Source organism: Salvelinus namaycush, chromosome 5 (assembly GCF_016432855.1).
Source record: "Salvelinus namaycush isolate Seneca chromosome 5, SaNama_1.0, whole genome shotgun sequence".
NCBI classification, from domain to species: Eukaryota; Metazoa; Chordata; class Actinopteri; order Salmoniformes; family Salmonidae; genus Salvelinus; species Salvelinus namaycush.
The window spans coordinates 34,368,191-34,440,279 of record NC_052311.1 but is presented as its reverse complement, the minus strand read 5'-3'; the positions used below and the strand labels follow the sequence as shown (position 1 = coordinate 34,440,279).

The window sequence follows — 72,089 nt, the reverse complement described above, 5'->3', positions numbered from 1 at the left end:
ATATTAGCAACTATGACTGAGGAGCAGGCCGTTTACTCTGGGCACCTCTGTGCACCTTTCATCCAAGCTACTCAATACTGCCCCTGCAGCCATAAGAAGTTAATTATTGGGTAAAAAGGGGGCATTCCATCATGTTGACACGAAATCTGTGCTCACGTGGGCTTGGTTATTGACTTAGCAAAAGTTTATGAAAAACAATTCTCATTTAGAAGGCTAAAATCACATTTTATCTTCAATAAAGGTTCTTAAACTAATCATTTATTTTATTCAACATTTTGATGCAAACATGATAACTAGAATGTGTACACCCTCAGAGATACAGTTATAAAGTTATACCATCCTTAATGATATCACAAAATAATACACTTTTGACATGATTACTGTTTGGATCCCCACCAACCATTTCCCACATTCTTTATGTTAGAAATATTGTTTCATTATCCGCTTTTGGATGTTGGAATTTTGGCAGCAAATTATCTCTCTGTTGTAACAAAGGGATTTTTAACTTCTCCATGCTGCAAAGGCAAGAGAGAAAGTTTACGACCAGTCGTTAAGTCATAAAACCGGCCCAACTCCTACAACGTAACCTACATTTTGGTAGGTTACAGACTTATTCTAAAATAGATTAAATCGTTTTTTCCCCTCATCAATCTACACACAATACCCCATAACAAAAAAGCAAAAACTGGATTTTAGAAATGTTTGCTAATTTATTACAAATAAAAAACGGACATATCATATATACGTAAGTATTCAAACCCTTTACTCAGCACCTTCGGCAGTGATTACCGTCTCGAGTCTTCTTGGGAATGACATTACAAGCTTGGCACACGTGTATTTGGGGAGTTTCTCCCATTCTTCTCTGCAGATCCTCTCAAGCTATGTCAGGTTGGATGGGGAGTGTTGCTGCACAGCTATTTTCAGGTCTCTCCAGAGATGTCCGGGCTCTGGCTGGGCCACTCAAGGACATTCAGAGACTTGTCCCGAAGCCACTCTTGCATTGTCTTGGCTGTGTGCTTAGGGCCGTTGTCCTGTTGAAAGGGGAACCTTCTTCCCAGTCTGAGGTCCTGAGCGCTCTGGAGCAGGTTTTCATCAAGGATTTCTCTGTACTTTGCTCTGTTCATCTTTCCCTCGATCCTGACTAGTCTCCCAGTCCATGACGCTGAAAAGCATCCCCCAGAGCATGATGCTTTCCACAACCATGCTTCACCGTAGGGATGGTGCCAGGTTTCATCCAGACATGACGCTTGGCATTCAGGCCAAAGAGTTCAATCTTGGTTTCATCAGACCAGAGAATCTTGTTTCTCATGGTCTGAGAGTGCTTTAGGTGCCTTTTGGCAAACTGTGCCTTTTAATGAGGACTGGCTTCCGTCTGGCCACCCTACCATAAAGGCCTGATTGGTTGAGTGAAGGTTCTCCCATCTCCACAGAGGAACTTTGTGGAGATGGGAGAACCTTCGGGGCCAAAGAGTTCGAACTTGGTTTCATCAGACAAGAGAATATTGTTTCTTATGGTCTGAGAGTCTTTAGGTGCCTTTTACTGAAGAGTGGCTTCTGTCTGGCCACTCTACCATAAAGGCCTGATTGGTGGAGTGCTGCAGAGATGGTCGTCCTTCTGGAAGGTTCTCCCATATCCACAGAGGAACTCTAGAGCTCTGTCATAGTGACCATCTGGTTCTTGGTCACCTCCCTGACCAAGGCCCTTTTCCCCTGATTGCTAAGTTAGGCCGAGCAGAGTAGAGTCTTGGTGGTTCCAAACTTCTTCCATTCTGCAAATGCTGCAGAAATGTTTTGGTACCCTTCCCCAGATCTGTGCCTCGACACAATCCTGTCTAAAATCAAATCAAATCAAATTGTATTTGTCACATGTGCCCGAACACAACAGGTATAGTAGACCTTACAGTGAAATGCAAGCCCTTAACTTACAAGCCCTTAACCAACAATGCAGTTTTAAGAAAATACCTAAAAAAAAGTAAGAGATAAGAATAACTATTTATTAAAATAACAATAGCGGGGCTATATAAAGGGGGTACCGGTACAGAGTAAATTTGTGGGTGCACCGGTGTCGAGGCTCTACATCTCGGAGCTCTATGGACAATTCCTTCGATCTCATGGCTTAGTTTTTGCTCTGACATCCACTGTCAACTGTGGGACCTTATATAGACAGGTGTATGCCTTTCCAAATCATGTCCAATCAATTGAATTTACCACAGGTGGACTCCAATCAAGTTGTAGAAACATCTCAATGATTATCAATAGAAACAAGATGCACCTGAACTCTACTTCGAGTCTCATAGCAAAGGGTCCGAATACTTATGTAAATAAGGTATTTCTGTTTTTTATTTTTAATACATTTTGGGGGTGGGGTAGGAATTGGCTTCCATAATTACCTATCCAGTTTCTCTGAAGACTACAGCTACAGCTGCTTCATCAGCACGTCCCGTTTACACTTAAGTGATAATGCCCGAGAAGCCGGTGTTTGGAGGATATATTGGCTTTGACTCGGGCCTAACAACACCCGTGCCAATATATCCTCCAAACCAGGGGCATAGCCAGAAATGTTTTATTTTTTGGGGATAGGCCTAGAAAAATTTGTTAAGGCATTTTTTCTACTTGTTTATCACATTTATTTTGTGATGTGCACCGTATATTATTTCGTAATACAATCGTTTTATACTAGTGCATAGTACTTGGAGCAACCTCGTTACATATACAAATAATTACTTATCCCAGCATATTAAATAAGACAGTAACTTTAGACCAGTTGCCAACAACATAAAACTCATTTTCAGGCACACTTTAATCTCGATGGGCAAACAAGCCTATATTTGATGTTACCATTTATACCATGGCAAGCAGTAGTACTATAAAAAGGTACCTTACCTTTAGTAGACGTATCATAAGGCGTGACCTACATCACAAGGCGCAGACGGCAAGGCTTTGAGTTGAATGTGGTGATGATTTCATCATAATCCAATGTATCTGTCTGTTCACGCTCAAAAGACAGCAAACTGAAGTGGTTCAGCTGGGCACTTGTCATTGATGTGCGAAGACAATTTTTTATCCTAGTTGTTGTTGAGAAAAGTCTCTCCACACTGCATGATGTTATTGGAAGTGTGACAATGATCCTTAACAGAGAGTTTATATTAGGGGAAATATAATCAGGGCAGCTGTCAAGTGCACTCATTATGGAGGAAAAGTCACTCTTTCCCATGTTCATTGTGCGACTCAACTGCTGAATAAAAACAGTGAATTCAGCATCCTCAATTTATATTGCATAATGATCGCATGTGATCTTCAGCTGCTCTTTAAGGCCGCAGGTTTGGGATTCTTTGAAAAAGGAGGCTGCCGCTTGCAGAGGTGTGGACTCGAGTCACATGACTTGGACTCGAGTCACAAATATGTTGACTTGCAACTCGACTTTGACTTTAACACCAATGACTCGTGACTTGACTTGGACTTGAGCCTTATGACTCGACCTGACTTGATACCCTCCCCAAGCCCAAATATGAAAAATGATGCTATTAAAAAAGTGTGCAGTGCATCAACTCTTCATTTAACGGATTAAAGTTTGAATCGGACAGCAGCCAATCAAATTGTGTCAGCGGAGAAAAAGTTGCGTGTGGCAGTGCAGAGGAACGTCAGCGGGTGAATTCAGATTGAGCCATTGGAAACATGATACCCAAATTATTATTTTCGGATATACAGACTACGCTGTAGTCAACAAAAAACGGATTGCAACTTGCAAAACATGCAGGAAGAAAATTACAGATGGAGGCGCAACAACTTCCAACTTTGTTCGACATTTGAAGCTGCACAAAGAACGGTAAGTCGTGGCTAATATAGCCGACAGCTATATATAACTTTGTTAGTATAACATGTAGGCTAACATAACGTTAAATCAATGAGCCTCCACACAGTCAGCCAATGCGGGAACTTGATCATTGCACCCAAGATTGAGACCAGGCAAGATTGTGCTACTGCCACGCTCAATTATTTTTTTATATGGTTACAGATTTGAACAATACCAGATGAACAAAAGTGTCACAAGTGAATCACAACAGTCTCCAATCTCACAGTTCATGGAGACCCGTGTAGGGCAGTACAGCATGAATCATCCACAGCAGAAAGCTATCAACAATACAATACTGTCCGACCTGGTTATCGATTGCAACTTGCCTCTGTCTATTGTGGAAAACAAGAGTTTTCATCACTTTCTGTCAGTGGTTGACAGTATGTACAGCCCAGTGTGTCGTAGAACATTGACATCAAAAGTAGAGAACCTCGCTACAGAGAGACGTTCAAAACTGAAAACTCAGTTGAGCAACACAGACCATGTTTCAGTCACAGTGAACATTTGGTCTGACCCGAAAGATGAGGGGTTTCCTTGGTGTCACTGTGCACTGTATGGAGAAAGATGGAGAGAGGATTCAGCTCAAGTCCTATCTCTTGGCCTGTGACCGCTTCAAAGGCCCACACATGGTGGGAGATGGCTTGAAAGAAACAAAAGTGATGACTCCTCTTTCAAGGTTATCAAAAATCAGCTCACTGCTACATACAAGCACAACATTCAAAGAGTTGTTTGAGGCTGAATTTGGGGAAAGAGGCACCCCAGCTGCTGTCAACACAAGATGGAACTCAACACTGAGACAAGTGAAGGCAGTTATCCAATGTGATCATTGAAAGCTCAGTCATGTTCTAGAAAAGGCTGGGCACAAGGAGTTGTTGTTCACAGTACGGGAGTGGATTAAGTTGAAGGAGTTGGTGGACATCCTGAGGCCATTTGGAGAAGCAACAGATATGACACAGGGGGAGAAGATAGTCACAATCAGTTCTGTTGTTCCCTCGGTCCTGTCCTTGAATCACCACCTGGAGCAGCGGAAGCCTCAAGTCCATTTCTTGAGCGGCCTGGTCAGAAGTCTCCAGGCATCCCTGAACAAAAGATTTCTTGGAATCTTCATCAATGTGAAGATGGCCAGGACACAAGATGGAATCACTGCCCCCTTTTCAGATCCAGTCTACCTCAAAGCAGCTGCCTTGGAACTGGATTTTTCTCTGATGTGGGTGGAGCACCTTGTGCTGGTCAAGGAGGAGGTGGCACAAAGAGTGAAAGGTAAATATTATTGAGTTTAATGTAACTTTTTCTCATAATTTAATCCAATTGACTGCAACAATAATATTTTTTCAGTTTAACCCACTGCATCACCAATGCTCTAATACCGGCCTTTTTGTTTCTGCTATGCTTTTACATGTTTTGCCAGAACTGATTCTGCAAGATGCTACAGGGACTGAGCAAGCTGTGCCTCTTGTTGATGAGGAAGAGCGAGAGGACCATAGTCTTGGACAAGAAGAAGGGCTGTGTGTCTTTCTCATGGCTACCCATGTACTTCCATGGAAATATAAAGTTTATTTGGAAAGTAATAACTATATATAATTTTAAAAGCATTTATGATTTGCGTAAATTTAATATACTATTATACTATTGTTAAATATGAAATGGTATTACATTTGGTGAAGAGCAAATTATGACTTGTTTAGGACTCTAAACTCAAAGTTTAGGACTTGAGACTTGACTTGATACTTGACGGTCTTGACTTGAGACTTGACTCGGACTTGCCTGTTTTGACTTGGGACTTGAGTGCTAAGACTTGAGACTTACTTGTGACTTGTAAAGCAATGACTTGGTCCCATCTCTGGCCGCTTGCATGATCCCATGTGTGTCTTCTTGAAATATTGAGTTTAACTCAGTAATCTGTCTGTCTAGAATATTGTTCCAATGTTGCCTCAGGTACCTGTCACTCTTTGATGCTGGATGTTTTCCCTAATGAAGTTGTGACTACACTGTCTGCCAATTTTACAGGCAGTTTTCACTGCCGTGATGGCCTCGCATCCCAATTATTAATATCATGCTTAATCATCATCTCTTCAGTTAGCTTGAGAACTTTACCAAAGTCTCCCTGAGTTATCTCTGAACATAGAAAAGCTGCTTTTGAGGATTTCAATTAAACCAATACAGTCCGTCACAGATAATGTAGAGCTTTGTAATCCCTTCGTAGCAAAATCCCTAGTGTCAAACAATTGACTAAACGTGACTAACAGGAATAAAAACGTATTGTTCTGGATTTGTTGTAAGAGGGCATCGGCTTCTAATTTGGTTTGTCCACAAGCCTCTTAAAAATCTGCAAGAACTTCTAAAATGAAATCTAGCAGTAACAGCCCTTTACTCACTGACCCTGATTTTGAACTCCAAAGTACATCCATGGATCTTTCTAGCTCGATACATGGTCTATCGGGATGCAACTCTTTCTGTACTTCTATGAATAGAGCATGTCTGTGGGAGCCACTCATAAATGTGTGTAGCTGGTTTACTGTGTCAAAAAAAGTATTGACATGTCCCGACACTTTTTCCACGGTGCACAGAACCAAATTCAAACGGTGGGAGTTGCAATGCACATATACTGCTTGCTTAAATGTTTGCTTTAGTAGGACATGTATTCCTCATCTGTTCCCTGACATGACTGAAGCGCCATCGAAACAAAAACCCAGACACCGAGTGGGATCCAACTCCAGGGGTTGCAACACTTCCAGAGGAGAGGAGACGGTGAGGTAGGCAAGCATGGCTGGATCAACATGGAATTGGCGGTTGTGATTGCGGTTGTTTCTATCCTGGCGCCACCTGTTAATGTCTCATTCTGGAAGCTATCGGTAGATTGATCCAAATTATTTTCTGCCATTATTTTTCCTCCAAACATAGCGATTGACATTTGGTTTGCCATTGCTAGAACTACTAAATGACCTTAGCTGGTAAGTCAATTCTAGTAAGCTAGCGTGTTAGAGCTTGCTAGCTTATGCGCTACAAAGTTTATCCACGTGACGTTGTTCAGGTAAACCACCATATGATTTTTTTTTTTTTATGTAACCAATAGTCGGAAACCAACTTGATTGTCGTGGACTAGTTCTTTGTTACGTTATATTAAAATTACCCATAGAAAATAAATCTCACATGCATTTCTTTAAAAAAATATATTTAAAAAATACATTAAAATGTATATTGAATAATAATAACATTACCTTTTTGGGGGTAGGCCTGAGATTAAACTTGGTAAACCCGTGGCTACGATGCTGCTCCAAACACCAGCTTCTCGGGCATTATCACTTTTATACAATGGGTTACCAACATATTCAAATAATGACTTACATATTTTCATTAACTTTATTTTGATGAATGTATCAACACTATTTCATCCCTCCACAAGATATCGTCCCGAAACAAATCTAGGGTTGCTACCCAAGCCGGCTGGTCGTTCGTTCTATTGGTTCGGTTGCCAGAGACGCGACCCAGTCGTTCAGTCTTTTTGTTCTATATCTATAGTTCTACATTTCCATTGCCATACTGGCTGACAACGTTATTATCCCTTGCTTGCTAGCTAGCCAACTACGGCTAATTTACAGTCACGTCAAACAGAATAACAACAGTAGCTGCATTTGTTTAAACTGATTTCGCCTGGCATAGAAAAGGTGCTCTCTCGTTAGGACACTGTTGTTCAGAGGAGCTAGCCAACAAAACAGCGAACACAATGGCTGCAAACTAGCTGCACTTCGTTTCGTTTGACCTTTTTTCAATTTACATGTCTTTGTGTATAGCCATGAAAATGATGCCAGCTGATTCATGACTTCGACTGGCTGAGAAACGCTGCCTGCCTCTCTCTCTCGTCCGGACTCGAGACCCCTACACGTTCATTGCAATGGGACAGCTGGAGATTGATTTTGAATATTGAAACAATGTTGCAAATGTCGGAGAGACAGACTGCGAGGTTTATACAAATCTCCGCTGTGAAAAACTAAATGTTAGTCTAAAAGAAATGTGAAATAATGTCTAGATGCTTTTTATATTGAAGATCAAGTTCATAACTTCCCTGCCCGGGTTGATGAGACAGGGGATTGCGCAGTCAAATGGAACAGAATAAATAGGCATTTTAGCGCCATAGATTTAGCAGGTGGTAATTTGTGGAATAGACACCGGCTGGAATGCCTTTTTCACCAATCAGCATTCAGGATTAGACAAACCCATTGTATAACACTCAATATTTCACTTAATAAGGGAGCACAGATTTCACCTGTATTCACCTGGTCAGTCTATGTCATGGAAAGTGCAGGTGTGCTTAATGTTTTATTTACTTAGTGTATGTCGAATAAAAAAATATCACGACAGGGTTGATGGAAACAGCACATTTGTCGGTAAACTTTCAAATGTCGACAAAACAAAACGTTAGACAAGGTGGGACCTTTTTGTGTCAGTAAAATGTATTATTCGAGAAATGTTGGTGCGCAAGTATTGATAAAACAACCATCATATCGAAGTCAATTTAAAGTCACGCGATAAAATATTGTGTGGTCGTCCCACTACGACTCGGGAGAGCATGCAGTTTATTAAACTCTAGATAAAATACATTATAATGAATTTGACAGGGTAGTGAAAGTGCAGGGTGATGAGCTTTGATGCTCATTTTCCAATAAATGGCGAGGGTCTTATTCTGGTGACATGATGATTGATGATGGCTGCCGTTTGACAAATAAAAATAATCTCGTTTTAGGGGATACCTAGTCAGTTGTACAACTGAATGCCTTCAACTGAAATGTGTCTTCCGCATTTAACCCAACCTCTGAATCAGAGAGGTGCGGGGGGCTGCCTTAATCGACATCCACGTCTTCGGCGCCCGGGAGCAGAAGGCAGATTTTTACCTTGTCAACTCGGGGAGTCGAGTTGACAAGGTAAGGCCAGCAATCTTTTGGTTACTGGCCCAACGCTATAACCGCTAGGCTACCTGCCGCCACTTTAGCCATAATAATCTCATCATGTTGGCTGGCCTACCTGCACTATATCTGCGAGCCGGGCGAGATGTTGGCTAGAGAGAATGTGCCAAAACCAGAGTGGACACAATTACTATTTCACGACAAAACTATCAGTGGAGTTGAAAATGCGATGGAAAAACATTGAACTTCAGATTTTCATTCAGTACATGAAAATGTAAACGATGAGGTACATTTTATGTTCACTAAATCATCACGCACTTCATTTTATCTGCAACAAATCAGTCTTTATGTGGAATAGAGAATATTAACATGAAAATCTGTCACCAACTGGGTGAAAAACCTAACTTTTATTGAGAACTGTATTTGTATGTTGAATTTGTGGACATTTTTATGAGTAGTAACAAAGATTCAGACACCCAGTCTACCTCTCAGCATACATGTATACAGAACCACAGATTAATATGACATGCCGTACGAAGCCAAAACCTGATGGTTTAGCATTCACCACTATAGCTTTACAATTTTTACATACATAAATAATCACATTCAACAGCACCATCTTGTGGATGTCAGAAATGTTTAGGTAGCAACAGGAATGAGAAACGGCAGTGTGTATTGTGTGTGTGTGTGTGTGTGTGTGTGTGTGTGTGTCAGTGCCAGGGAGGATTATTTTTATTTTTTATGAGCATGGCTTTATTTCTATTACAGCATATTGGATGACTGTCATTCATATTCCAATTACCCAGCTCAATGTAACATTGATAGGTTTAGGCTACTAACATGATACTCACATTTTCCCTGTACCCATCATCAGGTTGCTACAACCAAGCCAAACCTTCATATCATGACCGCTATAATTGCTACGCACAGCCTACATTGTTGTCACGTCATAGTCAACATAGCTACTAGAACTAACACGTTAGTAAACCCGCTAGCTACAATCATGCAGTACAGTGTACAGTCAGAAAGCATTTTATTAGTTACACTGGTGGGCCCCAGTGGCAATAAATTGATAAAACCAAAAGCTTACCTTGACATGGAAGAGTTCCAGTGTTGGATAGCCATAGCCAGATAGCTTACATAGCATCCCTCTCTGTTTGAGCCGGGTGTTTGAGTAGGCTAAACTAGATAGCTGCATTCGCAAGTGAACGTTTTTTCATCTACCAAATACAGCTATCCAGCTCTATCTCTCTCACTCTCTCTCTTGCTTCTCCTTAATTTTGGAAAAATTAATTTGTTCAAAACTGTTCAACTATTGTATTTCTCTCTCTTTGAGTCAACTACTCACCACATTTTATGCACTGCAGTGCTAGCTAGCTGTAGTTTATGCTTTCAGTACTAGATTCGTTCTTGGATCTTTTGATTTTGATTGGGTGGACAACATTGTCAGTTCATGCTGCAATAGCTCTGATAGGTTAGAGGATGTCCTCCAGAAGTTGTCATAATTAGTGTAAGCCAATGGAAGGGGGTGAGAACCATTAGCCTCCTAGGTTTTGTATTAAAGTCAATGTACCTAGAGGAGGACAGAAGCCAACTGGCCTCTGGCTACACCATGGTGCTCACCTACAGTGCTGCTGAGGCTACTGTAGACCTTCATTGCAAAACAGTGTGTTTTAATAATTTTTTGGGTGACATTAATATATTTGGTATAGTTTTATCTAAAAAGGATAACTTTTTTAATGTTTCACTATTTACATTTTATGAAATTCACTGAGGAGGATGGTCCTCCCCTTCCTCCTCCGAGGAGCCTCCACTGGTGTGTGTGTGTGTGTGTGTGTGTGTGTGTGTGTGTGTGTGTGTGTGTGTGTGTGTGTGTGTGTGTGTGTGTGTGTGTGTGTGTGTGTGTGTGTGTGTGTGTGTGTGTGTGTGTGTGTGTGTGTGTGTGTGAATGTGTGTGTACGGGTGTGTCTTGTCAAACCAAGGACCAAAACATACTGCATCTGGCAAATGTGACACAGCAGTTTATATTTTCATATACACAGTGGTGTAGGGCAGTTTCGCGGTACCCCGCCGCAAGGTCCATGCCTAAATGTTTGCCTATATTTTTACTACAAGCTGATGTCATTATTCTGCATGAAACAGAACCAGCTGAATGTATCATGTTGCAGCAGAAGCAGCAATCTTTGTCTGTGTATGCACTAAGTGGCACCATATTCCTTTTGTAGTGCACTACTTTTGACCATGACACATAGGGCTCTAGTCAAAAGTAGTGCACTATATGAGAATAGTGCCATTTCGGTCGCACACTGTCTTGCACGCCAGTCCCCAAGGCCATGCTTTGCAGCTGAAAACCAGTGGAGTTATGTTATTTATACAATGTCAAGAGAAGGCAATTTAGCCTACTCAAGAAAGGCCACTTATTTGTGTTTACATTCAAACATGACCCATGAATGACACATCAGTTTCCAAACTGAACAGTGAAAAGTCAGGGGGGTGTGAGACAGTTTAAGACTGCCGGCATCTGTCTGAACATTGGAAGAAGAGGAGTCAAATACAACACGGGAAAATGTCATAACTACACTGTCTGTCTGTATCCAGGGACAGTCAGGCACTCAGTTGAAAAATCTCTGTGTCGGCATATGCTGGCTGTTTGAGAGCAACTGGCACAAGTTGAACCATCTGGCCGAAGTTCAAGAGGCATTTGAATCCAGACCATTCTCCTAACCCTCCTCCCATGCACCCCCCTAAAATTTGCTTTGGAGTAAGGCAGGAAGGTTACCAGAATCTGTGAATCATTGCAGTATGCCACTTGTAGAGAAATGAATGGTGGAAGTGTGTTTTTATTTCCATAGGAATGCATTGTTGTACTACTTCAGTTCCTTTATGGGCAGTGGAGAGAATGGCAATGGGGTGGCTGCATAAAAATACAAATGTCAAACTCACTCCCACAACACGGGATCCCCTCTATGTTAAAACATCCATGTTTAAACTCTTAGGCAGGCAGACACAGAACCATCTATATCAAACTCTCGTTTATTCTCTAATTCAACTTTACATACGAATGCCATTATAGCATAAGAAATTACTATCTGCTAATTCATAATGGCTCTGCATTGTTTGTGTCCTGGCTAGAGAATGGGCCCTCTGTGGCCTTACACAGTGGTCCTGTTCAGGGGTCAGCTGCCTCTCGCCCTGCGCTGCTCCTGCCACCGGTCGCAGTGTGAGGGAGAATAATACAGTCACAGGGACAAGCTAGTCATCGTTAACCATGTGAGTCAGCCATTCAGCACAGCCATGTTAGTCAGGAAGGATTGTAGGAACAGCATAGCAATGCACAGAAGCTGAATGTTACAGCAAAATCTCTTGTCTTTTTGTATCATGAAAATGTATACATTGCTTTTGATATTTCACAGTTCATATTTTTCTTACTTTTTAACTCTGCATTGTTGGGAAGGGCTTGTAAGTAAGCATTTCACGGTAAAGTCTACACCTGTTGTGTTTGGCACGTGACAAATAAAATGTGATTTGAAATCATTATGTAGGATATGTGACTGCCATTTTTCCCACCATAAATCAACATCACTCCTTTACAGTAATACAACAACATTATACTATGCTTGGCCTACTATTTTGTGTTATTGGTAAAACTATACAGACTTGTTTTTAACTGAAGCGTTGAACAATCAACAACTTATTTTGCATTTAACATGGGGATAAAGTTGTTCAACAGGGGATAAAGTTGTTCAAAAAAGTTAACTTTTCGAATTTGGTTTTCTTCGGGAGAGTAGGGGGGGCTAAATCTTCCTCAGACTTTTCCGGGTTTCGCTGGTTGAGAAGTTTCCTGGGGCGTATTCATTACGCCGATTCTGTTTCAAAACATTTCTAAATTTAAGCAAACGGAACGAAACGGGGAGGAACCTACCTGAATTTGCCCAATAGAAACCAACTGTTTGTACTAATGATTTTACCCCTGTTTTGGTTGCCAGTGAGAGACGCTGCAGAAACAGTACAGTATGGACTGACACGCCGAAACCGTTAACTTTTGCAAAATCAAGTACATGTACTCTTTATAGGTGCATTAGTCGGACAAAGTCATAGCTATGGCGCGAGACTGCACAACACGAAGTCTGGACAATATTGATCTCTCTGCTTTGAGGGTGAGTTCTGGATATGCCAGAGTCGAATTAATTGAAATGTAGACAGAGACCTTTGTGTAAACATTGTTGCAGCAGATGTGGGTTACAAAGTTTCAATCTCTATTCAAGTCATTTCAGGAAACGTTACGTAAAATTAAGTTAGCTAGCTACTTTGTTTCAAAAAGTTAGAGCTTTCATGTCACAGTAGGCTTTTAAGAAACCATGAATCTTACAGTTTTCGGGTTCGTTTTGCTTTCAGAAGTTAATATGTTTTTGGTTTACCGGATTTACAGCTGTTTCAGAAACAACTGAATAGTTTAAAAATATATTTTTAAAGTAAGCTTTAGTAATATGACATGTTGGCATGTTACAAGTGTTAACAAATGGAACATACTTGTAGCCAGCTATGCCATGCAATATTCCATTTTAAGTGATGACCTAAAGGTCAGATATTATTCTGAACTGTGAATAAACAAGGTTAATTCAAAATGATTTTATTTGTATATTTTTGTGCTCTTCCATTTCATTTGAGATAATGTAATGTTGTCGTCTTGTTTCAGGATCCTGCCGGGATATTTGAGCTGATAGAAGTGGTTGGAAATGGAACATATGGGCAAGTCTACAAGGTTTGTAGCTTGTGTCAGACCCACTCTCCTATTCTTGTCTTTGACCATGATTACAATTGCAGATGTGTTGTCAGTTGCAATGATTTGCATTTTAAGGAGCATATAGCAATATATACTATGCAAACATTGTATGGCACCCTCTTAATCTTTAAGTAAAATAAAGAAAATTAATATAGCAATATTACTCATAATACTATAGCTGTCAGCAGTTGATGGCATGAAACTTGGTGTAGTTCCCATGAAAGCACTCACTAAGTGAGAAGAAACAGTGAGAGAAACTGTGACCTAAATTGGCTTACCAACACAAGCATCTTCAACACTCTTGGGTGGAGTCAACTTCCTTATCGAAATCAGCTTAACTGAACGCTTCAGTGATGGTTTGTGGTTCTTTAAAAAAAACATTGAGGTGTTTTAAATTATCTTGACAAAGCTGGGCCTTTCGAGTAGTTCTTGCCACGTTCTCACATATGTGTCAACTCAGAGCGTAAGGTAGCAGTTGGGTGGATACCTTAGGTTGCACAAGCCTTTGATTTACAAGAAAGGAACCTGTTCAAGATCCAGTGCAAAGAACATAAAGAATATCTATCATTATCAAGTGTACATTACTTTAATATCACTGGAGAAAATCACATTTCGTCTAGTTATATTCAAAATTGCAAGAAAGTCCCTACACATTAGTTAACATAGTACCAATAAATAGACTGTGAAATGTTTTGTTGATGTAGTACACAGCCTGTCAGTTTCTGCAGGTATCTCAGCTGAATTAAATACATCTCCTGTCATGTGGATCAATGTCAGAGTTGGCCATTAGTGTACAGAAGACTTCCTTTTCCACTTCTGTGTGCAGTGCACAGTTTCAGCCCCATGCTAACAGGAACAGTGACTTTACACAGAGCAATAGCTTATCCTCCCCTCAAACTACACGAAAAGTACTTTCCAAATTCCTAGCCATTCTTTAGGTTATATAAAATCCAAGAAGTGTGTTTACTAGTACTGTGCACTTTAATTACCCAGCCAAACACTTTCCCTCTAATGTGTTTATTAAGTCAAGGTCATACATTCTGTATTGTTTACATGTATGAGAAATATTGCAGATAGTTTCTTGGATTTTAATCTCTGAATCATTTTGTTTCACTAGAATAATCTAAAGAAAGCGATGGGCCTAACTCAAAAACAATCATATTAAGTTATTACGAATTTTATTGGCCACATGCGCCAAATACAACAGGTGTAGACTTTACAGTGAAATGCTTACTTACGAGGCCATTCCCAACAATGCAGAGTTAAAAAGTAAGCCAAATATTTGCTAAATAAAAAAGGAAATAGTGACACAATAAAAACAATAACGAGGCTATATACATGGAGTACCAGTACCAAGTCAATGTGCAGGGGTACGAGGTAGTTGAGCTAATTGAGATAATATATTATGTACATGTGGGTAGGGGTAAAAGTGACTAGGCAATCAGGATATATAATAAACAGAGTAACAGCAGCGTATGTGAAGTGTGTCTATGTGTCATTGTGTGTGTGTGTGGTGTCAATATGCAAGTGTGTGTGTGTGTGTGTGTGTTTTGTGAGTGTGAGTGGATGTAGTGTGTGTGTGTGTGTGTGTGTGTGTGTGTGTGTGTGTGTGTGTGTGTGTGTGTGTGTGTGTGTGTGTGTGTGTGTGTGTGTGTGTGTGTGTGTGTGTGTGTGTGTGTGTTGGAGTGTCAGTGTAGTATGTGTGACTGTGGGTAGAGTATATTGAGTGTGCATAGAGCCAGTGTAAGGGACTCAGTGCAAAACAATTAAGGTAAATAAATAATAAAGGGGTCAATGTAAATAGTCCGGGTAGCCATTTGATAAACTGTTCAGCAGTCTTATGGCTTGGGGGTAGAAGTTGTTCAGGTGCCTTTTGGTCCCAGACATGGCACTCTGGTACTGCTTTCCGTGTGGAAGCAGAGAGAACAGTCTATGACTTCGGTGGCTGGAGTCTTTGACAATTTTTAGGGCCTTCCTCTGACACCGCCTGGTATAGAGATCCTTGATGGTATGGATTTTGACCCCAGTGTTGTACTGGGCCATACGCACTACCCTCTGTAGTGCCTTGCGGTCGGATGCCGAGCAGTTGCCTTGCCAAGCGGTGATGCAGCCAGTCAAGATGTGTCTCAATGGTGCAGCTGTAGAATCATTTTGAGGATCTGTGAAACCATAAATAATAACACATTTATTGAAGTGGTGTAACACATCTAAGTGGTTTATAACACCTTGTGTACTTCCAAAAAGTGCATCAGATTTTGTCTGTAGCTAGGTTTCTATCCAATTTGTGACAGATTTTCATGTGAATATTCTGAAATCTGCATAAAAACAACATGCGCATTTTATCACCAGAGCTGTTTTTCCGTAAAATTGTCTTGTTGCAGATAAAAGACTGCGTGATTGTGATGTCCTAGTGCATATAAAAACAACTTTTGCTGTTACTGAATAAGAAATACAAGTTAAATGGGTTTCCATCGCATTTTCAACTTTACCAATTGTTTTGTCACAAAAAAAAATGTTTTAAAAGCTAAATGTGCCCACGGGTGGTCTCGGCACTTGCGCGCTAGCCAACAGCTCGCAGATACAATTCGGGGCATAGCCTACATGGTGAGATCATTATTTTTATTGGTCAAACGGCAGCCAAGCATCGATCATCATGTCACCAGAATAAGACCCTCTGTATTTATTGGAAAGGAGCATCAAGCTCCTCACAGTGCACTTTCACCACCCTATGAAGTTCATCATAACTTATTTAATCTGTAGCTTAATAAACTGTATGCTTTCCCGAGTCGTAGTGGAAGGACCAGACAACATATCATCGCATGACTCCCAAGTTTACTTCGAAATGATGGTTATTATATCAATATTTTGGCACATAAAAGCATTTCCACCACCATTTCTCACATATAATTTTTTTCTGGCACAAAAAGATCCCACCTTGTCTAGCGTATTTTGTTTTGTCGACATTTGGAAAGTTTACCGGCATGTACTTTACTTGCATAAAGATGTTGGATGGAAACCTGGTTATTGTTGAGAAACATGAGGTTGTGGGTGTTTTCTGCAGGCAGCATAGATTCATTACGTTAGTAGAGTAGTGGTTGTTGGCTACAGACAGGTAGAGGGCATTGGTCACAGTATACAGATGTAGGATCTTAATTGGTTCACCCTGTTGAAATGCAGGAAATGTAAAATTTGTAGTGTATTTGAGGTTTCAAAAGGCTTCTGAAGTTTGTAATTTCTACTTAGAAATTTCAGACTTGATTTTCCCATATGAAAAATGTATCAACCCCTTACAAGAATATACATTAATTATAATCCACATAATAATTCACATTTCCAGTTGCTCAAGGATTATTTTCCTGTTGTAGCAAACTGGCTCAAATTAAGATCCTACATATGTAAAAGGAAATTCTATTTTTGAAGCCACTACATCAGGGCATCTGTGGCTTTCCTCTCCTCTCAGAATCTTGTTCTTTTTCTTTTCTCCTGCCAATTTACCCGTTCTGAAAATAGAACATCACAGGGAATGCGCGTCTGTGGAAAAGTATCGATTTTGAAATTGTTTACTGGGCTTGTTCTGAAGGCAGCGAGTCTTGTTTTTCAGTACAGTCTGAAGTCTTGGTTTTAATCATCCGTCCCCTTGGGATTTCAGTGTAGATGTCTGATCGATGCCACAGTTTTGTTCCATGTTGAATGTATAAGACGTGACAATTACTGTCAGGCTGAGAAAACAAAAGAACAGTCTAGTTGCTTCTCTGCTTCTTCGAAGGCCTTAATAAAGGACTATCACTTTATCTGTGTCCCAAAGCAATACACTGGTAAAATTAGCATCTCATTTTCTTCAGTCTTACAGTACACTTCATGGTAGATCTTCAGCAGTTTGCAATGCAAAGCAATGTTGTTGTTAGCATGATGTGTGGTGTGATCTTTGGTGAGAGCAGTGGAAATGGCAGAGGTCATGCCAAGAGAAACACTGATGAGAATGTCCACCCAGTAAACTCTCTCAGATGGGTGACCTTTGTCAAATTATGTTCAATGTCTGTTCTTCAACACTCCAGTCCATAATACATCATGAAAGATGAGACAGTATGTATCCAAATCAAATAATGAATAGCAATTGCAAGCAACACAAAATGCAAACAACATATTACTTACTATTCTTTGATTATTTCTCGCTCATGGTATCTGTTAGAAAATAATATGACTTCAGTTCACAGGAGGTTGGTGGCACGTTAATTGGGGAGGACTAGCTCGTGGAAACGTCTGGAGCAGAATAGGTGGAATGGTATCAAATTCGTCCAACACGTGGTTTCCATGTGTTTGATGCCATTCCATTTGCACCATTCCAGCCATTATTATGAGCGGTCCTCCCCTCAGCAGCCTCCACTGCTTCAGTTCAGATAATACTGATAATACCATGCGGTTTTATTATTCTAAGGTAGCTGGTTTGTTGTTATGCTCAGAAGAAGCTGACTTGGCACCAGTGTTGATCTATTGTTTCCAGTCTGCTATTTTTTACCCTGTCCTGTTTTGCTATTTAACACCGCATTGTTATCATCTCATTGTTAAACGCTGAATACTCTTGTTTTCTCTTGTAAGTATTTTGGATCATCTTGTTCTTATCTTGTGTCTCGCTGGTTTCATTTTTAGATCCCCCAACTCCCCTAAACTCTTCAGCCTTTAGGGTGTTGCAACTTGTATGTCAGAACGCTTTCTTAACATAGTAAATCTTACAGAGACACATCCATGCTGGTTAAAAGGGTGGATTGTAAGCAAGGGGTCACATGATGAGCGTAGTTTCCCTGAGGTCGTTTATCCTCTGGGATCTTCATGTTTTTTGGCAGCAAAATAGGATGGTCCATTTAGAGATACCTCATATTAAAAGAGGATCTTGTGTGATAGGATCTCTCTCACTTATCCCAGGGTGAACCTTATCATGTGACCTTCCTGTGTTAGTATGAGTGGGAGATGGGTTGTGATTTGTTGCACCAGTGATCTCATCTGTGTCTTCTGGGGATACTGTAATCAAGGGTGTGGAATTATTAGCCGTACAGTAAATGGTTTAATCCGTGCCATTTTCAATGTTCAAAAGTTGCATTTTGTTTAGTTTTGTAGGGTTCAAAGATACATTCCTATTGTAATATGACTGCCTCATTGCATATAGCAATATCTCATCCTTTTGTTCTTAGGGTGGCTTCATCTAGGGCGTATTCCTCTTTGAAATGGGTACTTCCCTATCTTGCGAGACGCAAACTCATGAAGTGTGAAAAATTGGGTCAGGCCAGGCTTGCACTGCAGTGACAGAGCAAGACAGTGATGCAACGCTGGAGAGCTGTCGTCACTTGCATGCCTCCAAGGTTTGATATTGAGAAAGTCCCAGTATGTCGGGAATCATCACGAAGCAGGCAGGCTCCACTTTGACCCACAGAGAGGAAGCGTCTTTCTCAACACACACTTCCTGAACCTCAGTCGCTGTTCAAACCACTTGGACGCCTGCCTGGATCTGGTGACGTTATCCCAGTGCCCTCAGCTCTGGAAGGGCCATGAAAGGGCCCCGTCGTGGTGTTGAGATGTGGGCTCATTGTATGCGTCCCAAATGGCACCCCTTTCCCTATTTAGTGCACTACGTTTGACCAGTTCCCATAGGGCTCTGGTAAAAAAGTAGTGCACTACATAGGGAATAGGGTGCCATTTGAGATGTGACCACCAAGTAGACCTTTGTTTTGGTAGGGAAAGATGAAGAATGCCCTCCATGCGCACGGGGTAGGAACTGTGGTAGTGGGTGATAACCCCTGCACCCTGGAGACTGGGGAGGGCAGCCTGTCTCTGGTGGAGATATTTCTGTCCAAAAGGGGATTTCCTCATTATTCCTTAACCCAACTGTGAAGCTCATAATCTCCCATCGCATTGTATCTAATGACCAAGCAGGAAAAACAGGAAGTAGTGAATGAGAAAAAGCAGATTTCCATCAGAAGAAAGGCAGTGGCACTTCCATCAACACTACTAAGGTGTGATAAGAAGTGTATTGTGATGAGAGGTTCATTGCACAAGATTAGGTCTTTACCATGCAGATTGAGTTTCAGTGTTGATAGAACCCAGAAAATATCGACAGTGAAAAGATAATATAGATGGATACTTTCCATATGCCAGTAGTTAAAGTGAGCCCTTCACATTTGGTTTAGGAGCCGATCAATTTCTCTTTGTTGGATGACTTACTCGAGTGTCTCTTTATTAGAATGGGGAATGTGATTTATGCAATGCGTCCCCCCCCCCCCACAAATTGAATGTGTTTCAGAGAGAGCATGCTGTGACTGTGTGTTGTGTGGAATGCTGAAGAGGTTGTAGGGGTTTGAGCCGCTGGCCGATTAGTGGACAGTTTGCTCTTTTCTCTCTCCTCTCCTTTGATCAGCAGTAGGAATGTGCTCTCATGCAGTCTCTTTATGGCCTGCTTTGGATCATGTGCACATGCTTGCAATCATTATTTGTCAAATACTAATGACTCTGGGGCAGCATGCATACAATGCCAGTGAAGTTTATTTTAACAACATGAATAAATAGTTGACTATGGTAGCTTCATGTATTATTATTGAACATTAATCTGACATGTTTGGCAAAGGTTTTGCTGGCAATGCAACAAGAAGCATTTTGTAAATGGGAAATCAAATGATCTGCTACTTCTACAGTCATTTTGTGAGCTTGAGACCTAGCTATTATCCTACTGTATAATGCATGTTCAAGGTCTCAATGTCTCATATCACACTAACACAAGGAATTATTCCTCTATATTGTAAAAAAGAGTCTACTCTGCAGTGCCCACAACTGATGGTGAATTGTCTGACCACCAAAAGCATTTTTCAACCGTTTATTAACCAACTTCATTTTTTGTTTCCCTTTGAAATAGCCTCTGTAAAAGCGTGGCTTTGTATTTGGAGAGTTTGCCTGTGGCAATGGAACACAGCCAGCTTGAATGTTTAAGAATAATTTTGATCAATGCAAGACTGTGTGCCACAATCCCTCTTGTGACTAACATGTTTTTCTACAGAAGTAAAATACATCTGTAATTATGTAAAGCATTTGTAAAAAATCCTATTTTGATCAGACTATTATCAAAGTAAATATTAGTGACTTTGCCTAGAAGTCTATTGTTAGTATTTGGTCATTAGCCCAAACAGTTTTCAGCTCATTGTTATTGTTAAAGAGAATCATATTTTAATCAGATTTGATTATGGGGCTCTTGTTATTTTCCCATATGTGCTTGCTCTCTCACTCTGCTAGTCTGGCACAGGAAGCTGTGTCCATTTTAACTCCTGCCTGTGCTTTTGGGGAACACTGGCCCACATCCTAATTGAACCTTGTGCTGAGTGTCTGCTTCAGAAATCTGTTCACATGGTGTGGCCTGCTGCTGTCTGCCCAACCGCCAAACAGCAGTCTGCACAGACCGCTCTCTAGTATCTTCTCACATTGATGTCCTACAGTACACACAACTATCACAGATAAACATGGGCAGTTAATGGCAGGAAATAGCAATGAACATGCTATCACTCAAAGGCACTCAAAGGTTTGCATGTGTATTTATTTTTTATTGCAAACTGTACAGAAATGAAATAGGGGTTTATTTCAAGGCAATCTGTGAATCGGATCATTATCACATATGTGAGTGATTAGTGATCCCTCATTTCTGTTGATGTGCAAGACTGTGGTTACGTAGACGAGCATATTGTGCAACAGTGCAGCTGCACAATACTATCCCACTGGGCACAGACATCAGTTCAACATCTAGTTTTGAATTACATTTGGTTGAGTTGTCTAACGTGAATTCATTGTTAAATCAACAAAAAAAGCCACCATGTCATTAGATTTAGGTTACAAGTTGGGTGAAAAAAATGTAAAAATCCCTTAGGCTGATGACTTTTTGCAAATCCAAACAGTTTTCCACGTTGACTCAACTTCATCACATTTCATTATTGTTGTTGAAATGACGTGGAAACAATGTTATTCAATCAGTTTTTGCCCAGTGGAATGTGATTGATACTAGACCCCAAGTTTGCATTTGTGGAACGAGTAGGTGTCTTGTCAATTGCCATTGGGATATATTGGAACAATACTGGCAAGCTACCAACAGAGAAACTCTCTAGGTTTTCCCTGATGTGTTCATGGTTTTCAAAGTTGAGTTAGAAACTCAGCTTTAGATGGGTAGCTTGGATCTAAATGGATAGCTACATCTCCTGCCTATACTCGTAATATCCATATATTAGAGTACAGAAAGCATCTTGGGAATTAAAAGACAATCAGTGTTTTCTCTCATGCATTTCACTCCCTTTTTCCTGTTTTGTTAAGGTACTCTACAGTGCCTTCGGAAAGTATTCAGACCCCTTGACTTGTTCCACATTTTGTTACGTTACAGCCGTATTCTAAAATGGATGAAATAAAACAATCTACACACAATACCCCATAATGTCAAAAGCTAAAACAAGTTTTTAGAAATGTTTGAAAATGTATTACAAATAAAAAACAGAAATACCTTATTGACATAAGTATTCAGACCCTTTACTATGAGACGCAAAATTGAGCTCAGGTGCATCCTGTTTCCATTGATCATCCTTGAGATGTTTCTACAACTTGATTGGAGTCTACCTGTGGTAAATTAAATTGATTGGACATGATTTGGAAAGGCACACGCCTGTCTATATAAGGTCCCACAGTTGACAGTTCATTTCAGAGCTAAAACCAAGCCACAAGCCAAGCCGTGTCGATGCACAGATCTGGGGAAGGGTACCAAAACATTTCTGCAGCATTGAAGGTCCCTAAGAACACAGTGGCCTCCATCATTCTTAAATGGAAGAAGTTTGGAACCACCAAGACTCTTCCTAGAGCTGGCCGCCCGGCCAAACTGATTAATCGGGGGAGAAGGGCCTTGGCCAGGGAGGAAACCAAGAACCCAATGGTCACTCTTACAGAGCTTTAGAGTTCCTCTGTGGAGATGGGAGAACCTTCCAGAAGGACACCCATCTCTGCAGCACTCCACCAATTAGGCCTTTATGGTAAAGTGGCCATAAAGTAAAAGGCACATGACAGCCCGCGTGGAGTTTGCCAAAAGGCACCTAAAGACTCTCAGACCATGAGAAACAAGATTCTCTGGTCTGATAAAACCAAGATTGAACTCTTTGGCCTGAATGCCAAGCGTCACGTCTGGAGGAAACCTGGCACCATCCATACGGTGAAGCATGGTGTTGACAGCATCATGCTGTGGGGATGTTTTTCAGCGGCAGGGACAGGGAGACTAGTCAGGATCGAGGGAAAGATGAATGGAGCAAAGTATAGAGGGATCCTTGATGATAACCTGCTCCAGAGCGCTCAGGACCTCAGACTGGGGTGATGGTTCACCTTCCAACAGGACAACGACCCTAAGCACACAGCCAAGACAACGCAGGAGTGGCTTTGGGACAAGTCTCTGAATGTCCTTGAGTGGCCCGGCCAGAGCCCGGAAATTGAACCCGACCGAACATCGCTGAAGAGACCTGAAAATAGTTGTGCAGGAACGCTTCCTATCCAACCTGACAGAGCTTGAGAGAATCTGCAGAGAAGAATGGGAGAAACTCCCCAAATACAGGTGTGCCAAGCTTGTAGCATCATACCCAAGAACACTCGAGACTGTAATCACTGCCAAAGGTGCTTCAACAAAGTACTGAGTAAAGGGTCTGAATACTTATGTAAATGGCATTTTTCCATTTTTATTTGTAATACATGTTCAAAAACCTGTTTTTGCTTTGTCGTTATGGGATACTGTGTGTAGATTGATGATGAGAAAAAAACTGTTGAATACATTTTAGAATGAGGCGGTAACCTAACAAAATGTGGAAAAAGTCAAGGGGCCTGAATACTTTCCGAAGGCACTGTACACCAGACTAGTGAGAGCATTGTTGTGTAATGGGGTGATGTGAGTAGTTCACACCTGGTATAGCTGTGTGAATTGCTCTTCCTGGATACAATTGAATGGAATGGTAGCCTTTGATCTGCTACATATGTGCAAACAAAATGCTTGCAGTGGGTAATTCAGAATGACAAAGTAAGGAAAAATCATTTGTGTAATTGCACTGAGGCAAAAAAGACACATATGCTGCTTCCATTCTGTCCTCTTATAAAAAAAGGAATGTTGGTCACAGTTGTCCTCTTACCATTGGTAAAATAAATAGCTCTGTTGTCACAAAATTACATATCCATGAATGTGATTTTAACCTTTGCTGAGTTTTTTATAAATAATTCGTAGTGTATATACAGCATTGCCAAGCTTTAACATGGGAAACTAGCTACTAAGATCTTTCTCAATTATCTCCATCAATTATTCTCCATCTCCGTGCACTTTATTACAGATGTGCACAAGTGCACTGTATTACAGTTGTCGTGTCACATTCTGTCAGTGAGCATAGCCACATATGAAAGTTCAGGACCATTCCTCTCTCCTCTGGGATAGGTGATTCTAGCGTCTCGAGCAAAATTGCACAGTGCTATTAACAATACTGGATGATAAGTGCTTGCTATGCCTGTAGTCCCTGTTCTGTTTATTTTTAATATGGAGAGTAACTGCCATAGTCATTACATTCACTCCACTGCATAAGTAACTCAAATGTATGGCATCTGTCAAAATGGCAAATTCATTTGCAAAATAACGGTAAAGTGCAATGGACGAACATCAATCTGCCTCAGCCCATTGTGCTGTGACTGAACATAGACGAGATGGCTGCAGTCAATGGGAATGTTACAGAAGCCTCTTATTGGTTTATGAGAGGCAGCTAAATGCATTGTATTGATTATGTGATTGTCCCACCTGAATGCTCCTCGCTACACTCCTGATTTGAGAATAGGATATTGACTCATATGTTAAGAAAAACATTTCACGTGGGGATTGTTTTTTTTTCCCACAAATTGACATTCATTGCAACAGTTCTCAGGATGGACAGTGTAACTGTTTCTTTGAATCAGATTCGCAAGGAGTATTGCTTCATTTTCTCTTTAGAATCATTTTATTGAAACTCTTACACCATACTAAGTGTGACTTTTTGCTTGCCAAATCAGACATATGAAATATAGTACGCTTTTGTATGTGAAATAAGAAATGACAATCTTAGCATAGGTTATAAGAGTTGTTCTCAAGATTGGTGGAGTAAAACTGTGATTTCTGAGGTGGATAACATCATTTTGTGGTATTTTCAAGTGACTCAATCTCTCCACATGTACATGATATTCCGTAGACAACAGTCAATTGTGTTTGATGATATGAGCCTTTTTTCAAATAAACAAACAATGGAGGTCAGTCTAGTGAAACATGTACTGCTCAAGCTCAGGCCCGTGTTCCATTTTCTCTACACACTTTTCACAAATAATTGCTTTAAGAGTTGCTGTACCTAGTTTTCTGCTCCTTAGGTTCTGACACATACACAAAGTGCTCTCCTACCTCTCTCTTCCTCTTTTTCTGCCACCAGACTCAGTTACAGAAATAGCTACATTTTCCCCTTCCTCAATTTACCTCACCTGACTGGTAGACATGGTCTTAGGCGCTAGACTTTCCGTTGTGGTTGCCAGTATGATTGTTGCCCTGTATTGAATGATGTGTATGTTTGAAAAATATATGTTTCATAAAATGCTGTGGTTGTCTCAACAATAACCTTAACTACTGCATAATGTTTGTGCAAGTAGCCCAACTGTAATTATTATACACTAAATTCATTGTCTTACTTTTTCCAATGTGTCTTGAGTGACTTTGTAACCTAAGCTTCTAGGGTCACAGTACCGAATTTGCTTAATAACTTTTAACAGTATACTCGTCATCATCATCATAGACTTTGAGTGTCCTTGATTGTCTTAGATATTATTGGCGTCTGATAGCCATTCTGTCCCTAACTGTTCCACTGACTGCCCTTGGGTCTCAACAGGGGCGACATGTGAAGACGGGACAGCTGGCTGCTATCAAGGTCATGGATGTGACAGAGGTAAGAAGGTCACTTCCTGGTTCCTGTCTCCATCCCTTGCTCCTTGCACTGAAAAGCCACCCAGACATAGGCAGGGAGGGCCACGGCCGTGGGACTGCCACTCTGCCGAGTCAAAGGGGCAAGGAGGGTTTTCACACAGATCAGTTTACCTTCAAAGACAGTGTTTTATTTAAGAAATGCAAATGAGGCCCGGTTAACACGGCGCACCAAAGGTTATTATATCCTGAGCTGTCAATCAGCAGGTGAGAACACTGGGAGCCATGTTTGTTCAGGGAAAGTTTAATCATCTCGTTCCCCTCAGGGCAATAAAGCTACCTGGTGATGAGACTGTGTACTGTATAGAAACTGATTGATTTGGCCCTCCTGGCCCGCTACAAGAACAAAAAGGAGCGTTATTACAATAGCGCAAAGTGTACATGGCCAAAGATTTAATTAAATCCGGGTTTTTTTTGTGGCTTTGAGGTATATTTTTAAACTAAGATCTGACTTTTGGGAGCTGAAGAAGGATCAACAGTATCAGTCTCTGCAGTGCTATCTGAAATTCTGTGTAGAGTGACTGAAGTTCAACACACCGCATGAAGAACAACTTATTATTTTACTCAACAAAGAATATAAGACACAGTTAATCAATACAGCACAGTTTCAAATGTATCATCATAAAAACATAGCATTAGAACTGATATTAAGTTCTCCAATATCTGTGTTTTGATCTAGACTTGCTTTTTATTAGATCAGCCTTGAATTGCTGGCTGATATTAAAGGTGTTGTATTGGCCTAATACGTAAAGAATGTCTGAGGTGCCGAGATGAGTTTAAAAGGCCTGGCTCATTGTATTGAACCCCAGAGAGTAAAAGCAGAGGAGATAACGCCACAGGCTCTCGGACAATAATCTCTCTCTTCTCAGCACACAAATGCCTTTGCCTTTTTCCTGTCCATCTTGTATTGTCTATCTGCCCAGGGCGATAATAGCAGGACATTTCCTGTAGAACTGAATGGCCACTCACTGAAGGCACAGGGCCCAGGCTTCCTACTCTCCGCTTCAACACGTCCCTCCCGATAGTCACATAACTAACCCCCCCCCCCCATACCCTACCCTCACCCTCGCTCCCCTTCCCTCGCTCTCCCTTCATTAGCCCCTACTCCACAGGCTGCCTGGCCCCAGACCTAGGGCCCAGCCGCGGCCCGGTCACTCGCCTCGACCCCTCTTGGGGATTGAGACATTGTCCTGTACAGAGAGCAGCTGTGCCGGGTCCTTTCCGAGCAGGAATGTCCTCTCTTCTTCCTGGTTTGATTTAAAGGGAAAGGAAGGTTCAGTGAAGGCATGTGGTTGTCTCCCTTTCCAGGACAGAAAGGTACCATTCTTTAAGAGAGGTCACTCAGCTGTATGAAGGGTCAAATGCCTATCTTGAATGGAGCTGCTGTTTCTCTCGGGGTCAGGAGACAGGAGCAGGGAGGCTGTTGGTAAGGCGAGAATAGAGAGAAAAACTGCTTGGTGTCCCCATTTAAACCTGTTAAGCTGCTACCGTTTCGGGAAAAGGTCATTTCCCACTCATATTATTATATAGTAGGCTATTTTGGGTGTGTATTTGTTGTTAAATATGTGAATTGGCAGAAAACGACACTTTTATTATCCTGTTATTATTTTTGGGAGCTCAGTATCGTTATTAAACCACAACCTATCAGCCCCTGTAAATCAAATCAAAGTCTAATTGGTCATATGCACAAGATACACTGTTAACACATCTTTTACAGGATTTTTTGGAATGAACTAGTCTACAGTAAATGTACATATTTGACCAAATCAAAGCACATTAGGCTGAATTTCTAAGATATATTCTGGGCAGTAGCTAAGGGATGTTGTGGTTTTCCTGTCAGGAAAGACAGTGTCATGTTACAGTCCATTGACTATAGGCCTACTACAGTATGAAAAACCCAGGGAATAGAAACGCAATGCATAAGTGTGTCATGCTTTTCCAAGGCTTCACACAGAAACAAATCCCCTTCAGGCCCCTCTGACACACACTACTGCTTCTTAAAGAGAAGCTGTCTGTTTCTATCTCCACGCCAAAGACGTACTCTGCTACATGAGCCCTCCCTTAGCCTTAGTGAGTGTCTATCAGTAGAGTGTATGGGAAGAAACAAATCAACATATCCTTAGTGCCCCATGCAATGTAAATATGAATGCTAAAATGGACTCCAAGCCCACATGCCATAATTGGTAGAGACTGAGCCAGTGATGAAATTATCACTGCTGTTGATTGCAATGTGTGTTGGCAGGCTTGTGGGTCACCAGTATGGCGGGCCCAGCACAAATCCACCATCTCAGTTTAACTTGAATGTTGGCTTAAAAGTAAACTGTAACTGTTATGTGCTTGGGCAGCAAGAGAAGCAGGGTTTTCACTCTCTGGGTTTTGGGTTGACTGCATTACAACCTGCTGTTTTCCGTTGTCAAATTTGATATAAAAATAATAATAATATCCTTTTTTTGTTTGCAGGAAGAAGAAGAGGAAATAAAGTTAGAGATTAATATGTTGAAGACATATTCCCATCATAGGAATATAGCTACATACTATGGTGCCTTTGTGAAGAAGAGTCCTGCAGGTCAGGATGACCAGCTCTGGGTGAGTGGCTGCTTTCCATCTCTGTTGATTTCTCCTCACTTCAATCATCTCATCTCAATAACGCCATCATCTTTAAGAGGGCCTGTATCTCTATCTATATGTATGTACAGCTCATACAGCTTCTTTAGGTTAGTATGCACCAGTGGAGGCTGCTGAGGGGAGGAGGGCTCATAGTAATGTCTGGAATGGAGCTGATGGAAGGGTGTCAGGAACAAATGGGATACCATTCCACTTATTCCGCTCCATTACCATGAGCCCCGTCCTCCCCAATTAAGGTGCCACCAACCTCCTGTGGTATGCACCAAAGAACATGGTTCCAGAATGCATAACAAGGGCCAGGAGTTTTTCCTGACACCCGTGACCTGACCAGGGAAACCTCAGAGCCCTTTTACTCATCTAAAGTCCAAGTTGTATCAGTGCCTTTCCTTGTGTGCTGTACTGGATGTGCGTGTGTTTTAGGCCTAGCAGTTGTAGTAACAGGGTTCTGCTGGTGGCCTGGCATCTGTCTGAGCCATTTCCTCTGTGTCTGTGTGTGACCTTGCTGTGTAGCTGGTGATGGAGTACTGTGGGGCGGGCTCAGTCACTGACCTAGTGAAGAAGACTAAAGGGAACTGCCTGAAAGAAGACTGGATCGCCTACATCTGCAGAGAGGTCCTCAGAGTGAGTACATCTGCTGGAGATAAGCCATTTAAATAGGTCTCTCCACAAACCCCTGGGGAGATGTAAAGGTCCTGAGAATCATTTCAGAGAGCTCTTCTCATCCTATATCGGCCATATTGTAGTGGGTGCGTTATTGCATTGGGCTTGGAGCTTTTGCTTATAAACTTATGGTAGAACAGTAATGGAGGGTTAGACGATGGCTCACAGGGGCAGATAGCTGCGTAGCACGGTGAAGTCATTATCTTAAATAAAATAAACTTCCTGTGTTTATTTTTAACTCCTTTGAAGCAGTGTACGATTTCTGTGCCTGTTCTGTTGGACAGCTCCCAAGCCCCAAGAGAGAGAGAGAGAGAGATCATGTGATGTGTACAATGTGTTTGTGCATGCGTGTGTCGTGTCCTGATATTGTGTGTGTGTTTGTGTGTGTGTCAACACAGGGCCTGTCTCACCTCCACTCACACCACGTCATTCACAGAGACATCAAAGGCCAGAACGTGCTGCTGACTGAGAACGCAGAGGTCAAGCTGGGTAAGGACTAGGAGACAGGGTCAAAGTTCAACTCACAACCCACACAGCCACAGTGTCACTGTCTCTTCAGTATTTGCTTGCTCTCCCCTTGTAGGTGTGGTTTAATCTGTTTGAACACCGTGTCTTGTCTTTGCCAGTTGACTTTGGGGTGAGTGCTCAGCTGGACAGGACGATAGGGAAGAGGAACACCTTTATTGGGACTCCGTACTGGATGGCCCCTGAAGTCATTGCTTGTGACGAGAACCCAGACTCTACTTATGACTACAGGGTAAGAGGCCGCCATCTCTACTGGAAATGCTGTTTGTGTGTGTGTGTGTGTGTGCGTGTGTGGTGTGTGTGTGTGTGTGTGTGTGTGTGTGTGTGTGCGTGTGTGTGTGTGTGTGTGTGTGTGTGTGTGTGTGTGTGTGTGTGTGTGTGTGTGTGTGTGTGTGTGTGTGTGTGTGTGTGTGTGTGTGTGTGTTAGAGTTCTCATTCTGAGGTCGAACCCGACGGGGCCCGACAGCACAAATTCTGTGAATTGATTCTGGCCGGGCGGGTTTCGGTCTTAACGTGCTGTTTAGAGAAAAGAAAAGTGGTGCGTGTCTGCGCATCTTTTAGCCTAATATGGCTTTCTCTCAGCCGCAGCAGCTGCAGACACTAGCGCCGCCAGGATTCCAATATTGGCTGGGCCAGAGACATTTGTGACCATGATTCAACTTTTATTTCCTGGTGATTGAAATGTTTCAAATTGGGATACGAATAGGCTCGAGTGCACTCGGGAGAATGATGATCCACAAGAATACGACAGGCAGTACATCTCAGTATCAGGAGAAGCCCATATTCCAATAGCATCTGTTAACGCCGATACATCCTAACATAATACACCCTATGACTGCACTGCTGATGTGCCTTGCTGGACCTTGTAAACTATCGAATGAAGAGCCATAACTGACACAAATATTTTCCTAATCAAACATGCATTTAAAACAGGGCTTTTGAGCAATTATTCAAATGGATGTTTGGCAGAAAAATCTACTTTTTTAAATTTATGGTTTAATTATTCAAGGCTCCCTTTGTTATTTAATTGGGAAAAAATGCTTGATTGTATTTAAAGGCATGAATGACTTGTATGCTGTGTAATGACATAAATGAATGAATGATTGATTGATTATATTGAAGTAGGCTAAGTTATGTTAAAACGACTAAAAAAGGACGCGCACTCACAGCTTGGTGGTGGATAGATTACATAAGGCTACGTGAGTCAAGGGCAAAATAATACATTCGATTTAGGCTAAATTATTGCATTCTAAGTGTTTCTGATCAGTGATTATTAGACAAGTCATAGGCTTGGGAGTAGGACAGGCTACTACACGACTGAAGAGAAAAATCCACTTGATAAACTACATAACATAACAAAATCTGCTTATCAGCTAATATATGAGCTAACTAGAATAAAGATGGCCATGAGCACTCGCCTTAACTTAACTAGTATTGTCCCAGCCTAATTGTGACTAAATATCCAAATGTGATTCAGTGAAAACAAAAATCTGACATTGATTGATTTATCAAGATGAGTCCCCACGCTTGTCTGTTGAGTGGATCTGACTGGATGACTCTCCTCCTCTATAGAGTGACCTGTGGTCGCTGGGAATCACAGCTCTGGAGATGGCTGAAGGAGCACCACGTAAGTGTCACCTTCTCCCTCCCCTCCTGTCCATACATATTGCAGTCTCGTCAAGGAATCTTCGCTTTCTCCTACACATCTTAGAGTTGGAGGGTTTTTTGGAGGCCATGACTAATATGCTCTACTGTAATTATGTGGTTTATTTTCTTTTAAAGGGATACTTCAGGATTTTGGCAATGAAGACAAAATATCAACTTCCCTAGAGTCAGATGAACTCGTGGATACAATTTGTATGTCTGCGTGCAGTTTGAAGGAAGTTGCGACCTAGCGTTTGCACAATTGCTAACTAGCATTAGCGCAACTTTGGATGTCTATGGTTAGCATTGGCTCGAGAAACTTCATACTGGATGCAGAAACATACAAATGGTATTCATGAGTTCATCTGACTCTGGGGAAGTTGATAAAGGGCTTCATTGCCAAAATCCTGAAGTATCCCTTTAAGCATATCCTATGTTATTATGCTGTATTTTTACTCTTGCAAAGTTCTAGTTTTGAGTTTTGTTGGATTAACTCACTGTATGTTTTCATTCTCTCTCTGTGAGTGACTTCACAGAGTTGTCAGATATTGCAGCCCATATTACCAGTCACGGACTGAATCCAAGTGTCATTGAAAGTGATTGGGCTCACAATGATGTGACGGAGGTCAGACAGTTCTCTCACGTTTTGAAATTGAAAATCCTTGAGTCAAAAAACAGAGAAACAAATTAAAGAAACTCATGACTGTTTGGTGTCTGCTAAGCCTAGTGTTGCACCATGACCGAGAGGGAGTTCACAATCACTGAATGAAAAACAAACAGTGTTGTAGTAGGACTGTGTAGTAAACACACACTACAAGCAGACCAAGGGCAACAGGACAGGACTTTAGCCTAACATTGACAACACTGTGGAACATTTCTTCCATCCCCTGCCATGTGATTAGGCCACAATGGAGCCTCTCATAACCTCGATCCCCTGTCTGTCTGTGTGCGTTCTAAATGGCACCCTATTGCCTACATTAGTGCACTATTTTTGACCAAGGCCTCAAGGGTGCCATTGGGGACGCAACCATAGTTTCTCTGTCTGTGTCTGTCTCTGTTCCCAGCCCTGTGTGACATGCATCCCATGAGAGCCCTGTTCCTCATTCCTCGCAACCCGCCCCCCAAGCTCAAATCAAAGAAATGGTAAGAAAGACAGCTCAGCTTCTCTCGCTTAGAGACACCATGCCCCACAGAGCCTCAGCAACACAGCAGGAATGTTTTCCCCAGAGTGGCCAAAACTCATACAGCCTTGCTTCGCCTTCCTTTTCCCTTACACACAGCCTTTTCTCTTTCTTAGCTAGCTCCAATAACATTACTGCCAACAGAACTGCCACAATACAATGTCCCTTATTCACCCCTTATCTTACTGTTTTTTTGTGTACTGTAGCATTAGTTCAGGCTGAGCACATATTGTTTATTGTCACGTTCTTGGGTGTAATTTTAGCATCACAGTGTGAGATGACAATCCCCACAGTAACAGTTTGACTGCATGCAATGCTCTAAAATAAGGCCTTTTAGATCCAATGGGAAGGGAAGGTGGATAAACTTTTGTCTTCCTGTTCATATGTCTTCAGCAGCCTTGCTTTTTTACCTTTCGTAATGCATGAAGCCTTGTGTTTGAACCCATGGAGTTCGATAATTCAATATTAATTCATACCAGCAGCTGCATGGCAGACATTGAGAATTAATTGAAGCTGTGTCTGAAATGGCACCCTATTCCCTATAGCCCATGAGGATCTGGCCAAAAGTAGTGCACTACATAGGGGTTAGGGTGCCATCTTGGACACAGCCTGAGCCTGTAAGTTGTGACCCTCTGTCCTCTCCAGGTCCAAAAAGTTCCTGTCCTTTGTGGAGAGCTGTCTGGTAAAAAACTACCTCCACCGTCCCGCCACAGAAACCCTCCTGAGACACTCATTCATCAAAGACCTGCCCAACGAACGGCAGGTCCGCATCATGCTCAAAGACCACCTGGACAGAACCAGGAAGAAGAGAGACAAAGGTGAGGCCATGTTGTCATAATGGGATATCAGAGATCACCTAGTCTCACTCAACAACTGAGTCTGGCAGTCAAGGCTATAATTAATATCATGATTTAGTGCTGTATGATACCTTGCGCTGCCAATGACCGTGGGGAAACTTTTTGGCCTTGTTATTATTGGTCACACTGGCAGCGACAGTGAAAGTGGCAGTAAAAAGGTGTTTTGATTCTCAATCTTGTCTCCCAGTTCTCTGTTTACCCTTGTGTTTAATGTCTCTAGGCCTAGGGAGAGGCTACTGTATGACTGTCATTAATGAAAGGTTCTAATGAAGGGTTCCATTATCCACTGGTACTGTGGTGGGATTTGGGTTTAGAGGCAGCAGCAGGACTGCTCCTTGTCAGCCCTCTCACAGTGAGACTGCATACTCGTGTCATGTGAGAGGAATGTGCCTCGGAGGAAGCAGTGTTTAATCATCTCCTAGACTGCACCACACCGCCAGCGGCCTCCCTCGCTCCGTCTTCCTCCCCACGCCACATAATGACATCGTCTCCCTGCCTGCCTGCGCCCTCCGAGCCTCCAGGCTTCGCCCCGATACCAAACAGCAGTTTCCTCGACCTTGTGCCGTTGGTTTGTTGGTTGGCGTTCTGCTTAACTGGTCAGACGGACAGAGAGATGACCCCTTAGAGCAGAGCCAAGCCTGTAGTGAGACCATGTGAGACGCTGATAGCGGCAGCTCATAACGCAGCAGATATACTCAGTCATTACCCTGTTTTCATAACCTACTAGAGTTTGACTTGGAATTAGAAACATTCTCTGAGGCCAGCATATCTCTCTCTCTCTCTCTCTCTCTCTCTCTCTCTCTCTCTCTCTCTCTCTCTCTCTCTCTCTCTCTCTCTCTCTCTCTCTCTCTCTCTCTCTGTGCAATTTACAATCTCTCATGAGGCTTCAGAAGGAAGAATGAGCCTTACTTAATATGTAGAAGTATTTAGTCAATTATGACAAGCATTTTGGAATGCAATCCTATTGAAGAAAAGGAAGTGAGAGAGACAGTTCATGACGAGTTTTAGTTCCATGTGGGTTAACTGCAGGAGACACCTGGAGGGGAGACATTAGGTTGGTTTACTGATGCTTGAAACCTTCCCTGCTCAGATCATGAGAGAGGAGGAACTGACTCCTGTGGGAACTGTGGGAACAGTACAGTATGTGTGAAAGTGTTGTACAGTTTAGAACCCTTTCCTTGTTTTCTCAGTATGTACAGTCATGTGCATCATGGTATCATTGGGATTACATGCATCCCTCATGTCTGAAATAGTCACATGTTGTCCACAGAGGGCCCGGAGTATGAGTACAGCGGCAGTGAGGATGAGGAGGAGGAGATGAACGACGAGGAAGGTGAACCCAGGTATGATGACACAGCGTTTACACTGTCTGTAACGAAGGTCTGACGTCACGTCTACGTCCATCAAACAGCCAGCTGACCCTGTCTGTGACTAGTCCTCGCTTTACTGGTTATGTAATAGCTAATGCAGGCCTTGACCCTGAGAACTGTCATAGAGGATATTCATCTGAGAGTGCACAGTGTGTGAATGCATGGACTTGTCCATGAAGACATTAACGTGTCACCAGATGCTCCTGCTTGTGTTCCCTTAGCTAGACACAGAGCGTCATATGGCGGTGACTATAAAAAATATATTTGTGTGTGTGTGCATGTGCATGCAAGTGTTCCTTCCTGTGTGTAACTCTACTCCTAGCCATGTAACCATGTGCCTCTTCACTCCTGCCCGTCACTCACTATGTGCCTTGCTACCATTTCTGTCCTGTATCCATAGCTCCATAGTGAACCTGCCGGGGGAGTCCACTCTAAGGAGAGAGTTCCTGCGTCTGCAGCAGGAGAACAAGAGCCGGTCAGAAGCCCAGCGACAGCAGCAGGTCCTCCAGCAGCAGCTCCAGGACCAGGAGAGGTACAAACAGCAGCTGCTGGCCGAGAGGCAGAAGAGGATCCAACAGCAGAAAGAGCAGCGCAGGAGGCTGGAGGATGTGAGAGACACTCTTTAGTTGAAACACTCCGCTCCTCTCTGCAGCCCTCTTGAGCAGAGCAGCAGAGCCAAACACCTGCTGCCCAGCCAGCAAATGAGCTTGGCTGGCTAGAGACTGACGGGCTCTCTCTTTTTCTCTCTCCCTCCTGTTGTTTGTTTGGCTCAAATGAGAAGGACTCTTTTCTGTTGAACAAACCAAAGAATTGTGTTATAGAACAATATAGAGTATTATACTGTGGTTTCCAAATACGGAGGGATTGCTTTCGGGAGTGAGGCTTTTGTGTGGTTTGCTTTGCACAAAAGACGACTGACGTGATACTGTATGTCGTATTAGGTCAGCATACAGAGCTATGGTGTGTTCTGTAGTGTTTTTGTTGATGTACAGTACAGATGGATAGGGAATGATGTAATGTGCCGTGTTGGACTGTGATGTCGCATTGAGAATTGGCAGAGAAAATATATTCTGTTGAATGAGGTAATACCATGTTGAATGACGTTGTGTTGTTGTGTTACAGCAACAAAGGAGGCAGCTGCAGGATTCTGGGTTCCAATGGCCAGAGCTACAGGAGATGCTATGGAGGGAGGAGACTGAAGCTAATGACAGAGGTCTATTCAATGAGAGGAGCAAGAGAAGGGACAAGAAACAGGTAGCTGGCATTGTCATGAAAACCCCAATTTCTTAAAGTAGTAGACCACCTGCCCTACCCACTCAATTCTTATCCTCTCGTATTGCTTCATGTGATAAGCAGAAACCAAACAAGTATGTGCTGATTTGATGGTCTTTTGTGCCGATACCTAAGGAGGATTATAAATATTTATTTTATTGTGTAGTAACACTGTACTTTACAAGCTGCTACAAGCTGTAAGTTCCTGGAGTTCAAACAGCATTGTCATGGGCCAATATGATCTAGATTCTTATCTCGGTAGACATTTTCGGGTCCATACATAATGTGTGTCTGAAATCTGTGTTAACCTGGTTGTGCATCATAACACACAACACGGTAGTTTTCACTGGGACGGGACCCACTTTGTTTTGTCAGTAACCTGCTCTGGAAAAATGCATTGTGACAAGGTTAATGCATTTTTAATCCAGGTGCAAGTTAACATTTTATACATGTTCCTCTACAAAAACTGCTTATATGCATTTGATATGAAGGGTGTTGACGCAGCACTTTCACTTGTGTCAGGTTTCAGCCCATTGGTAATTAAATCCACCAAGGTAGAAACACTATGGAAGATCAGAAAGAAATTGCCTGTGGGACCATCCTGAAAGAAAATAATTAAACATCTCTTACTTTTTTCTGCTGTATTAACATTTCCCATGATTTGAAGTTGGAGCTAGGCTGAGTGCCATGGACGAGAAGTCAGTGACAATTACAGCATCCTATAGCCGAGGTAAAGGGCTGTCATGTCGTTCTGAGGACTTTAATTAGACTGTTTAATTCGAACACTCGGTTAATTCACCTCCCACAGTTCAGTGGCTCTGGATGAGCCACACCTGCCTACCTGACTGCAGTACAGTACAGTAGATGACATGTCAGTCTGTGCGGGTCTATTACAGTCATGTTCAGTGGGATCATTAAGGTGTGTGCGGTGGTTTTGAGTCTGTTCAATGTGCCATTAGCTGAGCAATAGCCCACAAATCATTCTCCGGGATGTATACAGTATGGGTGCGTTCCAAATGGCCCCCTATTCCCATGCACATCGACGTGGCCGCAGTGGACAGGGTCAAGAGTTTTAAGTTCCTCGGTGTCCACATCATGGTCCTCTCGCACCAGCACAGTCATGAAGAAAGCAACACAGAGCATCTTCTCCCTCAGGAGGCATGGCCCCTCAGATCCTTAGGAACTTTTACAGCTGCTCCATCGACAGCATCCTGACTAGTTGTATCATTGTCTGGTATGGAAATGGCACCGCCCGCGACCGGAAGGCCCTACAAAGAGTGGTGCGGACGGCCCAGTGCATCGCTGGGGGGTGAACGTCCCAGCCGTCCGGGACGTACATGCCAGGCGGTGTCTGAGAAAGGCCCGAAAAATTGCCAAAGACTCCAGTCGCCCGAAATAAGGAATGTTCTCCGTGCTACCGTCTGGCAGGCGGTACTTGTGCATCAAAGCTCAGACCAACAGACTCCTTAACTAATTCTATTCCCTGGCCATAAGACTGTTCAATTGCTAACAACTACTGCTCTCTCTCACACCTATGCTGCTGTTCATTGATTGTTGATTTCCATTACCATCTATCTATTTATCCTGCTACTGGCCACTATTACTATTTCATGTACTGTATATATTACCACTAGTATATTACCAGAAGTAATAATAACAGTCACTATTCAGCCCTGTTTACGTGTATGTATGCCTAGCACGCCTACACTGTCACTCTTGCACACACACTCACTCACTCACTCTCACACACTAACACCCACAGAGTTACACTATGTGTTACACTATACCACTATGCACACACCCACCCACCACTTATGTTTCTGCAATAATGTTTACTATTATGATTAATACTGCTACCAGTCACTTTACATGTGCATACTGTATCTACCTTAAATACTCCAGTATCCCTGCTCATTGTAAATGTGGTATTGGCACTGATCCTGTATATAGCTTCCTCTCCTATTTCTTATTTCTTGTGTTTTCTTTATTATACAGTGCATTCGGAAAGTATTCAGACCCCTTGACTTTTTCCACATTTCTTTACTTCACAGCCTAATTCTAAAATGGATTAAATACAATTTTGTCCTCATCATTCTTCACACAATACCCCATAATGACAAAACGAAAACAGGTTTTTAGACATTTTTGCAAATTTATTCAAAATAAAAAAACAGAAACAACTTATTGAGAGGACTGGGGCGAAAATAGCCAAAGATTTGTTTTTTGAAGTTCGTCCAAGTGTTTCTTGCACAGAGATTTCGAGATCCTCTGTCCATCTTTCATCACTCAAACTCTCCTGTCGGATTTATCTATAGTTATGCACATGCGCAAACAGGATTTATTTACAATTATAAACTGGGTGGTTTGAGCCCTGAATGCTGATTGGTTGAAAGCCATGGTATATCAGACCGTGTAACATAGGTATGACAAAAAATTACCAAGACCTCAGGGGTTTGTGGTATATGGCCAATATACCACGGCTAAGGGCTGTGTCTTAAAAACAGCCCTTATCTGTGGTATATTGGCTATGTACCACTTCTCCTCAGGCCTTATTGCTTAATCATAGCAGTCAAAACAAGTTAAATAGATATCCATTGATGGAAAATGATCAGGTGTGTTTAATAAGGGCAAATATATTTTCTCTTGCAATTTATTCTTAAGCTCGCTATAATTACAAATTTTGCCTATTAGTTTACGTCATTACAAATTACGTCGATATTCCTTCTTAATTCGCTGGATAACGTTATAGAAAAAGGGTTTATTGGATAAATGTGGCAACTCCGCTCTTGCTGCGGAAAAAAAATGTAGGCTCTAGTTTTCAAGCCTAGGGGACGGGTTTTGAGAGATCATTTGTATCGAAATTTAAGCGAGACCTGGCAACCCTGTGTGCATGACAATAAAACTTGAACAATGAACAAAATAAAACACATGCATGGACCATTTAACAAACACATGCATGGATCATGTCAAGATACACACATAGGCTGCATCCTAAATGGCACCCTATTCCCTATATAATGTACTACTTTTGACCACCTCTGATCAGAAGTAGTACAATGTATAGGGAACAGGGTGCCATTTGGGATGCACCCTTTGTATGTATCTTGACGTGCTCCATGCATGTGTTTCTCTTGGTGAGAGTGATGTAGAAGGCAGCTCTAATGAGTTTAGACAGAATCCTGGAGAGTGGCCCGGCTACCAATTAATTACAGATGGTCAGTAGGGCTGATTGCCTGGCTGTGCTGCTCTCTCTCCTCCTGTCTGCCTGTCTCAGCTGTAGCTTACATGGGTTTCCGCCGCCTCATCCTCAAGCATCCTCAAGCGCATCTGGAGATGCAACGTGTCCCATTTAACATCTATTGACTAGAAAATGTTTTTAACCCATTCTGTGTTAACCCAGGGGTGAAGAACTCTCTGCACGCTTTTGATTCAGCCATTCACTCTATCAGGGTCATTTAGAGTTATGTGGACTAATTTTCATGGTTAAATATTTAAAATAGGGGGGTTAAGAGCCTTATGCAAGCTAGCTGAATATTTTAGGTTTTTCACCAGGATTCAGAAACCTTGACGTTATCACAAAAACAAAATCTCTCTCTCTCTCTCGTTGAATTGTAGCTGGAGGATTGTGGCACACAGAGGAGTGATGTCGGAGGAAGACCTGCAGGTTCTTTAAATGAACAGGTAATAACTGCCTTCTGTTTTTTGTCACTCAACCTGCATAGAACGAAATGCATCAAACCGTGCCATGAAATCACTCCAATCTTTATGAAAGACATGGGTGGTTATTGAATTCAAATGTTTTGGTATGAATGTTGTGTCTTGGTCTATGGGAAATATTATGACTGGTTCTGCATGAAACGGCACAGAGTGTGAGAACACCGGTGTGTCAAGAGCAAGTTTGTTGCTGTCAATGAAGGAGTAGAGAAACTAGAATGGTGAAAAATTCAATGTTTAGACTACCATGGCTGATTTCAAGGTCAAGACCTTGTTGCTTTCTCAGAGTATACTATGGCTCCTGTACCACAGGTCCTGTTAAATTCTTCTTCTCATGCTATCCCACACTTAGCATGGGTAGCTAAAGGCCACATTCTCTTAAGGTCTGTTTCCCTAACTTCTAATGATGATAGATACTAGGCTAACTGGAAACACAGTCAATCCTGCGTACTCAAAGGCAACATAAAGACTATGTACTGTAATGTACTGTAGAAGAAAACACTTAAGAACTCTGAACGGCTCTGTTTGACTTTTAATCCGCAAGGAGCCGTGTACTAAAAGGCGTCATTTGCTTTTAAAAGGCATCGACTTTAAAGTGGCATCTAAAGTAATTCACAGGAGGAATCCTATTTAGGCGCGACGGATTGTAACTGCTTGATATGTGGATGCAAGTGCAACCCCCTACCGCGATGTAAAGAAAAATATGTTTGAAAAGCAATGAAAAGGAATGCTTAGGCTTACAACAAGAAAAGAAAAAAACTTGCCCATGCTACCGATAACTATATTGGTCCGGACAGGACTAGTAAAGGCCCAGTGCACCACTTTTGTGAGATTTTAATATATATGTATTTTTTTATTCCAATTTTTCAGGGGGTGCTGCAGCACCCCTACTTCTCGCGACTATGGTAGGGAGAATAAAACAATGCATTCTCAATGCATTGAGATCAAACGCAGCCTATGTGTTTATCACTTTAGTATGGAATCCTGTCTCCTCGTTTGCTTGAGAAGGCCACTGCTGTGCCGAACAGCCAGAACCCTATTAGATTATTTATGTATCTCGATTCACAATATCCTCATTGTAAACATTAGTCTTGATCCCCGTGATATAATTCCATGGCTTGTGTTTAGTCTTTAAATAGCATGCAGTGCCTGGAGAAAAAGGCTCTTCTTGCGTTTGTCAACGCTGGTAAAAGAGAGTAAATGCCAAGTAACATGAAGGGGCTTTTTGTTTCTCATTTAATCTGATTTAGCAAATAGCATGAAATTATGGTGAACTCATCATAAATCATAGATGAAAAACATCCACGCTTATATGGGATTACAGGTGTGGAATTGATTTAGCTCAACTTCTCTTTCTCTCTATGTAGTCTTCATGTCAGTGTGACCTTGTAATCACTTCATTGAATCTGAAGTGAAAAAGCATGACATACAGTTAACAGTGGGAGAAATGTCCTTGGTGGTTTACTATAATAAGAAATTCAGTTGATACTGTATTTATGTGCTTCTTGCGGGTGTGTGTGTGTGTGTTTGGGGGCGAGGGCTCTATGTGAGTGTATGTGTGTGTGCTTTTCATGTATGCTGATCATAAAGCCTGGGAGTGCCCCTCCTGAAACAATACCTCCTCCAGTTCTGACGTCTGGAGAGAGTTTAGCCTCGTTCCAGTTTCAGTTTCAATGAAAGGCTCCTACTGGGCCTGGATCTGCTAGCTACAGTAGAGGCTCTATTGAAAGCAGCTGTTTCCAGGCTGCAGCATTGGCCACATGGCCGTGTCATCTATCTGTCTTGGGGCAGTACTGCAGGCACGGGATGAGGCTGCTGAATGCCAGTGTCCTGTGTTTGTCTCTGTCGTTGTGTAGAGGAGGACCGAGCCTCCACCTCCACTGCCTCATCCTCAGCAGCAGCAGCAGCAGCAGCAGCAGGGTAAAAAGTTCCACCGCACGCTGCCCAAAGACCAAACGCAGCTGCTTTCGCTTCAGCACGACCACAGGCACAAACAGAGGGAGCCCCAGAAGGCTGCTAGTGCCACGCCTATCTGCCCTGCAAATAGCCAGTGCAAAGCGGTAAAGTCCCCCTTGTCCCACTCCCCCTGTCTCCCCGAGCCCCCCCCCTCACTACCCGCTGCCTCCCTCTCTCTCACCGCCCTGTCTGTATCACTATTTGTCTAGTGTTGTGTTTGTTTGCGTTTGTGCATTAGTGTGCCAGATAGCTATTAGTCACTCAAAGAGAGATTGGAAGTCTGTTTTGGGTTATTAGTTATAATTCATAATCCAGTATGCAATAATATAGTCTGACTACAGTATCCAGGGGTCTGGTTCTGACTGTTCTTGTCCATGTTGCTCAGATGGAGATGGAAAGGGGGAAGACCTCTGACAGCTATCCGGTCAACCTGAACAGAGTGTTGGCTGGGCTGCCCCTTCCCCTACACCCCCTTCCTCTCCCCCTAAACATCCATACCAGACTGAGCTCCGGGAGCAGCTCCAGCCCCTGTACCCCTGCCATGCAGAGGGCCGCCATACAACAGGTACAGTAGCCCACTCCCCATCCCCTGCCCAAATAACCGTACCCTTCCTAACACCACCAATCAATTCAATCAGTCAATATCTTTATTTGCCCCAGTTTGGAAAATCATTACGCAGCTAGGCATTCACAATATGCAATATGGTGTACTTACCTCATACATTATATGTACTGGCGACATCAACACCATCACCACTTGACAGTGACACATAGTTAAAACAGCTGCCTAAGAGATTCAAAGTAAAGGGTTAACTTAGCAAACATGTCCAAAAATAGTCCCGCATCTCTATATTAGTAACTGCAAACGGTAGATTAAAAATCTCTGTAAATGTCACTCTTTCAATTTATTTAGAAGTTATGACACGTATTTTTGCAAGACCCTATTGACTAATCAAACGGGTGTCAAGGCTTCAACATATATTTTGATCATTTCAACATTTTGAAAACCCACGTTTTGTACTCTCACAGTTTTTGTCAGCTCTTCTGTTGGGAAGGTATTAGTCAAGGATCTATACATATCCTATGCCATCTTGTGCTTTGTGGTTGATAACTTAGTTGTCCTTCCTCTTACTTTATCCAGAACCCAAAAACGATTACTTCCTTTTTTCCATCTTGTTTGTCCTTCAGTACTCAGAGTCTCTGTCTCAAATAGTACCCTATTCCCTTTATATTGCATCCATAGGGCACTGGTCAAAAGTAAGGCACTATAGAGAATAGGGTGCCACTTGGAATGCGACCAATGTGTCACTAAATAAAGTAATCTAACCCAGAGTCGTATGAATATATAAAAATATAGTTGGCCTGATCTAAACTAAGTGTCCATTTCAGAATGCCAATCTTCACTCCAGTCGAGACGCCCCTCACAGCAGCTCTATGTCTGACATGGCCACCACTCCCATGTCTCCTATGTTTGACGATGTCTTCTGGGACTTCCAAAGCTCTATGGAGTGCCCACCAAAGGTCTGTCCATCTATCAGTGTGGTGACGTGTGTATGTTGTGGTGTGAACACACACATGTTGTGTACATACTGTATATACACGTGTACATTTACACATGTTGTATGCAGAGGTCCAGTCAAAACCGTTTTCTTTATTTTTGCTATTTTCTACATTGTAGAATAATAGTGAAGACCTGCAAATTATGAAATATCACATATGGAATCCAAAAAACATAGTAACCAAAAACGTGTTAAACAAATCTAAATAGATTTTAGATTTTAGATTCTTCAAAGTAGCCACCCTTTACCTTGATGACAGCTTTTCACACTCTTGGCATTCTCTCAACCAGCTTCACCTGGAATGCTTCATGCTGAGCACATGTTGGGTGCTCTTCCTTCGCTCTGCGGGCCAACTCATCCCAAACCATCTCAATTGGGTTGAGGTCGGGTGATTGTGGAGGCCAGGTCATCTGATGCAGCCCTCCGTCATTCTCATTCTTGGTCAAATAGCCCTTACACAGTCTGGAGGTGTATTGGGTCATTGTCCTGTTGAAAAACAAATGATAGTCCCACAAAGCGCAAACCAGATGGGATGGTGTGTCGCTGCAGAATGCTGTGGTAGCCATGCTGGTTAAGTGTGCCTTAAAATGTAAATAAATCACAGACAGTGTCACCAGCAAAGCACCCCCACACCATCACACCTCCATGCTTCATGGTGGGAACCACACATGCGGAGATCATCCGATCACCTGCTCTGCGTCTCACAAAGACATGGTGGTTGAAACCAAAAATGTCACATTTGGACTCATCAGACCAAAGGACAGAGTTCCACCGGTCTAATGTCCATTGCTTGTGTTTCTTGGCCCAAGCAAGTCTCTTCTTATTATTGGTGTCCTTTAGTAGTGGTTTCTTTGCAGCAATTAGACCATGAAGGCCTGATTCACGCAGGCTCCTCTGAACAGTTGATTTTGAGATACTGTTACTTGAACTCTGTGAAGCATTTATTTGGGCTGCAATTTCTAAGGATGGTAATTCTAATGAACTTATCCTCTGCAGCAGAGGTAACTCCGGGTTTTCCTTTCCTGTGGCGGTCCTCTTGAGAGCCAGTTTCGTTATAGCGCTTGATGGTTTTTGCAACTGAATTTGACTGAAATTTTCCATATTGACTGACCTTCATTTCTTAAAGTTTCTCTTTGCTTATTTGAGCTGTTCTTGCCATAATATGGATGTGGTATTTTACCAAATAGGGCTATTTTCTGTATACCACCCCTACCTTGTCACAACGCAACTGATTGGCTCAAACGCATTAAGAAGGAAAGAAATTCCACAAATTAACTTTTAACAAGGCACACCTGTTAATTGAAATGCATTCTAGGTGATTACCTCATGAAGCTGGTTGAGAGAATGCCAAGAGTGTGCAAAGCTGTCATCTAGGCAAGGGGTGGCTACTTTGAAGAATCTCAAATATGAAATATATTTTGATTAGTTTAACACTATTTTGGTTACTACATGATTCCATATGTGTTATTTCATAGTTTTGATATCTTCACTATTATTCTGCAATGTAGAAAATAATACAAATAAAGAAAAACTCTTGAATGAGTATGTGTGTCCCAACTTTTGACTGGTACTGTATGTGTGGTCAATGTTTCTATATGTGTCTGTCTGTGTGTGTGTGTGTGCCTGGTGAGACTATATATATGTGGTGAGACTATATATGTATATATATATATATATGGTGAGACTATATATGTATGTATATATATATATATATATATATATATATATATATATATATATATGTGCGTGTGATATTATCTCTTAGGGGGTTCTGCTGTTGTTGTTTTTGTGATTATGTTGATCATGCAAGCTTAGAGGAAGTGGAATGTTCAGCACGAGTTTGGCAGTGCCCTCGGGCTTCCTATGGCACCCATGACTTAAAGCAAACACATTCGATGATGTGATGCACATTCTGTGTTTCCAATAACAAACTCTCACAACATTTCTCTAGTTCAGGTATGGGTAGCTTTGATGGGGTTGGGGACCACAACAAATCTGAACTCATCATGGGGGACCACAGTGGCTCGCGGGTCTGCGTATCTACCTCCATACCCTCACATGCAGTCAGAGCCCGGCTTTAGCATTTTGGGGGCCCTAAGCGAAATTTTGTTGGGGGTCCCACGCCACCTTGAAACAAAAAAAAAATGTGCAACACAGCGGAGAGAAAACATTGACATTTTAAACATTGATGTTTTAAAGTGAATTTCCTACAGAAGGTACTGTAGGTCCGTATCACAGAAAGAACAAAAAAAGAAACACTTATGAAACCCAGAGCTGCTAGTAAGCCCTGTTGAAGGAGTGTCAGTAGTCAGATGGGTATTTTCAGAATGACTTCCTCTTTCAATGGGTGTAGTCTTCCTTTCCTCTTATGTGATGATGTGACACATGAGAGCAAGGTGAAAAGGTTGACAGCTGCAGGGGACCACGTTGAGAAATTTAAGCATTAGTCACATGAACACAAGGCCCGAGTGCCTGCTTGACATATGTTTCTTCTCATGAGTTTGACTAAAGTTGTAATTCTTAGAATGTAGCAGCTATATTGTAATTAAATATCGACTTACTATAGAAGGTGATACAGTCCAGGTTGCCTCATTTGGATCAGTTCCACATACTATATTGTTTCTGCGGTCCTTACATAGTATGCAGTGGTTTGTAATGTCCTAATATGCAGCATGCTTTGTTGAAGGCAGTCAGGCATATACTGTGTCCTCACATGTCAAAATTGTATTTTGAAGGTTCCGGAGCGTACAACATCGAAATTCTATTGTAAAGAGCTGATGAGTCATCACCGGACTTCATCAAGGTACGTTTTTCACCACATCACACATCATTCTCAGGGAGGGATCCTACCAGTCACAGGGTGAATGATCCATAGATCAGCTTTGACAGGCCCCATGTGCTTAGGGGATCACTTCCACTGGCACTCTATGGACATTTGATATCTCTGTTACATCATTTGAAGTATAGAGCATAACTTGTGTGTCACCTCTCTCCCTCTCCTGGTTGCTCTTTTCTTGTGGCAACAGGTCACAAATCTTGCTGCTGTGATGGCACACTGTGATATTTCCCCTGATAGATGAGGGAAATGTGTCTCTAATATGGCCATACATTTGGCAGGAGGTTAGGAAGTGCAGCTCAGTTTCCACCTAAATTTGTGTGCACATAGCCTGTCTTCTCTTGAGAGCCAGGTCTGCCTACGGCGGCCTCTCAATAGCAAGGCTATCCTCACTGAGTCTGTACATAGTCAAAGCTTTCAGGTGTTCTGCTACTGTGTACTCTCTGTTTAGGGCCAACTAGCATTCTAGTTTGCTCTGTTTTTTTGTTTATTCTTTCCAATGTGTTGGTTGTGTCTTATTGTGTTGCTGTCCTGGGACTCTGTGGGGTCTGTTTGTGAACAGAGCCCCAGGACCAGCTTGTTTAGGGGACTCTTCTCCAGATTAATCTCTCTATAGGTGTTGGCTTTGTTATGGAAGGTTTGGGAATCGCTTCCTTTTAGGTGGTTGTAGAATTTAAAGTCTCTCTTCTGGAGTTTGATAATTAGCGGGTATCGCTCTGCATGCATTATTTGGTGTTTTGCGTTGTACACTGAGGATATTTTTGTAGAATTCTGCATGCACACTCTCAATTTGGTGTTTGTCCCATTTTTATGAATGATTTGTTGGTGAGCGGACCCCAGACCTCACAACCATAAAGGGCAATGATTCAAGTATTTTTAGCCAGATCCTAATTGGTATGTTGAATTTTATGTTCCTTTTGATGGCGTAGAAAGCCCTTCTTGCCTTGTCTCTCAGATCGTTCACAGCTTTGTAGAAGTTACCTGTGGCACTGATTCCTCTCCCTCTCCCTCTCCCTCTCCCTATCCCTCTCCCTCTCTGCTGTCCAGTGGGGGCCCTCAGTCTCCTGTGGAGAAGGGTGGGAAATCCATGTCATCTCACGGAAGCTCCAGCAGCAGCTCCCAGTCAGGTCTGTGTCCTTGTGTCCTCCACAATTACTCACTCGCTTCACCTCTCCCTCTCTCTCTCTGTCTCTAAACCACTCACTAGAGATGGGTTCCTTTCAACACATCGATTCATAGTAGATCCATCAGCTGCATAGTGTTACTACATGGTGATCTACAGCCTGTGAGAAAGCATTGGGTGTTTACAAATCAGACTATAACCACAATACACAGGAAATTTCTCACTGGAACCTAAACATCCTGTCAGAGTTGTTCCCCCCATGAGTTGAAAGTGTTTGAAAGTGAAACTCTGAACCATGCACCGTGCCACCGGCTTACTGTTTTGCTTTGAAACAGAAAAATAGTTGAAAGTTTTACCTAGTTTTTTGTCTTTAGGAAAGACCTAAAAGGTGTCTAACATTTTCTGTGTAGTGGTAGCATTGGCCTGTACTCTGTCTGTTGAGTAGTGCAGTGTGTTTTGGGGTGTGTGGGAGTGTATGAGGGCGTGTGGGTGAGTAACAGGGCCTGTGGTAGAATGGGTGTGGGGAAAACCAGTACAATTAATGGTTAGACAGACTCAAAATAAATGCCTTTTGGATGGCGAAAGAAAGAAAGAAACACTGGGTAATATGTTCAAAGATCCCTTTTTTACCAGTAATCGTCAGTTTTAAGAAAGCAGTTCAGGAGCCTCCCACACAATATGGTAAATAAATGTCTTTGTTTAAATGTAAAAGGATTTCATATACTCTATATGAAGAGGGAGCAATAGCTCAAATAGCGTAGTGATAATGATACATTTTTATAGTGCTTTTCCAAGTCCTTTACAAGGGCTTTACATTTTAGCATTCAGGAAGTAAGCCAGAAGAAAAACAAGGAATCCCATACATTGTATCCTCATGCCTTAGTCCTTATCTAGACTTGTTCATCATACTAGCAGAGCATACTGAGCATACATAGTTTGAGGAAAGATCACATAATGAGCCACCAAAGCTATCTAGAGTATCTGTATGGCTCTGGTAATATTTAAAGAGAGTGGACAACATAATGAAATGTGAGATAGAGATTTTCCTTTGACTCTTTCAGGTTACTTCAAGCTGGAGAGCCCTATGCTGCAGAGCCGTCTTCAACAGTACAAGAAGTCTCAGGAGACTTCTCAGGCAGCCCTGCTGCAGCAACATGTATGTACAGTATCTATTGGGGTTGGGCTATATTAAGATAGCATCGTCTGTCGACGATGATTGACAGCCATCGTCGATGGTTTAACCTATTTGAACTTGACAGAGTGGAGAGAGAATTCCACCCATATTGTTTCTCTCTCTCATGTCGGATGCATGGACCTTATAGCCTAAACCAAATTTCTTTATAAAGGACACTCCTTAACTATCTTATGTCTGGCTGTAGAATTTTTGGGCTATACTCCCTTCTCTCTCCATACGATAATAATACTACTTTGGGCAAGACTAGCCTACACTTTCATCGTTTTATGCATGCGTGGCTTTCTCCCGATCAAACAACGAATTAATCTAATGGACTTCCATCTCATAAATGTATTTGAATAGCCTAAAAACTTACGGTAGCCAGGGGACTAATAATGAGAGAGAACAATCTGTATCAATAGTCTATAGAAAAATCGAATGACGAGTTCAATCAAGTTTAAGCTTATTAAGAAATAAATTACCTGTGCGGGCCGGAAAAATCCCCCCATGCGAGCATAGCCACGGGAAGTAGTTTGGGGGTGCTGCAAATTATTATTATTATAAAAAAAAAAAATTCAGGTGGCACAGCAGCACCCTACTTCCTATGGCTATGCATACAAGGTTGAAAACAAAATTGTTAAAGTTATGAACAGTAGCCTATTTCCAAAGATTTTAATAGCCTAAGAAAGAATTGTCCTATAGTTGCCACTTTCAAAAAGAACAAGAATAAAAGTCTGAATCTATAGGCTTGGGCATATGCTATTCTCAATCACAGCTTTATGAGAGATAGAACAAACCATAGGCCTTTTAAGAAAGGAGGATGATGCAAATAAAGCAATTATAAACCAGTTCTGAAGACTGCCTCTATCCAGCCCATGATTTATAACCTAACTCACTACGGTATAGACTGTCACTCCATCGACCCCCACACACACCTACCTGGCCATGCTGAAGCTCCATCAGAAATATACACAAATATTTGCCTCCACTTAGCCTCTGACCAGGCTTTCAACAAGATTATTTTTCATGAAGTTGTAGCATGCAAGTTTGTTTTAATTAACTTTTTCAATAAAATGTTTTTGGGGTTGGCCAATAGGGGCCGATACCATCATATATCACAATGTTTTACTAGTACATCATCAAGATAGGACAAAGCTTGACATCGCCCAACCCTAGTATCTAAAAAATTATAAAAATGCAATTTAGTAGACGCTTTTTTCCAAAGTGAGAGTCATGCGTGCATACATATTCGCGGTCCATTGGGAATCGTTCCCACAATCCTTTACTCGTTCACCCACATTAGATTTATAATGTCGTTTTCAGCCATGATTATCAGAACTCTTCCAGTGGAAAAAGTTGTTATTTTCATTATTGGCTCCAGTTGCCCTGTGGTTGTGGAAAATATTTGCATTTGGTCACCAAGTTTCAAGGCAATCACGTTGGTCTCGTCTCGGTGTTCGTCAGATGTTCGTTACTGTTGTTTGTGACCGTCTGTTAAAAAATTAAAGGTAGGAGACTGATGAATCCGATTACCTCTGGATTTGAATTAGGAGAATCTATCTGACCGTCTAACATCTGCTTTTATCAAAACAAAGAATTCCTCCTCATCGACTCATCTATATAAATAGTCTCATCTAAATAGTGTATCATTCCTGCTTATCCGTTCTAGACCAAATAGTGCGTCTTATGACTAGGCCTATTGATTTGATGTCAGAGGTATGCCATTCCGAGAAGTAATGCCAGTTAAGATTCCGGTCATTCCGACGGGACCAGAGGACAAGGCAGCAGATGGGAACCCCGTTCTGTCCCATCTCTGATTCCCTCCAGAGGACACACGGTGTCCTTGTGTTTTATTCAATAGCATCCAGCCGTTTGTCATCATCTCGTGACAATTATTCCTATACTCAATTAGCATTAGCAGTCCTGTGTTATTGCATAAACGTGTCTGTCTCATGAATCCTGATGTCTGGTGTTCTATCTCTTATGTTATGCTCTGTGTTTCTGTCTCAGGGCTTCGGCCACTTATCTGGGGTCAAGTCCAATCTCAATCCGTTTGTCAAGGCAACAGAGTACTCCTCTTCCAGTGATGAAGTCGGGAGTAGTGACGATGAGGAGAAAACCAGGTGGGTTCACATAGGGCTGTGGCGGTCATGACATTTTGTCAGCTGGTAACTGTCATGCACATAAGGGCCGGTCTCACGGTAATTGACGGTTAATTAACATCTCCAGGCTTCCATGCATGGCCTACAAGACACTGATGCAGACATTTGGAACATCTAACTTTTAAAAAGTAAAAAAAAATCAATTTAATATAGCCTACACCATCACAATGAACCCATTATTTATTTTAGGCCGGTCTAAAGAAACATTATGATATGAAGAAATTGTAGCCTATTTCAGAAGAACAGAATAGCTTCTGAGTTGTCCTTATGTTAGGCCCTGATCTGGCTGTGCCATACACTTGCAGACAAGATTTTCTTATACTTCCAGTGGCATTATTTTATGTTATTTAATAGAAAGAAGAATACAATTGAACATAGCTGAATAAAATAGAAAGTATATTTTTCCTAAACGATTTCCGTGAGAGTACGCAGACATGCGGCTATTCTGTGTTGAGCAGTTAACAAAGTGATCAATTGAAATGCTTAATTTAGAGTTATTTATACGACTTTAGTTGTGATACAAACCTTTAGGCTATAACTTTTGATTTCTAATACATTCTAAGGCTGCATGATGCGACTAATGATGATTTGAAAAAGGTTGCATGAAAGGCATGCGCTTTGCTCTGTTTTTTGGGAGGCTGCACACACTTCCTCTGTCTCTCATTCACAATTTGACAAGCACTTGATAATGTTCTCACCCATCAGACTATTCTCTATTTAATCTATCACATATACTAAATAATATATGTGTAAAATTAGTTTTGATTCAGAACGGGCTGTTATCGGAACAGGGGCAGGGGGAAAAAACATGTCACCGTATGCACTTAAATATCGAATGGAGGACGCTTTTCCTGCAGTACATGCCAGCCAGGTAGGCTACTCCGGTTGTAAAGTGAAGCAATGTGCTTAATATTAGGAAAGTTGAGAAAGAAATATAGTAGGCCTAGCCTATAGAAAGCTGATGGGATCCTCCTCTCTTTAACAAAGGCCATCAAAACTCAGTTCTCATGCAATTGCATAGCAAAGCCTATAGAAATGTTGAACAACATGGGCTTATAAGAACACTTATTTCATTCCATGCATCAACCAGCTATGAGGAGCTGGCTCTCGCTGCGCAACAGGTGATCCCTTTCCGCTAAACTCTAAATGCCCGGGCCCTCATGAAGTGTTTGATTTTTGATTGCATTTGCATTGATGTCAGTTTAATTAGAGGGACAATAGAGGCGATAGGAAGTTTGGTAGGCTACTATTGACCATCAGTGGCATCAGAACGCAGTTTTGGAGAAGCCTAGTTACCGTGACTCGACGATCACATGGAATTTGACTGCGGTTATGACTCGTGACTGCCGGTGTGGCGGTAATACGGTCACCGCAACAGCCCTAGGTTCAACTGGATTGATTGATTGATTTATTTATTTATACTTATACAGCCATAAACAAGCAGTATACAGTATAACCTCACCAGCGCTCACTGACTAACATACTAGTAGAGCAGCAGGCAGCCTAGCGGTTAAGAGCGTTGGGCCAGTAAACGCAAGGTCGCTTATTCAAATCCCTGAGCCAACTAGGTGAAAAATCTGTCGATGTGCCCTTGAGCAAGGCACTTAACCCTAATTTCTCCTGTAAATTGCTCTGGATAAGAGTGTCTGCTAAATGAATAAAATGTACTAAGATTGAGTAAAATGTTTTGTTAAACGTTGCGTGAGCCTCCTCTCTCTGACTGCTGTTGTATGTGTTTCTCCAGGTCTCCATTGAGTAATGGGAAGGGCAAGTTCTTCCGAGGAGCCCCCGATGGGATTGTCCTGCAGCCCCATCATAATCTCAACCAGACCCCGGTATACATACACACCCTTCTGTCTACACACACCCCCACATCCATACAGTACTACCTCTAGGACATTTTGTGTAAAAGTACACTCACTTATTAGCTTTGAGAGCTTAGCTTCTCTCACTTTATTTATATTTATTCTGCACTTGATGAAAACTCATAACAAATAAGTTTCAAACTCTTAACATTGAACGGGATGATGTTCCATGCTTTCCATCGATATTTTAGTCAGATAACAGATGGTGGTGTCCATTTGTCTTCAGGTTCATACCACAGAGTCAGCTTCATTAAATCAGTCTAATAGGTTGCTTAACATGGCTTTCCTGAACTGCTGATTTGGAAATTGGGTCATAGTCAGAGTTCAGGCTTGTTGTAACAGTGTAGATGCAGTGTGAAATCTCGTTACTTACTCACACAGGCAGCAGCATGCATTGACCCAAATGGTACCCTACTCCCTGGCTTATAAAGTTCACTATTTTTGACCAGAGCCATATAGACCCTGGTCAAAACTAGTGTTCGATATAGGGAATAGGGAGCCACTTGAGCTCAGCCGTGTCCCCGGTCCTGCGTGAGTCATTTGCATGACAAACACTAGAGGGCACTTTGTGCATACGAACTAAAACATGGAGGAGAGCAGAGCCCACTGATGCCGTTCTCCCACAGGCCCCTCAGAGCCTCCTCCTCCACCTCCAGTGATGAATGCAATGCCACTTGGCATGGTGTAAGCAGGGCCTGATATCCTTGTTTAACTCACCCACTTTAAAAAAACAGTCATTGGAGACTTAGTGTCATGAAAACCTAAACAATGCCTTCCTGCCGTAAGACAGCGTTAGCATTGGCGTGTGTGTAGATGCCGCAGCCTGTTCCTCCACACAGTGTTGTTGTGACACAGGGAATACAGAGTGACAGACGGGCAGTAGTAACCAGGGATTATGCCGCTGTTCTGCTGTGTGTCTCTTCTCTAAGCAGAGCAGCGTGGCATCAGGCCTTAAGAGTGGCCAGCCACTACACAGGCCCATGGCTGTAGGATCAGAATGCAATGAGAATTACCTTCTCCCTGATCTTCTGCAGAAGAGCCCGGCCCATGAGCCCCTGGGGCAGCACGGACTGCATGACGTCATCTTCCCCCAATCTCCAAGCGGACGAGGACCGCACTTTGATGTGAGTTCTCTAGAGGTCATAAAACGTTTAAAGGCCCAGCGCAGTCACAATTCTGTTTTTCCTGTGTTTTGTACAACAGCTGAAGAAACTAACACTGTAAAAGTGTGAAAAAAATGTATCAGTGTTATTTCCTAATAGTTGCTGCTTGAAAATACAATCTACATAGGACGTTCTAATCAGCCTATTTTCATGGCCTGTTTGCATGTGCGGGATTTCGGTTTACCTGGTAGCATCACCAGACGGTACATTGGTTAATAGACCAATAACAAAGAGAGTTCCAAACCTCTCTGCCAATAACAGCTAGTTTTATATTTTCATCTCCCCACTGAAGACCACTCCCAGACAGTCCTAGCAAAATTCTTGCTTGAGAATTTTGTTCTTGCTAAAAAGCCACTTTTGTCCATTTTAATGGAAAACTATTACAGTAATATGCATAATTGTTACCCAGAAATGATTTGATATTGATATATGTGCCTTTAAGAATATGGGCCTTTAAGAGTAATACTTTATAGAGTGCAGTGGTTGGATCACTGAATTTGTATTTGATGTGAGTTTATCTTTCTCCACTAGGGGGAGCTGAAGTAGCGGTTTTAGACTCGCACTCCCCCTTCCATCTCAAGATTGATATCAAGCCTACTGGAAGTCTTTGATTTATTGTTGTTGATGTTGTTTCATTTATATGAATTATGATTTTGGATGCCTTTTGCAGAAGCCTGTAAACAGTCCTCCAGGGAAAAGCATCTCGTCCTCCTCCTCCTCCTTCACTCCCTTCATTGACCCCAGGCTGCTGCAGATCTCTCCCCCTCAGAGCCCAGTGGGCTACAGTCCCAGTGAGTGCCAACATATACACACTGATACACACACACACACATTTTGTATACACACACACACACACACTATGCTACAACGGAAATGCCCCATAGACATTCTAGCACTACAGTAAATCACTGCATGCTAGGGTGGTCTCTAAACAGCATGCTTTGGTCTATAAAAAGGACTATCTTATCATAAATCTCCTTCAATGTATGTTTATATGTTAGTGTATTGTAAAATAAGAGGGGACAGAGGGGAGGGATTCGCTCACATATGTTTTTTCTCCTGTACATGTTTACAGTAATTAGCATAAGATCAGATGCCTGACATCAAAATGACGTCCCGTGGTTGTGAATACGAGTATTGGTTGTGCTTTTCCCCTCTAGCGAGTGGCAAGCCGCTCGCTAATCAGGAGCCAATCAGGAGAGAGGGGCACAGGAAGGGCTCCGTGGTTAACGTGAACCCCACCAACATCAGACCCCAGAGCGACACCCCCGAGATCCGCAAGTACAAGAAGAAGTTCAACACCGAGATCCTCTGTGCTGGACTGTGGGGTACGCAACAGTTAAACACTCGACCTCTAGCCCTTATCCCCTAGAAAGGCACCTTTATAATAACATTGAGATCGACACCCAATCTGATCCTAACCCGCCATCCCCTAGACACTTACTGTGTTGATCTGAAAGGATTGGATATGTATTACTGTGATATGGTAGTAGCTCTACCTTACAATACTGTCTAGAGCAGTGGTTCCCAACCTTTTTTGAACCGTGGCACACCCCACACCAAAGATGTCCCTATTAATGTATTTAGTGGTAATGACCTCCATCATCTATTTCCATGTGTAGCAAGTGAAGTGGAAGATTTCTAAACAATGCCAAATGGAATAGAAATGAAGGAATTAAGTTGGCTAAATGAAAAGGAGTAGGCTACAATGATCAACCAACAGGTAGCCTGTTGTTTCATATGAATGGAGTTGTAGACGAGGACGCGGCAAAATAGCCTCAATTAACCTTGCTACTTTAGCTAGCTAGCTGGCTAACCTAGCTGGCTACTGTAGCTAGCTAGCTTCTTTAAAAACGATTTGATGCAGTCAAAATAGGAACTACCAGATGGTATGATAGATAACCTATGGCAGCAACAAGTTTGTCTAATTAGCATGAGTCGGTTTGGCTACATTCTCTCACTCTCTCTCCCTCCCGCCATACCACACACATAGACTGTCACATACACCGGCCTCTGCTCTTCTCTTGCCCCTCCCCCACCCTTCTGCTTAAACAAGCAGAGCGCAAAGCACCGGCTCTCTCTCGAGTCACTCAAGCAAGTTTCCATTAAAGTTTCTAGATAAATAAAAATGTAAACGTGTATTTTGACTATCCGGATATCCGAAAAATGTTCATAATGTTTTTCGAAATAGTGAAATCATTTAAAATGCCCATCCCTAGTTTGTTGCTGAGGCTTGTGATGTTGAGGCCTAACGCAGGGGTATGGTGTGTTGGTCCAGGTGTTAACCTACTGGTGGGGACAGAGAATGGTCTGTGGCTGCTGGACAGGAGCGGTCAGGGGAAGGTCTACTCTCTGATCAGCAGGAGACGCTTCCAACAGATGGACGTTCTGGAGGGCCTCAATGTGCTCATCACCATCTCAGGTAATTACACTAGTTACAGTAGTGCCACACACAAGTATATACAGTACATCTGTCACACACACAGATAAACATACACACACACACAGATAGGCACACCCGTACACACAAATAGTCAGTCTTGGAATGTTTTTTGCACCTACTTTTGCAGCCAATTCTCTAGTCCTCTAAACCCCATTACTGTACCCTCTCTGTCAGGTAAGAAGAACAAGCTGAGGTTGTACTACCTGTCGTGGCTACGGAACAAGATCCTACGGAACGACCCAGAGGTGGAGAAAAGGCAGGGCTGGACCTCAGTAGGAGACCTGGAAGGATGTGTGCACTACAAAGTCGGTGAGTATATATTACCTGGCCTTAGATCATGAACGTGTTACGAAACCAATATCTAGCTTACGGATATTGTTGCACTCGCTTTGTCTAGGCGTCGTAGGCCTAGTTACATGGTCTGTAACCTGAATGAATGTGTGCATTTACAGTATATCACAAAAGTGAGTACACCCCTCACATTTTTGTAAATATTTAAGTATATCTTTTCATGTGACAACACTGAAGAAATGACACTCTGCTACAATGTAAAGTAGTGAGTGTATGGCTTGTATAACAGTGTAAATTTGCTGTCCCCTCAAAATAACTCAACACACAGCCATTCATGTCTAAACCGCTGGCAACAAAAGTGAGTACACCCCTAAGTGAAAATGTCCAAATTGGGCCCAAAGTGTCAATATTTTGTGTGGCCACCATCATTTTCCAGCACTGCCTTAACCCTCTTGGGCATGGAGTTCACCAGAGCTTCACATGTTGCCACTGGAGTCCTCTTCCACTCCTCCATGACGACATCACGGAGCTGGTGGATGTTAGAGACCTTGCACTCCTCCACCTTCCGTTTGAGGATGCCCCACAGATGCTCAATAGGGTTTAGGTCTGGAGACATGCTTGGCCAGTCCATCACCTTTACCCTCAGCTTCTTTAGCAAGACAGTGGTCGTCTTGGAGGTGTGTTTGGGGTCGTTATCATGTTGGAATACTGCCCTGCGGCCCAGTCTCCGAAGGGAGGGGATCATGCTCTGCTTCAGTATGTCACAGTACATGTTGGCATTCATGGTTCCCTAAATGAACTGTAGCTCCCCAGTGCCGGCAGCACTCATGCAGCCCCAGAGCATGACACTCCCACCACCATGCTTGACTGTAGGCAAGACACACTTGTCTTTGTACTCCTCACCTGGTTGCCGCCACACGCTTGACACCATCTGAACCAAATAAGTTTATCTTGGTCTCATCAGACCACAGGACATTGTTCCAGTAATCCATGTCCTTAGTCTGCTTGTCTTCAGCAAACTGTTTGCGGGCTTTCTTGTGCATCATCTTTAGAAGAGGCTTCCTTCTGGGACGACAGCCATGCAGACCAATTTGATGCAGTGTACGGCGTATGGTCTGAGCACTGACAGGCTGACCCCCCACCCCTTCAACCTCTGCAGCAATGCTGGCAGCACTCATACGTCTATTTCCCAAAGACAACCTCTGGATATGACGCTGAGCACGTGCACTCAACTTCTTTGGTCGACCATGGCGAGGCCTGTTCTGAGTGGAACCTGTCCAGTTAAACCGCTGTATGGTCTTGGCCACCGTGCTGCAGCTCAGTTTCAGGGTCTTGGCAATCTTCTTATAGGCCAGGCCATCTTTATGTAGAGCAACAATTCTTTTTTTCAGATCCTCAGAGAGTTCTTTGCCATGAGGTGCCATGTTGAACTTCCAGTGACCAGTCAGTATGAGGGAGTGTGAGAGCGATGACACCAAATTTAACACACCTGCTCCCCATTCACACCTGAGACCTTGTAACACTAACGAGTCACATGACACCGGGGAGGGAAAATGGCTAATTGGGCCCAATTTGGACATTTTCACTTAGGGGTGTACTCACTTTTGTTGCCAGCGGTTTAGACATTAATGGCTGTGTGTTGAGTTATTTTGAGGGGACAGCAAATTTACACTGTTATACAAGCCATACACTCACTACTTTACATTGTAGCAGAGTGTCATTTCTTCAGTGTTGTCACATGAAAAGATATACTTAAATATTTACAAAAATGTGAGGGGTGTACTCACTTTTGTGATATACTGTATATGAGAAATCAGCATATGCACCTAGGTGTTGAGTGTACATGTGCCCAAGGAGACAGCGACCTTGCCTTGGTCCAGGGTCAGCTCTGTCTCTCTTGACCTCTTGGTCGGCCCGTCCAAGCTGATTCTCATTTGTTCAGATGTTGACGAAACATAAATATGTACAAATAGGAAAAATACCAAAGGCATGCCCGAACTAAAGACTCAAAAACAAACGGAAGGCCTCATGGCTACCAAACAAAACCAGCAGGCTCACGGCTTGTAAGATGGGACACTGACTGACAATACCATTAATTGGCTGAACCTGATGTGCTTGTCAAGCCTTGGCTCAGCATCGAGACACGGTTGCTGCCACCTGGGGGATGGAGGGTGGAAGTATCTATGTCCTAACACTAACCCGCCCCCCCCCCCCCCCCATATCATAACAATAGCGTCACGACTGATGTGTTGAATCAATCTTTCATTGTATTGCATGACAGGCCTATATGAGTGATGTTAAACACTGTAGACATAGCACTGCTTACCAAAGGTTTTTGTGTTGTTGTATACAGAAAGCAATGAGTATAATACAAGCAAAAAACTCATTTCGAGATGATTTGATCTATTCTCTGAGTATCTGACTCCATTAGAGCACAATAGGTCAGTGTGTGAGATTGTGGGTGCATGTGAACTGGGTGTGAGGGACTGATCGTGTGTCACGGTGTAGTGCTAGTGCTGAGCTCAAGAGATGTGAGCCTCTCTTTCCTACGACTCTTCCTGAGGTTAGTAAGAGTGTTGACAGAGTGAGGACAGCTCAGGGACTCCAACCAAGGAAGGATGTGATGTCATAGTGAAGCACACACTGTCCTTCCCAGCACTCCCCTCTGTATTGTTTCTCATAGTCAGAGGCATGCTGCTATTGCCTCAGTGAAAGGCAATTGGCTTCCTGCCTTTCAAATCTTAGTTTACACAAGGGTTTCGTCCTAAATGGCACCATATTCCTTACATTGGCCTCGGTCAAAAGTAGTGCACTAAATATGGAATAGGTCGCAATTTGGGGCACAACCAAAAACCTCTTTGTTGAGATTGTCTAGTGATCATTAGTTCAAGACCACTGACACGTAAGTATTACAGACTGATCTAGTGAAAGCCTTTATCTTGTTCTGTTTCCATTATGAGAGAAATCGCTAATCCTAATTGAAATCCCTGCTTTTTTGTTACATGTCATTTCAGTTCGATATGAGAAGATTAAGTTCCTGGTGATTGCCTTGAAGAATGCTGTGGAGGTGTATGCATGGGCTCCCAAGCCTTACCACAAGTTCATGGCTTTCAAGGTGAGAGTCACATCAAACATGTATGGAGGAAAATAAGCACATCCACATGAAGAGAGTGGTCGGATATGATATTATTAATGGTGCATCACTACAAGACTACTTTCCACTACCATGGTGCTTACCAATGGAACAGCAAGAGGAACTTGCAGGCTATGCTCAAACCCTACACCCCAACCCAAGCGTTCTGCCACCTCAGGTCGGGAGGGAAGCTCCCGCTCAGCCTAGTCCAAGCTCTTCTCTGTCCTGGCATGCCAATGGTGGAAACAACTTCCCCCTTACTAAAATGTCAAATGTCAACATTACCTTCCAATTGTCTTCTTATGTTCTCTATGGCGATGTCCTTTCATTGTAGCCTGGGTGCCTGGGTGCCACTCCTTATGGAATTGTCATGACCATGTTTGGCTTGGAGTAGGCATAAGCACAAACGGATCTGGGACCGGGATACTTTCGCTGTGAATCTAGAATGCTCTAATGATAGACAAAGAGAATATGTAATGCTATTAAGGTCACCTTGACAACACTGTCCTAGTTCTGAACTCTCCTCAGAGGCTTGCCCTATTTCTTACACATCTTTCTGGAATGAACCGTTTTAATTATTTCTACTCACTGCAGAGAAACCATAAAAGATATGAAATATACTAACCTTGGTGGTCACCGTGGGTTAGCTCCTAGTGTTAGCTTCTGGGTGTGCAAAACATTAGGAACACCTGCTCTTTCGATGACACAGAATGACCAGGTTAATCCACGTGAAAGCTATGATCCCTTAAATCCCCTTTAATCACTGTAGATGAAGAGGAGGAGACAGTTTAAAGAAGGATTGAGACAATTGAGACAGGGATTGTGTATGTGTGCCATTCAGATGGTGAATGGGCAAGACAAAATATTGAAATATGGTTTTGAATGGGGTATGGTAGTAGGTGCCAGGCGCACCGTTTTGATTGTGTCACGAATTGCAACGCTGGGTTTTTCACACTCAACAGTCTCCTGTTTGAATCAAGAATGGTCCACCACCCAAAGGACATCCAGCCAACTTGACACAACTGTGGGAAGCATTGGCATCAACATGGGCCAACATCCCTGTGGTACGCTTTCGACACCTTGTAGAGTCCATGCCCCAATGAATTGAGGATGTTTTGAGGGCAAAAGTTCCTAATGTTTTGTACACTCAGTGTATGTCTTGACCAGGAAGAACTATTGGCTCTAGTTATACTGTATACTATAAATATAGTTATACTGTATACTATAAATATAGTGATACTGTATACTCTTCCGAAGTCATTCCTAATGTCTGTCCTTGTTGTGTGTATCCAGTCGTTCGGCTCGCTCCCCCAGAGGCCTCTGTCTGTGGACCTGACGGTGGAGGATGGACAAAGACTCAAGGTCATCTACGGCTCCCTGTTGGGCTTCCACGCCATCGACGTGGACTCGGGGACGCCCTACGACCTCTACTTGCCAACGCACGTGAGTCCTCCACCCCCAACTCATCCTTAACCCCAGCCTCCTCTAAACTCTCCCACGCCCCCTCCACCCTCTCCCCACCCCAGCCTTCTTTCTCCCTCTCAGGGCCATGCAGCCTGGGTCTCTGCCAGACCTCCAGCCTACAGTTTCTGTGTCTCTATTCCATAGCAGATAAGCAGCTCTTCTCCTCTGCACCCACGCCACTCAGCGTGATCTTTTGTTCTGACTCAGAGTTGACGTGGGTAGAAGCTGTTTGCCACCACAGCCAGTTGACTAATGCGGTTGATACAGTATAATATCGACAGGATGGGTTTGTGTTTAAGCCAGGCCTGCTACTGTCAGTATCTGACCTTGTGGCACTTGTCTTTGGAGCAGCAGGCAGCCTAGCGGTTAAGAGCGTTGGGCCAGTAACCGAAAGTCGCTCTGGATAGGAGCGTCTGCTAAATGACAAAAAAATGACTCAAATGTCAAATGCAAATGGTTTCTCGAAAAGCCCCTCATAGAAATTCTCTGTCACGATATAAGCTCAAACATCACTTACCTCAGAGCAAAGGAGATACAGTGCATTTAGGGCGCTTTTCCTCTCGGGGGCAAACAGATTTACTGAAAAATAACTCAAGCATCACTCCAGTAATCTACCGCGGCCACAACAGTTGTCTGAAGATACAGGGAGGTCAGACTTGGTCAGTTATCAGTTAATCTCAGTGGTAGCTGTGTTTGGCTGACTACCAGGAAGTGAATGAGGCTGAGAATGACTGAGTAGCCAGCTGAACCAAGTGATGGATATTGTGTTCGTTAGAACTTCTAACCCCTCTATGAGGCTCAAGATGTAGCAGGGTGGAATAATGCAGATGTGCAGATGTGCAGCCTCTACTCTTACTGATGAGAATCCCATACACCCACACAATGCTGCAGAGAGCTGCTGGGAGCTGAGAGCCAGAGCAGAGGAAGAATACATTCTCAGAAGGAAATTAGCTCTATTACACACTCACAATACACACTCACACACACATACACTTGCACTCACTTTTGTGCGTACATCCACACAAATATAGACTTGTACACACACGCACACACACTGTGCCACCTCCCAGTGCTGTGCCCTCAGAGGTGTGCTGTGGCTCTATCCCACTTCTCCCACTGTGCTGGCCCACATAGCTATCATTGGCTGCTTCTCTTTGGCCCCAGTCTCCAGCCATGTGTGCTACTTTTCACCAGATAGATAGCTCTAAAAATACCTCGGCAGCGCCGGCAAACCATGTGCCTGCTAAAGTGACCTGTTATTCTGCCATTTTTTCTCATAACAGTGATATATTTAGAGAGCACTACCACACACTCGATAACACTGGTGCCTTAGTCTCTTACACTGCAGCGGAAGAGAAGAGTCCTTCTCTTTTACCCGATCACTCGCTCTCACATTCACTCTCGTATTCACTCACTCTCACTGACACTCACTGGTCCGCTCATTCTTTCCTTCACACACACACACACCTTTTCTCCCAGATACGTTCTCCCTGCTGGCTGCTGTTGATGATGAGATGATAAGGATACCGAGGCAGCGGATTAAGATATCGCTGCGTCTGTGGATGCCAGTGTTGATGCTGAGGATTGTGGTGGCACAGCCACAGCAGCATGAGGACAGCGGGTGGCAGCTGGGGGGACAGGCTATCGGCCGGGCAAGTATGGGGCTCCTGTGGTGACTAACACTGGTCCTGTGGTAACTTACACTGGTCCTGTGGTGACTTACACTGGTCCTGTGGTGACTTACACTGGTCCTGTGGTGACTGTGACTTACTGTACATAGAAGCTTTTGGGGTTGTTTGAGGTGTTGGTTTGTTTGGGGATTTGGGGTTTGAAGTTATACCTGCTGTTTAAGCTACTAGTCTAAGCCAGTACGTGGACTCGCTTATAGCAGCTCTTATGTAGAAGGACTTTGTTATAATCTTCTTATACGAAGGGGTCTTTTTGGGGTTATTGTAGATCTCTTGTGGTCTTAGAAATGTTGTGTATGTGAATGTGTGAATGTTGCATCCTCAAAGAGATAACAGAGACTAAAAGACAGTCTCATTGTTTGAATGTTGGCTATTATGCAAGTGCTTATGAGGGACCTGGGGGGGTCAGAAGTGGCTCCCTCCTCCGCCTCGCTGCCACTTATTCAACCCAAGATGCTGTTCAGTGGTTATATTCATAGGTTGCACCTCCGTCACTCGGTCGCGTCATGCCATTGTTATGAACGTTCTCAAGCCGCCCTCTATCAGCGGCGCCATAGTGGTGCCCTAAAGTGGTGATAAGCCCGGTCATTCTGGACAGAGGCTAAATTACACTTTAGTGCCTGGCAATACGATGACATTGCTAAAGTAGTCAAATATTTATTAGGAAACAACTTTGCCAGCATTATCATGTCATCAAATTTACTTTAGACAGATGGCAATGTTGTCATTAGATAGCAAAGCAATGCTAACGTTAGCTAGCTAAAATCCAGTGGCCTCCCCTCAGTCTTAGCTAGCTAGCTAACGTTATACTGCATCTAAAGTCAATATGGTGACATCAAAATGATGACAAAAGGTTTTCCTATCAATTATTTGCCTCCTTTTGTATGTCATTGTATTTCCAAGCCACTTTAATGCACTTTTGATGAAATCTTCATCAGCGCTCATTGACGATGCATTGAGTAGTATCAGGCATCAGTCCAAAACGAACGTTCAAAACAGTATTGTGACGAAACATGCAACCCATGCAAGCTCTGCATCACATCTCAGTGGAGCTCACCTAGCCATAGCAACAACACTAATTTGGGTACCTGAGTTGCATCCCAATGTCAAGGAAGAAAGAGCTGATCACTGAGCGTCTTTGGCAAATGAGATTGTAATTAAAGAAATTAAGTGAAAACATTGTATGGCAATTAATTAGCTGAGACAGAATCAATTAAGCGTTGTCACCCTCTCTCTGTTGCCACCTGTAGTCAGTGACTCGGCTGATTCAACATGTTGTTTAGCCTCAGTTCACTGACTCTGAACCAGCCTCTAATCAAACAGAATGAATCCAGATGGTTCCAGGGAGGGAGAGTGGGAGTGTGAGGGAGCAATGATACTTTGTTTTATTAGCCAATGTTATCTGGTAGGCTTAGGCGATATACCGTATATACCGTATACTGGGGTATTTAGACATACCGCCGGTTTCATTTTAATACCGGGGGCTGCAGGGGTGTGTGCTACGCCACAGCTTATAAGTTAACTATCCAAGATGTGCCTAATAAATGATGTCCAGCTCAGGACTCCAGCTATGCATTTGGATTGCTAACTTGCCAGCTCAGTGGCTAGATGGCAAGATCAAGCTACTTGGTTACAGCAGAGACAATCCAGACCCTTCTGGATCAAAGTTTTTTTTAACTTTTTTTTATTTTAAGGAATAGCACCGCTTGTTCCGATAATACCCGGTATGGTACAGAAATAGTATGACGGTATGAAAGTCTTGATACCGTCCAAACCTCTTAGTTGGTGTATTAGGAGGATTACCCCTGGTGATGTGGATGTAGCTGGGTGAGTACTGCTGTTGCTGGTAGAGATGATGAGGTTATTATGGATGTGTCTTAAATTGCACCTGTCAGGCCCATAGGGCTCTGATCAAAGTAGTGCACTATATAGGGGATACCATGCCATTTGAGACATAACCCATCTTATCATCATCTCATCTCATCTGACTGTGTGTGTTTGTCTGTCTTAGATCCAGGGTGTGATCCGGCCCCATGCCATCATCATCCTACCCAACAGCAGTGGCATGGAGGTTCTGGTGTGTTATGAAGACGAGGGGGTCTACATAGACACCTATGGACGCATCACCAAGGAAACAGTGCTGCAGTGGGGAGAGATGCCTGCATCTGTCGGTGAGTTTCTGTACATCGTAGCCACCCACCAAATCAAAACCTGCAGGCTGTGCGTGCGTATGTGTGTGCGCGTGCTTGTTTGCATATCTCTTGAAAGACGGGGGAGACAGAGAGAGAGACAGAGAGAGAGATTCCAACTCCACTCGGATTGAAAAACTAGCGCATATAAGTCTAATTTTATATTAAAATGGATAGATTTGATAGACCTGCAGACCCAGACCGTTTTAAAAATAGAACATGTCTCTTGTATTGACCCTTTTTGTTATGCAGCAAGCAAGAAGTTAACCTTATTTATTGTGCTTGGATCACTGGGTGCAACGAGGAGTCAAGCTGGATCCAACCCCTCTAGACAGATTTGGGACAGTGGCTCTAAAAATAAGATGTTCTGTTAGACTCATTTAGTTGGGTCCATTGGCCAGGTCATTATTCAAGGGGAAAGGGTGTCTGTGGGGAATAGATGCACAGACAGGACAGCGCTCAGCCGAGTCTCGACCAGAGTATATAGAGTGTAAATAAACTCTGGGTGTAGGCTCTAAAGAGGAGAGTGTGGTAAAGGGGAACCTATTGATTTTCATCTCTAGATGCGTCTCGAGATTGGTTTACAACATGGCACTCACTGAGAGGCAGAAACCCTTGGAGGGTCTAAAACCCTGAGTGTGTACTCTAGTGACCAAGGGTGCATCCCAAATGGCACATTATTCCCTATATAGTGTACTACTTTTGACAAGACCCCTATGGGCCCTGGTCAAAAGTAGTATAGGGAATAAGGTGCCATTTGTGCCTCAATCTAAGTCTGTGATGGTGTGTGTGTCTCCACAGCCTACTTGCAGTCCAACCAGGTGATGGGCTGGGGAGACAAAGCCATCGAGCTGAGGTCAGCTAACACAGGCAACCTTGAGGGAGTCTTCATGCACAAGAAGGCCCAGAAACTCAAATTCCTGTGTGAGAGGAATGACAAGGTAAGACAACATCCCAATATCACCAAAACATACCTTGGGCAAAGCTCACATGACACCCTACTCCCCCCATATTACTTTTAGGGCTTACATAGGGCCTTGGCTAGATACTGAAAATATGTCCTAGCCTACTGTATGTTGTTCATAGTATTGTAGGTGTTGAATATTATACTGGAAGTTGTAAGTGTTTAACTGCTTCATCTATTTTCTGTGTGAAGGTGTTCTTTGCCTCAGTGCAGTCAGGTGGCAGCAGCCAGATCTACTTCATGACACTGGGCCAAAACTCTCTGTTCAACTGGTGAGCTCTGGGGCCTGAAAGCAACAAACATTCATACAGGGATCATCTCAGAAACAACATGAATTATGCTCAGATACAGTCCTCTTAAAAACTGAAGTTACACTTTTAGTAATACAGCTACAAAACCCCATGCATATGAGGATACACCATTAGCAATTAGCATTAATTTATTATTTTTGTGGCTAAGGCCAATACATTGGTTTTATGCTGGTTATTTCAAGTCTCTAGCTCTAGTACTTAAGAAGTGAATATTGCGCCTTAATAGCCATACACAGGGCTTCTTCTTTATGTTTTGAAATACATTGGCAACCTACATTTGAATTCATATTGATCTCAATATCACATGGACTGAAAAGCACAATTGCTTCTTTGTTTATATCCAGAATGCATCAAAACGTTTTTTATTAAGTGATTGTTGGTATATTCATCATTGTATTATTAGCAAGTGCCATTGTTGGTGTTACATCCTATTTACCATCCAGTATTATTTGCAGGTATTATGTGCTTTTAAAGTTGCACAGTCAAGTTGCACTTCAGGAAATTAAAGTCAAATGTTCTTACTCTAAAGGGAGTGACAAAACATAAGTTCCTTAATAATGAAGAGTGCATTAGAAAGACTACAGAGATTAGTGGGCTAAGTAATCGTTTTTAAATGTAGACACTGATACTGCAAATTGCTTGTCCTTATTTCTCACTATGAAGTCAATTTACGGCCCTTGCAATTCCAATGGTGTATACTTAGTTTTACGGTCTCCACTTTCTAGTCGTAATTTAGATGACCAAATAGGCATTATATCCCCTGTTGCATCTCTTGATATAAAACAGATCATGTTTTGCATTAAGTCGTTTTTAAGAGGAAGAAGAAAAGGATCATGATGTTGACCTCGTGCTATATAGGTATTTTTGTACGTAAGTGGATGTACATATTATTTGCACTGTTTTATAGATATTTTATATCCACTGGTCATCTCTATGTACAGGTTAATGGATTTGCAAATGATCTAGCTCTTTGCACTATGACCACTTTTGTAAATGTTCAATGTAAAATGCTTTATTGTCATGTGTACTACATTTGAAGTCCTTTTGAAGTCCTTTATTTACAAAATTTGATAGCGTCACATTAAATAGAGATTGCATCTGATTTAGATCAAGCTAAATCTTCTATTTAATATGTCATGATCTAAAAATGATGTAATAACAGCAATAGGCTTTTAACTCTTTAAATTATAAAATATATACTCTTTTGTAAAAAAAAAGTTGTTAAAGGACATTGAAATAATTGATCTGTACCACAAATGTGAAATGTAAACTCAAATCAATTGTATTTTTTTCCATTTTTATTTTGTTTTGCTTTTTATGCCATCAAATGGAGCTCAACATTTTCATTTCAAATCCAGTTTGGACAATTATAGTTACTTTATCTTCATGATAGAAATTTCTGCAGCTGGTTCTGTATGCATATTTTGAACTGAAAAGGAACTTTTTCAAGGGACAGTTTGATATGATGTTTTTATTTTGTTGTTACCAAAAAGCATCTCATATTTGTACGTGACTCATGAGGTGTATTCAACTGACAATATATTTAGGTTAGAAGGAATAGCCAGTTAGGTACTCAGTTTCACATAGCAATTATTTGAACGTATATTTACCCTATAATGATTTCCATGAAGTTTCCATGAACTAATGCTTTCATTGTCATTGGTCTAATTCGCAGATTTTTTTAAAAACTTACATTCTGACTGAGATTTGTAGTCAAGGCAAAGTGGTAAGGAATCAATCAAATTGTGTTTTGACTAAATGTTTTTATTAATAGATCGGTTTTAATGAAGTATTTTTGAAAATAGTAACAGAGCACTCAGTTGATATCTCATTCATTTGGCATGTATGATGCAAATGTTATAATTTGTCAATTTCAAATAAGAGATTGAATAGGTAGATTTAAACCATTTAAACTTTTTATCCTGAACTTACATTTGAACAAGCTTTTCCTGTTTTCTTATGCCTAAGTAGAACTTGTGACAGTGAGTCACTATATTGTCCATTTGTAAACAGTTGGTAAATATTTCTATAAAAAACAGGGATTTTAAGCAAAAGTTGTGATATCAGACATGTTACTGAGCTAAATAATAGTTTATCAACTGACAGTTATATTGCAGTTGGGGATTGTGAGTCATAGCACTCACTGTGTCATTTCCCCTCCGATCCACCCCCATATTTCCGGAAGTGCTCTTGTATGAAATCATGGGTTTGCTTATCCTATTGAGAGGCGTGTGCTGTAGGAAGGACTGAGGAGGTTGATGATGGTTTGTGTCAGGTGTGTGTCGTGTAGCTGTGAAGATTCCTCTCTGCTTTATATGATGCAGAGCAAATTGAGTTTTTGTTCTCGGGAATTTGAGTAAGATGGAGAAAGAATTCCGAAAGGTTTTTGATGTTGAGTGTAGTTGATGGTTATATGAGATTTTACTGAATAGACTGGTAGACCAATCAGTCTTGACCCATTTTTCCCCTACAATATATATATATATATAGTGTCCCAAAACAATTTGAATAAAGTTGACCACTTTATATTGATAAATATCCACAAAATATATTGTTTCCTTACCTGTTATTTTTCCATTTTGTTTTTGAAATTGTATTGCAATATCATTTGTATTTTATTTTGTCCTTTCTTTTGTCTTACTTTTGCTTTATTTTTGCACTGGAACTTTCTTATCATTTTACAGCATGTACTGTATACTCAACCCGTGAAATTAATTAGTAACACTAATTGAGGTGTTATTATATTTAAAAAAAACTGTTGAACAATAAAAGATGTAGACAAATTATTGTGATGTTCAGTGGTTATTTGAATAACATTGGAACAATATCAACTTACCAAAACTATACAAAAACTATACATTTGGAAGTAGTCTAGAACTATGTAATTCTTATGGTTATACTTTAAGAACAGCAACTAGAGTACGGAAGAGGTTGTTTCAGTGGACCGACCTTTTAACGCTCCCAAGTTATTAATGTCACACAACACCTGTGCCAATCAGTGATCGAGCTGGGAGCTGAAACAGGAAACATGGGTTCCATCTTCACCCGGAACCAAGTCTGACTGGCAACATAGTAATAGGGACTTCCACACAAGAGCTATTTCTTACATATGATGCATTCCACCTGCACATGATGATTCAAGACTTCCATTTAATTTCCACATGCTTACAGTATTCCTGTATCTGCTGAAGCAGTCACAGTGTTTGGGCAGCATGCTAGCTAGGGGCTGGTCTATATTTGCGGGTCAGAGTGTTTAGTTCTCTGGTTAACTGTGGAGTCAGCTGTGTCAGATGGAAGGGAGGTAACCTGAGACAGGCCCTAGCTCACTTCCTCAACCAACTCTCTCCTCAGGCTCAGTCAGACGCTGCTATAGTGGAGCTGGTGGCTCTCAGTCCCAGCCACTGCCATGGCTGCCTCCCCCCACCTAGCACTCCCCCTGACACCCCCCACCACCACCCACCCCCCTCCCGTCTGGATACCACCCCTGTAGATGACAGTTGAGTGGTGCTCAGAGAAGGACCCTCTGCGCCCCCTTGGTGAACAGGGAAGAGAGTGTGCCGGGGAGAGGAGCAGAGAGAACCGTTTGTCTGTATGTCCCTGCCTGTCTCACACAGTACAGCCATCACCCATTGGACTAGTAGCTGCACAGCGGTCCACTGGTAAGGTCTCTGCATGGTGTGGGGCTTTTTATTTTCCCCAGAGGAACCATTAGTTGCGTGGTCTAGGGGTCAGGTGTTGGCACAGCTTAGGATCATCTGGTTTATGTCACCGGATCCTTACTCAAAATATGTTCTGGTTTGTGTTCAACTGTTGACTATACATAAAGCTGTAAAGCTATCTATCTCTTACCAACTTTAAATGGAAGGTACATTTGCATGTTTATCTACTGTATCAATCAAACATGAAATCTTAGCCTGGTAGTCATGTCAAATTTGAATGAATTAACTGTTTTACTTGTGATCAAACCGTATAAGCTGGCAAATCAAAAAAGTTGTGTGGTGAAAAATGTGTTGCATTTGCTGGGATTTAACTTTGGAACTGCAAAAGTGTGTCAATTATATAGTGTGCAGCGGGGTGAGCCAGCTTGGCATTCCAGAGTGCAGTGGGGATGATGGAAGGGGCCAGGATGGGGTGGGGGGTGTGGGGGGCTTGGCCAGGCCAAACATGCTTCTGCAATGCACTCTGCAAACTGAGAGCTCTGATTGGCCAGAGATCATGTGCTCCTCGCTCTAAATTGGTCCACCTGTAGACAATTCCGAGACCTGTTGGAATTGTTGACTTGTGCAATGGCTTGATGATTAGAACCAAGTCAGTAAACAAATATTCAATTATAGCCTACGAGTGTTTCACAATATCAGTAGTAGCAGTTGGTTGTATGTACAAACTTTACTAGATTCTCAGCGGCCTTGTGCAACCTAAACATGTCAGGAGTCTGATGACTTGCAAATCTTTTGATATCTTTTCAACAAGAGAAACACCAGAATGTCACATGACAAAATTTGCTGACTTATTTATGGGAGACGTCCCTTCCAGTCATTCTACTTTGAGATTTGCGGTTTTGAAGTCGTTCAGTTTGGTTGATGAACAATTGCATTACTGTGGACCTGGGTCACTAACTGGCATTCTGAACATGTTTATTCTCACCAGGTGTTATCTGGTATTTTGACCTCGCTTTAGTTAATTGGAATATGGGCTCGACATGACCATATCAGTGTGTTAAAGCCTGGATCACTACCCTGTCCGATGATCCCTCTAAATAACTACCTTAATAAGATTCCAGCATCCTGCCCAGTACATAGGCTCCTGCTGGACATAAGCTGCGGTATCATTACTGAGTTGTGTTGTGATGGTTGGAATGGAATGTATCCATGACTGGACAATGATATGTGTCGGTATTAGAGAGGCAGCTGCAGTACAAACAGAAGGCTCCTATGGTGGCAGACTGATGGATACAGGGTCATTCCTACAATGCGGTGCCTTTTCTGTCCTCAGGAAATATCACTTTAGTGTAAAATTTCAAAAGGCTTTAAATATAAGGTCAGGTGTCCTTTACCTTAAAAACATTAAAATATGGATCTTGAAAGGGAATTTAAGCATTTTAAACACTTTTTTTTCAGTGGATGTAGGCATTTTGGAATGATCCTGGGTGTTATTCATCAAATTCCACGATAAATATAAGCCCTAAAATATTCAAATATTTAAATATTTTAAAAAATTGTCCTCGTTAAATTCTCTCTCATCAATAACTTATTTTTTCATGATTATTGTATTTATTATTATTTTATTTCAGATTGTCTGTGCGTCCCTGATATCACTTTCCACCCTGTTAGTTTGTTGTTATTCTCCATTTAAGAAAACAACCCCTTCCTACAATGGCACCACATTCAGGAAGTGTCATGATTTCTTTGGTTGGAAAACAATGGTGCAAAGCTAAATAAATACAAACACTCAGTTTTATCTATTTGTCCACCCTCTTAGGCTAAATTATAGAGAGCATTTTTTTTAATTGAAATGTTAAAATATGTTTGATAGAGAAGTTCAAATCCTGTTCAAGTGTTCACCATTATGCTAGCTCAATCTTGCTCACTCACAGAGCGATGGCTAATTTAGGCTCAAAATGTCCACTCTGTTAGGCGTTCCACCCTGTTAGGTGGTGCTCTGAACAGGTTCTGAACAGGTTGGAAAATGAACACACACTTTTTTTCTCTGTGTCTGAGCTTGACCAAAAGTTACAAGGTCCAAAATGCACCACATTGTAGGAATGACCCGACTACAGTGGGAGATTATAGTATGTTCCTCCTTCCAAAACTGGCTGTTCAGTTTGGCAGGCCTAATAACAATTTTTGGTAACACTTTACTTGACACCCAGCGTCATAACACGTTATGACACGGTCATAACCATGCCATAATATGTCATAACAGCTGACACAACTTGTCAAAACCTGTCATAATATGGTCATAACACTGTCATGAGACATATATTTACACCTGTTGTGACATATATTGCGTTATTTTATGGCTGGTTATGACACCTACATAAGAGTGTCAAAACCCACAAAACCTACCACACAAGGCAAAACATTCCATCACACCATAGCCTACTTGAAAACAGTATGTTTATGTTATATAACATTTTCTGAAATTGACGATATTCCTTTATCATTGGAATTGCGCACACATTGATGTCAGACATGCACCTACCCCAATGCTCTGTTGCTGATGACTGGAATGAATGTAGGAGCATAGGAGGAGGACAAGACACCCTATTTTTGACTGACGACTATCATAAGGGCATGTACGAGAGAGGCCTATCTGGCTTATATGGTATTGATGGTCATAATGGCTTCTTGACAGTGTCGTAAAG

The 72,089-nt window shown here is 42.2% G+C and overlaps 1 protein-coding gene across 3 annotated transcripts; it reads left to right on the top strand.

Annotated features, from left to right (window-relative positions):
- The first annotated feature begins 12,745 nt into the window (after positions 1-12,745).
- si:zfos-2326c3.2 (mitogen-activated protein kinase kinase kinase kinase 4) lies at positions 12,746-68,511 on the top strand. Of its 3 annotated transcripts, none has more exons than XM_038994033.1 (32): positions 12,746-12,911; positions 13,451-13,516; positions 25,465-25,521; positions 28,017-28,142; positions 28,692-28,802; positions 29,240-29,330; positions 29,468-29,598; positions 30,939-30,993; positions 32,075-32,153; positions 32,837-33,009; positions 34,319-34,391; positions 34,819-35,026; positions 35,541-35,672; positions 39,306-39,371; positions 41,261-41,464; positions 41,746-41,925; positions 42,750-42,881; positions 45,655-45,722; positions 46,803-46,882; positions 47,940-48,034; positions 50,063-50,175; positions 51,959-52,049; positions 53,114-53,203; positions 53,913-54,033; positions 54,403-54,570; positions 55,521-55,664; positions 55,860-55,994; positions 58,991-59,091; positions 60,403-60,552; positions 64,273-64,432; positions 65,252-65,391; positions 65,607-68,511. In XM_038994033.1, the coding sequence occupies exons 1-32, from the start codon at positions 12,855-12,857 to the stop codon at positions 65,688-65,690; spliced, it is 3,681 nt and encodes a 1,226-aa protein (XP_038849961.1). In that variant the 5' UTR covers positions 12,746-12,854; the 3' UTR covers positions 65,691-68,511. The 3 variants fall into 3 exon arrangements, with proteins under 3 accessions (XP_038849961.1, XP_038849960.1, XP_038849962.1); XM_038994032.1 differs by having other exon boundaries at positions 53,012-53,203; XM_038994034.1 differs by lacking the exon at positions 53,114-53,203.
- The last annotated feature ends 3,578 nt before the right edge of the window (positions 68,512-72,089 follow it).

Coding starts and splice junctions, on each gene's coding strand:
- si:zfos-2326c3.2 (XM_038994032.1), top strand. CDS start 12,855: ATGGCGCGAGACTGCACAACACGAAGTCTGGACAATATTGATCTCTCT. Junction 28,143..28,691: donor GTCAGGATGACCAGCTCTGG/GTGAGTGGCTGC, acceptor CTTGCTGTGTAG/CTGGTGATGGAGTACTGTGG. Junction 54,571..55,520: donor CCTCTGTGCTGGACTGTGGG/GTACGCAACAGT, acceptor GTGTTGGTCCAG/GTGTTAACCTACTGGTGGGG.